This window comes from Balaenoptera ricei, chromosome 16 (assembly GCF_028023285.1).
Source record: "Balaenoptera ricei isolate mBalRic1 chromosome 16, mBalRic1.hap2, whole genome shotgun sequence".
NCBI classification, from domain to species: Eukaryota; Metazoa; Chordata; class Mammalia; order Artiodactyla; family Balaenopteridae; genus Balaenoptera; species Balaenoptera ricei.
Window position 1 is genome coordinate 13,500,403 of NC_082654.1, and position 70,614 is coordinate 13,571,016.

Genomic DNA, 70,614 nt, shown 5'->3' on the forward strand with positions numbered 1-70,614 from the left:
GGGGTGCTGGTCAGTAAGGGAGGAGGGGGGATCAGCTCTCAGGAGGCAGTGCAGCCAGGCCCCCTCACCCAGCAAAGCCCTAAGCCCTGCGCTGGAACTTTCCCCTTCCCTATGTACCCCCCGTGCCCCCCAACCCTGTTTTCCCTGCATCCTCAGCTCAGTCCAGCCACTTAATTCAGCAGCCGTTTGTCCCAGCGCCCCCGACCTCACACAGGTGTACTGTGTACTCACTTGCTTTCAGGAAAGTAAGTAGTTTTTTGGTGAGCAGCCAGTAAAGGGGACTGGATATGGGCAGAGAGGGGTACACAGACCCCTCCCCAGGGGACTGCCCCAGGCATGTTATCGAGTGTTCCTGAAACCCAATGCCCGGCCCAGTGGGGCAGCCAGGTGTGCCCCAAGACAAGGCTGTTTTTCCTCTTCTGGAAGGGTCACAGGAACTCCTGACTGGAGGGTCCAGAGACTCCAGACAAACATCACAACTGCTCCGTCGTCACCTGCATGCGTCCCTCCCCCGACTGGGCCCCTGTCTGGGGCTGTGGGTCTGTCTCTGATGGGCCAGCCTGGAAAGTCATCTGGCCCTGCTCGCCCCAAGGCCTCCAAGGCCCCGAAAGCCCACAGGCCAGCCTGACCCCACCACAGCCCAGAGGTGTCCATTTCTCCCTCCACCTCTTCAGCACAGGTAGTGACGAGGCTCTGGAGGAAACTCGAGAGTTTGGCTCCCTTGAAGTGGAGAAGGAGGTCAAGAGACACATTTCCCAACTTTCAAAAGAAATTGTTTGGGATAATTAATCTACACATCACCAACACCAAGGGATTGTTTTATATCAGAAGACACATAATTAAGAAAACAGTAGCAGGTTTGTTGTGTATTTTGTTCCTAAAGAACGCTAATTATGTTTAGCACCCTGACACACCCAAAGGTTCTCCCCCAATATTTAGAAATCAAACAGAAGTTGGCTGCAAGGTACCTCTTTACCTAGACTCAGAACAAGGAGGGTCATGGAACGAAATGGGCCTCCAACAGGTCTTGGAACGGGCTTTTCAGCCTGTGATTGCTGCCCCAGAGAGGAAAGGCACTTGCAATTGCTAAACCGCACTCACCATTGCTTAATTACATCTTCAGATCAGCACCTAATTTGCTTAGGGTGCAACTGAGCTGGCGTGGGTGTAATTACTTGCCAGGGACACAACTTAGCAACGCAGCCGCAGCCGGGACACATGGGGAGCCACACTCAGCTCCGCTCTGGACTCTCCCTTCAAAGACCAGAGGCTGTGGTCCCACGGCTGTGGCTTCCAGGGCCCCGGACCCCAGCACGCTGGACGAAGGCAGCCCCGGCCCAGCTGCTCCCTAGAAGCAACCTGGGTGTCAGGAAGCTCAGAAAGGTCCATCTGGAGGTGTTCAGAGAGCAATGAGGAGGACCCTCCTGGGCTGCCCCTCCTCGGGGGGGTCCCTCCCCAGCTGAGGAGGTGACTCTAGAGAGTGACAGTAGCTCTGGTCCTGCCCCTTAATCCTGGGAACCCCTGCTGCAGCCTGGTTCCCATGAGTATGCCATGCAAGGGCATGGCAGGGGAAGTAGTGGCCGAAGGGGCTGGCACCCAAGGGGGACAGGTGCATGACCGCAGGCACCTATGCCCCAGGTAAGGAAGCAAAGCCCCCCTCTTGATACTTCCTCGAGTCCTGCTAAGGTCTGCAGTCTGGTCAGACAGGCAACATCAAGGTCCCCACAAAGGAAAGGGGAAGCACTTACATTACCCCCCAAAACACACACACACACACACACACACACACACACACAGACTTTCTTGGAAGGGAAATCCTCCAAATAGGAGGAGGGCACCAGCATTTACAGATGGGCCTGCCCTGTGTCCCAAATAGGCTGTTCCTCACTGTACCCTCAGGCAGTTCACACTCCCAGGCCAGGGGGTACATTCAGGCCCCTGTCTACCCACAAACCAGCCCATCACCTCATGGAGAGGAGAATGATTAAGGAGTCATGGTATTGTGATTAAACTTCTAAAAGAATCCTGTTCGTTGTACAGCAGAAACTAACACAACATTGTGAAGCAACTATACTCCAATAAAAAAATAAATAAAAATAAATTAATGAATTGATTAAATGGTCAAAATGGTAAAGTAAATAAATAAATAAAACCAATTAGGGTGGGGGAAAAAAAATCCTGTTTGAGATACATCCTAAAATTGTTACTAGTGAAAGACACCATGTCTGGAATTTGCTTCCAAATAACCATGGGAGGAGAGCGCCTGGGAAAGACAGATGGAGCCAGAGTGACCTTGATTTCATCATTTGCATGTGTTTTCTAGGCTGTATCACACCTTGGGTGGTTTAAACAACAAAAATTTATTTTCTCACAGTTCTGGAGGCTGGAAGTCCAAGATCAAGGTGTCTGCAGGGATGGTTCCTTCCAAGGGTTTGAAGGAAGGATCTGTTCCAGGCTCTCGCCTTGGCTTGGAGATGGCTGCCTACGCTCTCTGAACGCACATCATCTTCTCTCTGTGCGTCAGTGTCCAAATTTCCTCTTTTTATAAGAACACCAGTCATAATGGATTAGGACCCACCTTAACGACCTCATTTTAACTTGATTGCCTCTATAAAGACCCAGTCTCCAAATAAGGTCACATTCTGAGGTACTAGGGCTTAGGACTTCAACATATGAATTTGGGGGACACAATTCAACTCATCACATAATTGTTGTGGAAGATGGGGGATGTATACATTAAACTATTCACTCTACTATTGTATAAGTTTGTATTTTTTCATAATAATTGGAGGGAAGGGGCATGCAGGGAGGCAATGCTTCAAACAATTTTCATGTCACCAGGTAAACTCCAAGGAGATAAGACATTCTCCAGTGCTCAAAGAAAATCCTAAAACTCAGAGCTGTTTCAAGGCAACTTTAGGACGTAGTGAGCAACCCAGCTCTGAAAACATCCAAGCCCGGCTGTATGACCACCAGTGAAGCCGTCTGTAGGATTCCTTCTCCGAGGGGAAGCTGGCTTGGCCAACATCTATGACTTTGCCCAACTCTTGGTTTCCAAAAAAGCCAAGGCTGTCTTGGGCTACATTAACAGAAGCACAGTGGCTAGAACAGGGCTGGGAGAGTCCTGTTCTACTTAGAACTGAAGGGACCACCTGGATGCTGGTACTCCAGTCTGGAACCCCATCACAAAAGGGACAGGAAGCATTTAGAACTACAGGCTTACGTCTGGAAGGGAGTGTCCACGTGCTCAGACAAAACCTCCTCCGACAGCTGATGGGTGATGAGCAACTGGGACCTTGGGTCATTGGTCCACACACGCACATTACATGTGTGCACACTGCTCAAACCACCGCTCTTCCTCGGCCCTCCTGAAGCAGATAGGAGGGTCTGGCCTGTAGCACATTCTAAATAACATCTCCTTTCACCTGCGAAAACTCAAGATTTCCGGAGTGGGGGGAGCAGGGGGTGTGAGCAGAGAAGAGGGGCCATAAAAATGCTCAGACTTTCCATAAACTTCAGCACTGACCCTCTTCCTCCCACCAGGGTCCCTAGAGCTGATTAAGTCCCCTTGCTGCCTGTAGATGACTAAAAGGGAAGGCGACATCGGAATCAACACGGCATCGTTTACTTAACGAAGGAGCAGCCTTCCACTTGAAGTCATCTGCGGTATCAGACATCACTTCTGTTTTTCACGGAAGACATAACTGCAGTCATTAAGAGTGTGGGACAGGGAAGCAGGGAGGGAGGGGCAGGATGAGCCCTTCACGAGGCAGCCGAAAGAGGGCCCTGCAAGGCTGGGGGAGCCAGGGCAGGGAAGCCAGCTGCACCCACAACCCCTTACATGGCTCCCACCAACATGTGCAGCCATGCCCACCTGCCACGGTCACACTTATGCTCACCCACCCACCCCACCCCCCACACACACACACTTGCAGCCTTCTCCCACAAACACAAATGTTCACGAACATTCACGCCCACCCATTCATCCACACACGTGCACTCTGCTCCTCAGCCTCACTCACAAGTGCAAAGGCACCTGGGGTTACCAGCCGTTTGCACGACACTTAGGAACTTTGTTTCTGGCTGCTGTACCCAAAACCTCCACACTGGGAAGGGGGCAGGGGGCAGTCCCCAGCCAGCGAAGGAGGGACTGCTCAGCACAAAGCTGACTCTCAACCCTAAAGGCACCTTCAATAATATCACACCCAACACAGAATCCCCACCGGAGCCCAAGCGTTTGGAACAGAGACTGTGCATTGCCTAAGAGGTGAGGGGGCAGTGGCAGGGCGGGGAGGCCGTCGCTGAAATCCAGCTCGCTCTTCACTCTTCAAGCCGCAGGGCACCCATCCACCCAGAAGAAGGAATGTCTTTTCCTAAGTTTTGCACACACAGCATGGGTTCCAGCGGTCCCTTCACCCCCAAGGCCACGCGCACGCTTATGTATCTGTGTATGTGTCCACGTGCTCAGGTTACGTGCTGTGCAAGCCACATTCACATACAGCCTCTCACTCATCTGCAGCCGCCAGCATGCAAGGTGCATGGCCATCCTCAGGCTTCCTCACCAGGCTCTCTCCCAGGGGCCCCGGCACAGATCCTTCTCCTTGTCCTTGGTCTGAGCTGATGATGATGCCCTCAAGCCCAGTCCCGGGTCCTGCTCCCCATAGACAGGGCCTCAGAAGGTGGGGGTGGGGCAGGAATCCTGCCTCAAGGTCCAGGGATCAGGCAAGTGCCCCAAAAGTGACTCCACCTGTCTCCCTTGCCTGGCACCAGGATGAGGCCACTGGTCACACAGTCGCAGCTGAGGGGACAGGCCAGGCACTATGGAGGCCTCTGGGTGGCCAATAACATGGCGCACCTCTAGCGTCAGCAGTGGGTGTATGGGGGCAGGGGTGGAGCTCGGTCTCCAGGAAGCCCTAGCTCCCACCTCCCAGGAACTTGCAGCCTCCTGGAGCTAAATGGGGAGAGGCCAAGTCAGATCCGTGATTTCCAAATAAGCCAGACCCTTTGACAAGCCTGCAGGGTCCAACCTTCCAGCTCTTAGGTGCACTTTTACCTGCCCAGGAAGCACAAGGAAAAGGATGCCAGGCCTTGGGACATCTGGCCTTAACGACCTCACCTCTGATGAGGCCTGAACCGTTGTTATCTCCCGCTGGCCTCCCTGCAAGGAACAGGCTCTCCAGCCTGAAGAGTCCTGGATGGGGGCCCAGGAGCGCCCACCTCTGCCCAGAGGACGATGCCCCAGCCTACAGCCTCCTTCCATTCTCACCTTTCAGCCCGACAGGGCAGGGTCCAGCCCAAGGGGCCCGCTGACGCGGGGCGGAGGTGAACAGTCCCGGGCGCCTCCCGGCCCCCACCCAGCTCCAGACCCGCTCCTCTGGTTTCGGGGAGAGGGAGGAGGGGCGTCCACGTTCTCTGGAGAGCAGAGTGAAGCCCCGCGAAGTGACCCCTTTTCTGAATGAAATTGAGCTGCCATTTTCATCTTCTCCCCAAATGTCAGCAGCGTTAGATCAGATTAGGAGTTAATCTCTTGCCAAAATTCATTTCCGAACAAGAGGGGTGTCTGCGGGCAGGTGGAGGTTTGTTGTTTGTTTCAGTATTCCTCCCCACGCACGCTCTTTCTCTCCCTGTCACTGGGGTGGGGATGGGGGTAAAAGTCAGAATACAGCGCACTGAGGCCCCTGGGGGGCTAAGGATGCCGCAGAACGCAGGCGGGGCGGGTGGGAGGGCGGCCGCCCTGGCCCAGAGCTCGCCGTAGCGCCCAGCCCGCGTTTGCCCTCCGAATGTTCGGGTGGCTCCTGGGGCGCGCCCGGGTCGTCTTGCCCGGCCGGCCGGAGAGGAACGGACCTGGGGCCAGAGCGGGCAGGGCCCAGGAGACAGGCGCTGCGAGGGCCTGGATGCCTGAGCCGTATCCTCAGCGCAAGACAGACGTCCCTCCCCAAACCCCGCCTACCCGCCCCAAGCCCCCAGCCTCCCACCCAGCCTCCCTCCCGAGGGCCAGGGCGGTAAAAGGAAAAAGAAAGGCAATTGCAGCCTAAAGAGAAAAGAGGAAAAGGAGGAAATAAACGCCCAAACGAACTGGTCAGTACCTTGCAGGAGGCCTCATTTGACAAGTGACCAGAATACAGCCGCTGGCCTGAATGCATAATTACCCCCAAGTGAAAATTCCCCATCTAATTTGATATTTGGTTCTTTGCAGAAGCTATAGCCTTCGTAAATAATATACAAAGTAAGAAACCTAATCCCGCCTGCTAGAATGTTTAATTCATCATTATGCGAGCTAATTGGAAGGTGATTATATGGTAATTGCTCATTAGTGGTGTATATTTATCGCTGTACCTTATGTCAAGGCCATGGGAATTGTGTAGAGTCTGTTCTCTCATTTCAAGGATCAGTTTCAGAAGCAGGAGCGAAGCAGGCAAGATCAAGTTCTTCCTGACGTCAGGGTCCAGCAGAGGGCTGTGGAGACCCGCGCTATATATAGGACCTGGAGCCGGCTGGGGGCAGGCGCGGCCTGGGGCCGGGCTGAGGCGGTGAGCCGGGCAGCCAGACCTCTGCCAGGCAAAGCCGGTCCTCCCGGAGAAAGAGAGGAGAGGCGTGGGGCTGGGGGCCCTGGACCATTTTCCAAACGCGACCCCATCCCCATTCCAGGCACCTCCCTGGCGCATCAGGTGCGTCTCGGCCTCTGCGTTTATGCTGGGAGAGGAGACCTTGCCCCTACGCTTTCTCTAGGACTCTCTGGCGGTGTGCAGTAGGTGTGGGGTAGAGAGGGGGACCGGCGAGGCTTGATTTGTACTCTGGGTGGGAGACAGGGAGAGGGAAGGTGAGGCTTGATTTGGAGCGCCAGATGGAATTTGGAGTGGTGGAGACCCAGTCTTCCTCCCGGATTTGATCGCCTAACAGTTGGTCAACTCCCACCTCCTTGGCGGGCCAAAAAATTCTCTCAAGTCCTTCGCCCAGCGAAGCAGGGTGCAGGCCGGACGAGGGTACCAGGTTGGTGCCTAGGGAGGGGGACCCAGAGTCTCTCTATGGTAGGCGGGTAGAGCAGGGCGAAAGAAGCATGAAGAAAGGCAGGGCGTGAGCCCAAACCAGCCCCAAAGCCAGCGCCTGAGCTGGGAATTTGGGAGAGGCAGGAAGGCAGGTCTGAAATCCCCGAGCCGTGGAGGAAAGACGTGGACTCGGTCTGCAGCGGGAGGTGAGGGCAGGGACGAGGCCGTGGGTCTCCAGCAGCTCGGAGGATCCGGCCGGGGCGCTCGGAGACCAGCCGCCAGCCCAGCGTCCTCGCACGTGGGCGTGATCTTTGGCGCGCTCTGGCGCCCCCTCGGAGGAGTGCGACGCTCCTTTGCCCTGCCCGGACCCCAGCCCGGAGCGCCGGGCACCCCTACCGACAGCCCCGGGGCCCTCCCATGTTCCCCCAACCCCCTCGCCCGGCAACAGGCACTGACGAACAAAAGGCCAATTAGACGCTGGCGCGCGGCTGATGAATGGACCTTTCGCTTTCAAGCGTGGCACCGCCTCGGGTTTCCCGGAGTGCTGGGTCGCGCCGGGAGAAGCCACCTGCCCGAGCGGGGTCACGGCGGGGGTCAGCGAGTTCTCAAAACTCCCACTTCCCTCTCGCTGAGGGGCTGGTAGGGGGAAGTAAATGCGGCGGCCGAGCGGCGGGCGCAGGAGCGGAGCTGCGGGCTAGGCGCGCCCGCGGCCCCGCAACTCGGCCTCGAGGCACCGCGGCCGGACGCTGCAGGCCCGCTTCCTCTCCCGCCCGGCCTGCCGCTGCTCTGAGGCGGCACCCAAGTAAACCAAACGCTGATTGCTGGAATAAGAAGGGCCGGCCTGGGAAAATGCGGTTACCAAAAAAAACAGAAACGGCTGCTGTTTGCCAAACTCCGGAGCGAGTGGTGCGCTGCGAAACAATAACCGAACCCGAGCTCTCTCACTAGACACACACGTCTAGATCCCGAGAGACACACACATATGCTGCCCTGGTGCCAGCATGGACGCCATCACAGGGGACCCCCACCCAAACACGGAGAAATGTTCCCGCGAGTCACACACTCTGAGGCCATTCCCATCCTCTGAGATCCACAACTGCAGCCGGCTCACAGCGACCAGACGCTGGCACACAAATTCTTTACACAATTGCATTTCTACACCTTTATAAGCACTCTAATTACAGCCGCGCAGCTGCACGTTCTTGCCCTAACTCAATACAATCTAGATGCACAAGGAAAGTTGGACACCTTGACACACTCACAATCTACACAAGTAGCACTGGCCTCTCCAGCCTCTAACTCACGCAGTTAGCACAATTAGCACCTACACATCCTGACTTAAATCTTGGCTCAGACACACAAACAACTGTTTCACAGACCTCACTGGTACACTCAACCTCTACAAACCCACAAGCACAGCCTTTCGCCCTAACTCACATCCACACCCTTAGTCCGACTTGCAATTGCCCACATGCGGGGAGCCTAGCCCAGATCCCCCCAGCCGCGGCGCGGGGCCCCGGGCGAGGCCTTCGACCCGCCGGAGTCCCTCCCCAATCGGCCTGCGCGTCTCGAGGCGGGGACGGGGAGGAGCCGAGGTTTCCAAGGCCGCGCGCAGGCCCGAGCCCCCTTTCTGCCGGGCCCGCTTGGTGCGGCTCTCTGCCCGCCACAATCCGCCCCTAGCACAAAAGTGGCCCGGCAGGTTCCGGGCCGCCGCCAAAGCGCCCGCTCAGGCTGCGCTAGGCTGCCAGGAACAGAGTTGGAGCGAGCTGGGGGCACCGGACACTCAGACAAGAGGCAGAAAGAAGTAACTGCCCGGAGGTCCGAAGCTTTTCCCACCTCAGGAGTTCCTGGTGCCTTGAACAGAGCCGCCCCCCCCCCCCGCACCTCCACCCACGCCTACCTGGCCCTTTGCTGCGCTGAGGAACTGGACCCCAACTGAGACACGCACGCGGAACCCACGTGTACCTCTCAGGAAGGAGAATGTAGCCCGGGCACACTTGCATTATACATTCCGTTTGACTCTCTCAGGGAAATGCAAACTGAGAACCCAAGCCTCTCGGCTCCCCAAACTCACTTGGCTCAGGCGAACGCACAGGAAAGGCCCACAAGTAATCAAGAAGGGAGCAGGTCATGGATCAAACGTGTAACCTACATCCCCATTCGGGGTAACAGGCAGGACACAAGGCAACATGCGTGCAGTTCCATGTGTAGGGAGGAACGCAGAACCTGACCCTCGATGCCTATTGAACCCTGCCAGGGTCATCTAGGCCTGGCACCCATGTACCACGAGGGAGGACACAGACCTGCAGCACACAGCTCCCACGCTTCCCTGCCCAAGGGGCTCCAGCCCAGCACGCGCGCACTGTGACCGCGACGCAGCCGCAAGGCACACGCGCCCCGCACCCTGCCCCGCGCCCCGCGCCCAGATAGTCATCGTGGGATGGCATCTCGCAAATATTTATATTCCTCAGCGCCACGGCAGCCCGCGTCCACATTAGACGCTCTAATCCTGCCACTTTAAATAGATGAATTAATAAAGCAAACGAGCGGCTAATAAGCTGACTGTCCAGCCTTTTTGAGGCGGGGGAAGGACTCGAAAGTGCGCCAAATTTGTTTGCAGTGGATCAAGGCGAGCCGCCTCTGCTTCACTTTCTTTATCTTAATTCCGACTTGAAAAGATATAATTATCTAGTTTGAACAGAGCTGCTATCAAATCCTTCTTTGGGCCGGGAAGGGGGGCGTTGGAGTGGATTGCGGCTCTCTGAGCCGCTCCGTGCAGCCAGAGATAGCGCGTAATGAAGATGTGGAGGCCCGAGATACAAAGGGCATTAACCTCATTAGCATGAAACCTTTTCTTCTTACCATTGTGGGACCCTTTCAGCCGCCTAATCCCCCCTATTTTCAAAGCTTGGTTTGTAATAAAGCTTTTAGGTTTTTTTCCCCAAAGCTAATAGTATTCTCTGATGATTTTATTGGTGTTACACTACATAGGACATTTACCACAAAAAAGAAAAAAACCCATCACCCTCTCCCTTTTCTTGTACTTAAAAAAAACAAAAAGTATATGGTTCTTGCAGAAATAAGCCTTTTATCAAGATGGGAAATTTTCTTCAGGAAAGGCTAGTCTGAATTTTAACAGGTCTGTGCTCTGTGTTTGAGGCATTCTGGGTTTGGGGAAGTGGGTAGAAGGAAAAGGCAACTTGCTTAAAAGAAAAAGGTGCAGCAATGCTGTAGCAGGGACTGCAAAGCACTCAGGACAGCTATTGGTCACAGAGGTCCCGCTGTCCAAGTGACTGGAAAGCCCACTTGAGTTTCCAGGATACACAGGACAGCACCTGTCCCTTCGAGAGGCAAGCCTGTGTCTCCTGAGGTGGCCCCCTCTGGCCCCAGCATCCTTGGGTAGTGACTGTCCCCGACTACACCCACACCTTCCCAAGGAGTCTGCGTGGAAATGCACCATAAACAGCCAGGGTTCTCCAGAGAAACAGAGAGGGAGAAAAAAGGAGAGAAAGGCAGAGATAAAGGGGAAAAAGAGGGAGAGAGACCAAGAATGAATTCTACTTTCGAAGAGAGGAGGGGAGGGGAAAAAAAGAAAGAAAAATTTCCATAGTGCCCTATAGTCCCCACACGTGCATGGAATGTCTAATCTTAACTTTTCAAGGCAGGATGTTAACAAAGCTTGTATTTTTGCCCTGCATTGTAACTTGGCCTTATCACAGTGTAAAGGGTGGGGAGATTGTCCTAAATTATGTCCAGGCAGCCCCCCTGGATCCGTGGATTAAGAGATTAAAGGAGACCACTGGGCAAGGCCTCCTCTTTCCCCTTCATATTCCTGGTATGATAATTGCTTAAACTGATTTGCACTTTCACAAAAGCTCGCAGGACGCTTTGTAGCTCGAACAGAACAGACGAGGTTTCTCTATCAATGGAAATAAAACTGATTAATGCAGCCTATCAGGATAAGAAGCAAATGAAGCATGCAAAAACAACCTCGTACCCCCAGAAGGGGGAAGCAGGGGGGGAGAAAAGCTAAGTTTCCTCCAAGACTGGGTACAACTTTTTCTTTAATGTTAAAATTGAGAGTTGAAGGTTTCTCAAAACGCTTGCCTTATAAGGCTGCTGAGGCCCTTGGGCTCATCCCCTCACCTTTGGCAGATTGGGGCCAGAGAGAGGAAAGAAGGAAGGAAGGAAGGAAGGAAGGAAGGAAGGAAGGGAGGGAGGGAGGAAGGAAGGAAGGAAGGATGGGAGGAAAAGAGAGAGAGAAGGATAGAGAGAGGGAGAAGGAGAATTGTGCTGTGGGGTTTGAAGTCAGAAACACAGTTTTAAAAAGTCCCAGGATTCTGATTCTAAGTGTTTTCCCCGATCCTGGGGGAATACTCTTCAACGCATAACTATATGTCCAGTTTTTTTAATAACTAGAGGTTAAGAGTAGTAAGCATTTTTAACCTGAAATTCAAATTAAACTCCCTCTTTAGGCCGTGCAGTGGGCAGAGGTCTGGATGGAAAACTTTTTTCCCATCCCTTTTCTGAAGGACTTAAGTTTTCCTAATCCTCTCCCTTTTCCACCCTCTTCTCTCTTTAACATGCCCAAGAATCCATCAGTCTGGCCCTTTTGTGGGTGGGGAACCTGGGCTTCTTGAGCCTAGTTGGGGAAGGACCACACTCAAAGAGATACTTTTTTCAAGAATTCACTTCAATTTCCCAAGACAACTACTCTGAGGGCATATTGATAAATCTTTATTGACAAAATATTGACATTGACATACTTCTTGGAAGTATATAGTGTGTTAGAATTCTAACAAATTAACACAGAACACAAAAATATTTACATTCTGGTATAGAAGACATTAAGGAAGCATTTGTCACTCTCTTTAGTAAGTCTATGATCTTGGAATAGAAACTCAGTGCTTGAAAACTTGCTGCCGTGTCCTTGGCCACACTTATCATCCCCGCTAACTACAGTCCTTCAGTTTTTGCAATAGGTAGATTGAAAGTTTGGAATGGCCTTTATTTACGGCAAATGGTTGAACTTGGCCAATACCTTCAACCACTAAAAGGAGTTTTAGTTCGTGGTTTTAAGCCTTGGGATGTTAGGAAAGGGAATGTCCAAGAAATATAATTAATTTAGGGGTTTTTTTCCCAGTACAAGTCCTGACTCCTCTTGTGGGCACCCTCCCCCTCCACCCCCAGCCCCCCATCCTGCTCCCCGTTTCTCTGAAAGAGGACCACTATCGCTGAGCCTACTTCATTTAGCTTTCACAATCACTTTGACGTCAGAAGGTATCAAAAAGTGTTTACAGACTGCACATTTCTTGCAAAAAAATCAAAATAAAAAGCACGCAGAACCTGTCTTTAAAAGGAAAAGAAAATTACAATTCACTTTCTGTCTTAAGACACCATTCGCCCAACAACTGCTACATGCAATTCAAGTTTTTGAACAGGTGTGGGATGGGGCTGGATGTGGAATCCCGACTGCTATTATAACTGGTTATTTTTAAAGATTGGGGAAAAAAACACTTCGAAGTGCAAAATAAAAAGTCCTGTGCCTGGTTGGGTTTTTTCTTTTATCATTATCATCATCATTTTTTTAAAAATCGGACTGCGAGATAACCGGAATACCTGCCAATCATCTTGTCTCGCTGGTTTGGCGTTTGACTGACAGCTCCCCTTGTCAGAGCGCCTTCGGCTTTGCCACCTTTGGATCTCTCTCTGTCTGTCTCTGTCTCTCTCAAGCTGCCTGTTTAGACAAGGGTTGCGTGTTCATCAAGGAGCCTCCGTCCTCTGCCATCTCGGCGCGTTCTCGGATCAGGGCCCTGCGCTCTTGCGGCCCAGCGTCTGCGTCGCGCCGCTCCTCTCTCTGACTCCCTCTCCCCTTCTCCGTGAATGTGTGTGTGGTTTGTTTTAGTTTTGTAGGGTTTTTTCTTCTTCCCCTCCTCTCCCTGTCTCTGTTTTGCTCCGTGTTGTCCGTTTCTGTGGGGTTCTGTTTGTGTTTTTAATCGTCTGAGGTCACATCTATTTCCTCGGGACTCGCCTGCTTTGTGGCGATTCTCCACCGGTTAATATGGTGCGTCCCTTTTTTCTTTTGTTGAGAATCTGAGCCTTCCTCCTCCAGCTTCTGCCTTTTGAACTTCGTCCTTCGGTTCTGAAACCATACTTTTACCTGCAGGAGAGGCAGATGGGGCGCGTTAGTTCCTGCACAGCGCCCTCCTACCTCTTCCTCTTTTGCCTGGCCCGGACCTGGGACCGAGACTACGGAAGTCCAGTACCCCGGCTGCGTGTCCTATTAAGCTGACCTCCCCACGGCCTCCCCTCGGGGAACAGAGTTCCTATCTCGAGGCCGGTGAGAAGGCTGGCTCCCTCCCCTTCTGGGCCCTCCTGGGGCACATTTCCCCTGGCCCCGAGGCCCAGAGTGCAGAGTGCCCCCTTCTCACTTTGTCCTGCTCGGGACACCCACATCCCACTAAGTGCAAAAGCCTGGCAAACATTGGGAAACCCCTATAAAATTATAAGTAAGAGAAAATTAAAAGAGACACATCCCTGACTCCCTCTACCTAACTAGTGCAGGGAAGATCTCATTCCCACTGCTGCAGCTCCTGCAGGGCCGAATGTGCTTTCTATTTTCTGCCAGTTTCCCGCAGCCGCTGCCTAAATATAGCACCTCCTCTGCGAGGCCTGGGCCCTGGGTAGGCAGTCAAGATTTGCCTGAGCTTCCCCCTCTCTGCCCAGTACTCTTGCAGGTGCGCAGGAGCAGTTGTGTGTGTGTGTGGGGGGGGGGGTGCTGGGGGAAACCGGGGGGATGATGGGGTGCAGAGCCCTGCGGACCAACCCAGCTGTATCTTTTCAGCTAGGAAAAGAGGCTCAAAAGTGAAAGCTTCTGAAAGACCGTGAGATAAGGGGGAAGTAAAAGAAAAACTGAGAAAGAGAAGGGAAGAGCCCCTCAGTCCTCCTCTTGACCAGCCCCAGGACAGTCCAGGGCCAAGCTCTCACCCCATCACATCACTTCCCACCAGGGTGGGGCTGGCAGCCTGGTCTCCTCGGAGCTCTGCTAGACGTCTGCGGAGCAGTGAGGTGGGGCTCAGATGCTATCCTGACCAGTCTCTGGGGAAGCTGGTGATGGGTCCCCATACAGTGACCAGACCAGACAGTAACACTGCCCAAGCTTCTCATCAGTGAGGTACAGGTGAGGAAAATGGTGATGACTACACCTCCCATGCCACCAGGGCTGTCCCATTCCGCTAGCAGCACCCCAGGCCCCTGAAGTCCGCTCCGCTTTCTCCTTTGAGTCGGCAGGCCCAGGTCCCGGCTTGCTCTCCCCGAATGCCCCCAATCCCCCAAAGTGCCCCCATGAAAAAGCCGAGCTGGAACAGGGCTGAGTTTAATTTGCTTTGAGTTTGCTAATTGAGGGGGAGGACGGTTCATTTCTCCCCGGCGCTCGCCCAAGGCGCGCGTCGGTGCGCTCGGGGCTTGACACGCACACAAAGACTCCAGGCAGCGTGGGCAGCGAGGCGGACAAAGACCACCGCCGACTCGGCTATCCAGGAGAAATCAGCCGGGCCGCGCCTTGTGCCGGGCCCCGCACCAACCCGCGAGGCCCTCCTCGGTTTTGTCCGGGGGGACGTTTTAAAACAAAAGCCTCGACCTCTTTGCGACTCCCAGGAAAAGTGTTACAACTTAATCTGCCCGAAAATGTTACTGTTTGCGGGGAACTTTGACCCCGCCCTGAGGCTCCACGTACAGTAGCGCCTACTGTAGCCCTAAGCCCCCTCCCCGCCCCGGGGCAGGCCAGAACCTGGCCGCCTCGGGACCCTGTTGCGCAGGAAGGGTCTGCACCCTGAGGCAGCCCCTCTCCCGCAGCCTTCTAGCTCTGTTTCTTGGATTTAGGGACGCACCCAGGATGCCCGGCTCAGCGGTCTGACTCTCCGATCCCCTCAAGGGGAGTAACTGGAGCCGTCGGTGTGAGCCTTGAGCCCACGGTGCACAGAGCTCGCCCTAACCCACTCTCAGCTCTCTCTCCAGCCTAGAGCCCCAAACACCCCAAAACCCCGCCTCACTCTCCTTCCTGGATCCCAGCCGTGTACCCCAGACTCTCACCGAAAGTCTCACCAAAAGTGCAGAGGTATCTTAGCCAGGAGTTGCAAGTTCAGCCCAGCCGCACAGAAGCAGCAACTCAGCCCGTTCCCCCACCCCCACCCCCACCCCCACCCCCACCCCAGAGCCTCGGGAGAGTCATCTCCTACAGTCCCGTGCTGGAGCCCAAGGAAGCCAAGAGCACCTCAAAACTTACACATCCTGAGCCCGGGCGTGGAACCAGCTCCCGGTCTGTTTGCCGAAAGCCCTCCGCACTTTGCGAGCTGCGTGTGCCCAGAGATTTGGGACGCGGTTGCGGCGCCTGGGCCCGCTCACCTGAGTTTCCGTGAGGCTGAGGCTGTGCGCCAGCTGTTTCCTCTCTGCGCCCACCACGTAGTGGTTCTTCTCGAAGGCGTGTTCCAGCCTCAGAAGCTGGGACGGGGAAAAGGCGGTTCGGATCCGCTTCGGCTTTCGGGCCAGCGCGTTGTGCAAAAGGAAGCTCTCCGGACTTGTGTCATTCCCTGGGGGGGACACAACAGAAGTCCCGTTAAAAAGGGCCGTCCTGGCCAGGTCCGCGCGCTTCTCCCGAGCCGGGCTGACCCGGCACAGTGCTCAGGGCCTCCGCGTACGTAGCCCGTGCGGCCCTTCACACGCGCGAGGGGAACACCGCTCCAGCTGCCTGGCCCGCTCCGCCGGGACCGTACCTGTGCAGCCCCCAGCAGCAGCTGTCCCGGCGGGCCGAGTCCCAAGGCTCCTGACCTCTGCGGGCTTTGCAGCCGCCCGGGCCCCACGAGCCTCGCCACCTCCGCAACCGGCGGAGGAACAGAGGACGGGGCGGCAAGGCAGGGCCCGGGGATTGGCGCCCTGGACCCAGAGAGACGGCTGTCTCTTCTTTCTAACCTCTGGGAGAACTTTGCCCCGGGGGTGAGGGGCGAAGAGGCGACGAACCGCTATCCTAGAGTTTTCTCGGGGACTTATTTTTAAAGTACTTAAGTCTTTCTCCTCCGGAAAAGTGCAGAGGCCGGGCGTGTCGTTGCAGCCCGGCCTAGACCGAAATCTCGCCGGCGGGTGCGCAGGGTTTCTGCTGCCGCTGCCTCCCGAGGCCCCGTTCTCCCGCTGCCCTGCTCCAGAGAACTAAGAGACACGAGCGAAGGCATCGAAACCCGGGGAGTACAGAGCTGCGGTCACCCGATGGGACTGTCCGCGGCCCCAAAAGATCCTAGCTACTCCGGGCCTGGCGTGGGGACCAAGAGCGTGGCTGCCAGAGAATGAGGAAAGGGAACCCTAAACTTTTCGAGCAAAGCCAGAGAGTTTCGGATTCACTCATTAGGGTGGGAAATCGATTCACCAAAACCCAAAGAAAGACAAACCGACAGTCCAGGCGGGGATGGAGGCAAATCCGGTCTGGGAAAAAGAGTAAAACGTTGTTTTGGTTTGGTTTGGTTTTTTAAATTATGGAGGAGTGGAATCTACCCCATTCTAGGCTCTGGCAGGAACGCCAAGGGTTAATGAATGGGCAAGCCGCTGGGTATTGATCAGCGGCCTCGGGAGGTAGGTCTTTTCCCCGCTCGGATCGCTAAACTAATTACTTGCCCCTTTTTCTGGAGTTTTAACTCTCCTTCCACCCCCACCCACACACACAAAAAAAAAATCCAAAAAAATAGCAAGAAAGGAAAACACCCAAACAGATCTCCTCCAGCCCGTCTTCCGAGCCGGTTCATTTCTTTTAAAAGAAAAACAAAAACAAAAACCAGACCGAACCTGCCTTCGCCGTGGCCGCTCGGCGCTCGAATTGAGCAGGTCACGGCGAGAGTGCTGAGCCTCAGAGGTTCCTACCCGCGCGGGTTCCCGCCCCGCCTGAGCCTCCAAAATAAGCAGGATAAAACAAACTCCCAGACTTTGCTCTGGGGACGCAAGGGTCTCTTCGCCGCCGGAAGAGGGTCAGAGACCGAGAAGCTGCAGGTCTAGGATGCAGGGGCGCGGAGTGGATGGCAAACTGGGTCGAACGCAGTCGAAGGCGAACCTGGTGGCCGGGCCCTGTCCGCGCCCCTCGGAGCCAGGGCGGCATCGCCGGGAAGACAGAGAACCCGGGGACCCCGCGGGCCACGGATTCCTTGGCGGCCGGCACTCGTAGCAGGCTAGGAAAGCCTGCCTCGACCCGAGAGCATTCGGGGACAACTCCTCTGTCTGCGCCCTTCTCTAAAGGGTCAAGCGGCCGCCGGCCAGCCCCCAAACCGGCCGCAGCTCGGAGACTAGGGACCATGCCCGGCTCCTCGCCGCCCAGTTTCCAAACGCGGCGCGCGGGCGGGCGAACCGGAGGAACCTCCATCCAGGCCTTGCCGGGCGCCCACCCAGAGAAGGCCGAGGGCAATGCGGGCTGCAGAGCGCTGCAGCCCCGCGACGTGGCACGTACCTTGGAAGCGGTGGCCCAGATATCGGTAGCGATGGATGAGCCAGGGGTAGAAGGTGGACGGGTCCCGCTGCTGCGAGGCGAAGAGGGGGTGTGGCGAGTGCGAGGAGGGCAGGGGGTGGGCGGCCAGGGCGTGCGGCGGCGGCACCGGGTGCACGGGCACGGCCGGGTTGGGCGGGTGCGAGACCGCCTCGGCGAACACCAAGTCCGGGTTGGAGTAGACGCCCCTGCCGGCGGCGGCGGCGGCGGCCGAGTGGAAGCCGTTGAGGAACGGATTTATGGGGCTGGAGTTGGCGTAGCTGAGCGCTGCGGGACGGATGGGGTCCTCAGAGCGCGAGGCGGGCAGGGGACTGTCCTTGGCCACCAGCGACTCGATGGTGAAGCAGCGCTTGGGCGCCGGCTGGAACATGCTGCGCCGAGGAGCGGGCGCCCGGGGCTCCCAGCTCCCGGCGACCGCGGCGCGCTGCCTCCGCCGCCCGCTGCCCGCTGCCCGCGGCGAGAACGGACGAGAATTGGGGACTTGTTTGGTGGGGGTTGGGGTGGGGGTGGGGGTGGCGGTGGGGGTGGGGGTGGGGGAGGAAAGGGAGAAAGAAAGGAAAGGAAAGGAAAGGAAGAAGGAAAGAAGGGGGGAGGGGGAGGGAGAGGCAACGCCGAGGATCCCGAGAATCTTGCACCAAACGCGCCCAACCTGGAGAGAGGGGGAAAAATCCTTCCAGAAGAATTTGCAGGCGTGGATTGGGGTAATTTTTTTTCTTTTCTTTTTTTTTTTTTTTTTTTTTGCGAGATGGCGTGGGGGGGATCGAAGTTAGAGGCGGGAGGGGGGGAAGTTTCTCGGGGGAGGCAAAAAAAAAAAAGTTTTCTCTCCTCTGCAAAAGGCGGGCAGGGCGCCCTAAGTCCAAGGACAATCCATGGAAGTGTTCGCTTCTTCACAAGTTGTGCAAACGATTTGTTAGTTCATGAGCCTAATTAGTGCGGGGATCACATAAACAGCTTCCTCCGAAGCCTGGTAAATGGCTTGATGATTGGTCGCTATTACTCGCCCTGAGGTGGAAGGGGGGAGACTCTTTAAAGTGCGTCAGGAGGAGGCGAGCGCCTGGGAACCCGGAGGCCTGGATCCGGGCCGAGAGTGGAACGGAGTCGGCGCCGCTGCCTCGGCCGTGCCTCCTGCGCCCGCCAGGCCTCCCGGCCTTTCGGCGCCGTCGCCCCGCGCTCCTAGCTCACTCGCTCCCGCGGCGCCCGCTGCGGCTTCTCCTCTTTCGCCTCCTCCTCTTCCTTTGGCTTCTCCTCCTCCTCCTCTTTCTCCTTCTCCTCCTCCTCTTCCTCCTTCTCCTCCTCCTCTTCTTCCTCCTCCTCTTTCCCCACCTCCTCCCCCTCAGCCACCGCCTACTTCTCCACCACCACCATTCCCTCCGGGGCACCCCGGTCCCTGCAGAGTCCCCGAGCGGCGCCGCCTTCGCTGCGGCCCCCTGGATCCCGAGCCTGCTGAGCCCGAGCTGGGGGGACAGACGGACACACTGATGCACAGATTCCTCGCGCCTAGTGCTGTGCCGCTGCTGCCCCCCGCGGGCGCGGGTCAGGGGAGCTGGAATCGCCCCGGGAGCACTCGAGGGTAAGCGAGCAGGGGTTGGTTCCCGGCGAGGGCTAACGGAGCCGTTGGCCCAGACCAATTCCCACCCCCAGCGAAACTCCCGGAGGTTTCCCAGGTGAGGAGGGAGCCTGGCCGGGGATGGGGGTCCTCCGACCACGCGTAGCCTCGAGGTCCCAGGGTCCCTGAGTTCACGATCCTTGACTCGGCCCGTTCGTTTCCAAGCTGAGACCGGAGTGGACGACCCTGCCCTGGCGGTGGACTTCCAACTTGCCCACAGGCTCTCAATTTTCCTCTCTGGGAGGGTGCTCATCTCCTTCCCCCAGACAGTTCTTTTGGGAACCGGGGGTCCCAGTATCTGGGAATGGGGGTCCAAGGTCAAGGGAGAGGCTGATGTGATACTACTATTACCGTTACGTTGTCGTTATTATTTTTGTTAGTGTTGTTATCGTTGTTATTATTGCTATTATTATTATTATCATCATCATCATCATCACTATTTCTATTATTATTCTGCCATCTGTCGTCCTAGGGGCGGGTTGCTGTGCAAACCTAGGGCTTGCAATTAGGGAGTGAGGATCGCTTCTCCAGTCCCAGGCCGTGTCCGCATTTTCGAGCTTGCCTTCGGTTTTAGGATGATTTTAGGGCCGAGTTCCCTCGTCCCCATTGGCTCACGCTGCGGCATAATTATGATCACATCCCCCAGGCTGCTGGCGCTGCTCTCTGTTTATTGGTGGTTAAAGATCTATTATCTATTCATCAGCCGCCTCTTTTTTCCTCTTTTTTTTTTCTTTTTGCCAATTACATTCTTCTGAAGTGAAGTACCAGCAGGTATTTTGCACGTTTACAATTAATGATTTTAAAAAAAAATCTGGCATCCTTTAAATCTCTTACTTGGAGGCCCATGTCACTTCGCTTAAGGGTGAAGAAATGCCTGTGTTTGGTGATGAGGTTGCCGTGAGACCCAAAAAAATGTCGATTGGGAGGGGGAGAAGAGGAAAGTCCTGTACGTCAGGCTTCAGTGCCATCAGATTCATCAGTCAAAGGTCCCCAGGTCTGGGGACATGTTCCCCTGCTTTCCCAGCTACCCTATCCCTGCCCTAGGATCTCCCCCATCCTCTGTGGTTTCATCTGCTGTGTTTATGTTTGTGTCAATTTCTTCTTTATTCCAGGCATAGTCTGTGTTGGGGGTGTGGGGTGTGGGGTGTGGGGTGTGGGTGGGGGGAGGTTGGATGGCAGGAGGATCCAAAACCCCTTTCGGAAAACACTCCAGGCAAGAGAGGAGTTAGGAGTGTGTTTTCTGGCGTTGTCTGGGCACCTGATCTTAGTGAGGACCCAGCAGAGATCATGTGTGCTGCCTCCCCCAAGCTTCCCAGGGCACACACACATACACACTTCCACACACGAGACAGGCATGGGCCTCAGCTCTGTACTCACGCCCCAAGAAGCCTGCCCCTACCTCAGGCTTCTGCTCTCTGACGCCAGCTCTGGGCAGGGGTCTTGGCTGGGTTTTCACCCTTAGCGGGTTCTCTCGACCTTGCTTTGTGGCATCCCCCCATCCTTTTCCCCAGGCCCAAGGGTAGAGGGTGTTCGATCCAGCCTCTTGGGGTGGGTTGCATTTTGAATAGTATCTCCCTGGGTCCTGAACCATAGACCTCCAAAAATATTGTCCCCGATTCAGAAATCCTTCCCTCAGTTAGGCTGTAGGGACACAAGCCCCACTGTGCCCAGGCCAACAGGGAGCCTGAAGCCACCAGGAAAAGTGGAAGTCTTTGGGCTGCGCTAGCCAGCCAGTCTGGGGTGAAGGTAGAGGTCAGCCCTTGGTTCCCAGAAAGAAATACCCAATTTAGGTGGGTTGTAGATCCCCGATCCTGGAGCTGGTGGAGGAGGACCCCTTTCTCCATGGAAGGATCTCCAGGAGGGCTGGAGGTTCAGGCTCGCCCGCAGGCCAGGCCTTCCAAACTTGAGCTTAGACTACAAGTGGGAAACTGAGGGCACTAAAAGCCCCACCCTGGCTGCTGGGCAGGGAATGGCCATTTATTGCACAGTCAGTATTCGTGATCTTGGCTGGGGGGGATGAGAGTAGAAGACTTCCAAGGCAAAGGGGCTCCATTCAGTGTCTGGGAGGTGGGATGAGGCCCGCCATGGTGTGTGATAGTTTCCCCTCTTCTAAACTCTCAGGCTGAGCACTAAAGTGGTATTGGTACCACCTTAAACTCTCCTGTTTTGGCCGAGATGTGTCCGGAGAGTGTCCTAATGAAATGAGCAGTCTGGAGCCCAGACCCTCAGCCTCCCTCCCGAGGCAGGGACAGTCGGCCGGGGCAGAGGGCCCAGGCTGCTCCCAGTGTACAAGAAGCAGGCCACTCGCCTCTTGCAAACTGCCATAAGGGGGCCAGCTTTACCCCCAAAGGGCTCTAGTTATTGGCAGGTGGGCGAGGCTGAGAGAGTCTGGTGGTTGCCTTCTTGGCGGCAGTAGGACACGCCTGTTCGCCGCTGGCCCCAAGCCTCTCCCGGGCCCCCACGAGGAAGAAGCGGGTTTCTAGTGAGTCAGGGGCCGCACGCGGAAGCGCTGGAAGCGGAGTAATCTATGCTAATTCATGCGCCGGGACCGAGGAGCTTGGAAGGGTTAGCTCTGCCAGGCCCCGACGTGCAGGGGAATTAACTAGGAGAGTAACTTATTAACCAGGCTGGCGGGCAGAGGCGCACCAAGGCGCTGGGCAACCTAGTCTGGACTCGGACCCTGAGCTGCCTCTAGACTCTGCTCCTTGGACCCAGCGGCTGCCATTCTCTTTACTTGTGGCTTCTTTAGCCTTTCAGAATGCGGCCCCTCTTTGTTCCCTAGCTGCTCTGGAAGGGTGGGTGTTGGGTTAAGTACCGGTGTGAGCAGTGGGAAGTGGGGGGATTTCTGAGGCCCCATCTTAGAGCAACAGCCTCCCGATCTCCACACCCGCACCCGATGAGGGTTGTGCTCTGTAGATTTCAGAATCTACACTCTGCAGGCAGCTGAACTAGCAGACACATGATGAAGGTTCGAGTCTCGGATCTGTCACTTACTGACTGAGGGAACTTGGGCAACACCACAACCTCTCCCAACCTCCATTTTGTCATCTGTAAGATCACGGCCAATGCTGCCTGCGAGACCGTGGAGGGCAGGAGGCCGGCCTGTTTTAGGGAGTGATAGAACCCTTCTACTTCCTGATTGTGGCGGCAGTTACACATCTGTGTTTTAAAAACTCATAGGGTTGTACACAACAAAGGGTGAGTTTTACTGTATGTAAGTTATACCTTAGTAAACCTGACCCCCACCCCCAAAGTCAGGCCTGGATGACCTTAGGCAAGTTACCTAACCTCTCTAAGCCTGTTATCTCTTCTGTGAACTCGAGATAAATAATATCTTGGCCCTTGAGGTTGTTCAACAAGATAAGCCAAGCAACATGCTTAGTGTCCAGCATATAATGAATGAGCTATCATAAAAGTAAGTTCCTGTCCTTGATATTGCTGTTATTATTATTACCTACCCACCTCCAGGGCTTCTTGCTGGGCTTCAAGACTGAACAATAAAGTTGTACAAATATAAGCTGCTGTTCTCACACTCCTGCCACGCTCCCCTCCATGCTCCTCCAAAGGCCAGGGACTTCTCTAGGGGGACCCTGGGGGTGAGAGAGGCTTGGATTCCTGGCTAGCGGGAGACATCAAAGGGCAGAGCTTTCTGGTCGTCTCCCATACCATCTGCTCTGAGTTTCCCACCAGGCCCTCTACCTTTGCAGAAGCAAACAGCAGTGCTTCTCCCTCCCCCAGCTCGTGCTAGGCCTGTTTGATAACGGGGGTGGATGCATACCTTCATGCAACCCAGGAGAGATGCCCAGGTGCTGCCTGGGTCACTACCTGTGTGACCTTTACCTTCTTGAGCCTCGGTTTTCTCCTCGCTAAAAAGGAAATACCAATATCTTAACAGCTGTTTGAGGGGAGTAAGTGAGCTAATGCTTGGCACAGTTACCGTTCGTTCATCAAATAGTAATGGCAGCCCATGGCTTTGCACGTCCAGCATACCCGCTGCACTCCGCTAAATCTAGGTCGCGGCGGTTAGGACCCTCCTGGTGAGCCGGTGCCGTGAGGCTGCACTGTGCGCCAGCCAGGCAACGCGAGCAGCGCGGACGTCCGTGGAGGGTAAGCCCTCTCCCCGGGCCCAAGACATGCGGAAGGTGTCCCGGGATGGGGAGATCCTCGGGACCCGGTTAAGAATTCCTCCAACCCACGGTGATTCCCAGTCACCCGGCCTCTCCGAATGCGTAGGGCGGCGGTAAAACTAAGAGAAAAATTAATGTCCTAAAAACATTTTTTTTTAAATCCTCATGACGGCAAATCCCTTTCTGGTGTCCTCTCTAGAGGCCGCTGGCAGGCGCGGCGACCCGGGACGTGTATCCGCGTGCGCGCAGCGGCGCCTAGTGGCGGGGGCCGGGCGCTGGCCGCATCCCCGCGAGCGGCCGAGCCCGGTGCGCCCGGTAGTGCCGGCGTTGCGCCCCACTGCCAAGACCTTCCCGCGACCGCAGTCTGAGCCGGGAGAGGAAGTCAAAGTAGGCTCACTGACCACAGAGGAAGAGAGGACGACTTGGAAATGCGTCCCTCCTCCCTCCAGCAGCTCTCCGCTTCGGAGTTCACCACCCACGCTAGAATTCCAGCTCCACCCCGAGTCGGGCTTCCTTCGGAAGGGTGCAAGGAAGGGGGGACGGGTTCTGTTCTAAAAAGGACGCTGAGGCCGTGATCACCTGTGCCAGGGGGATACCGCGGAAATGAGGCCACAACATCATGCGTCAGGTCCTAGATCCCGCGGCCTGACTACGGGCCCATTCTGGCCTGCGCTGGCTCCAGCTTGGGTAGAGTCCGAAGAGCTGGGGTCTCGGGGTGCAGCTCTCTTAACTTCATGCCCCCTCGTGGCCGGCCAAAGACTCCCTGGTGGTTATTGCTGAGATAGCGATCAGCCGGACTGAGGGGCCGCGACCTGGTCAGGGTGACCGGCTCCTTCCTCCTGGAGCGCGCGGACCCTTATCTGTCCCGGCGCAAGTTGGTTCCTCTGGTGAGGTAAGGCCCGTGGAATCCGAGCGGGGTTCGTTGGAAACCCGTGCGTAACCGTTCAAGCGTCCACCGGGGGGACTGAGCCCTCTCGGGAGGGTTGGACCCTGGTCCAGGCCTCAGATGCCCCAGACGACTGCAGGAACCAGGTGCTGTCCTTCTCCGGATGTTATCAGGAGGCTGCCAGCGTGTGGGTCTCCGAGATCCAACCGTTTTGAGAGCCGACGTTTCAGAGCCGGGAACTCCGCACTGAGGCGTAAAGCCACGCAGGGCTTGACCATCGAATTTACTTCCTTCACCACGTTGAAACTCGTCAATCTCTCAACACACAGGCTGTCCTGATTCACTAATGAAAGCAAGAAAACAGATAAAAGGAAGTCCCGGTTTCTTTCTCCCTCGGCTGCCTTCAAATGAAAGTCTAAAGCCAAGCAAGGACAGGCGTGGGGCAGACTGACTGACACAGGGGCGCAGGAATTAGGGAAGAAGGACGCTCTTGCTCAGGTGACTTTCTCGGGCAGGGGTGGAGACAGCTCGGTCTCCCCTGCACCCTTCCCGCTGGTGGGTGGGTGGCGTTATCGCTCTCCCCTCCAACAGTCCCGAAAGCTTTGGTTTCACTGGGCCACAAGGTCACCGACTGTTGCCCGGAGCTCCCTGCCATCGCATAAGATGACCTGCAGCGGGCCACAGGTACTAGCATGGGAGGTGGCGGGGACGCATCTGCCGGCTTTTCTGCCGCCTTCTCCGGCATCTTTTCGTTTCAGACTCTGCTCTTGCCAACGGTCGCGGGCCTTGTAACTGGGGGGTCCAGTCCTTTAAGGAGCTCCTTGGGGTTGTCAGCAGCAAGCCACCTTTGAACCTAGGGGCAGTTTCTGAAACCCTGGCGTCTCACCAGTCCCTCTCTCAGGAGCTTAATTGTCTTTTATTTTTGTACTTCCCCATTTTCTGGACTCTGGAGGCTGGACTAGGGCTTAGAAAGAAGATCGTGGTCATTTGAGGAAAGAAACTGGAGGCTTTTTCTCTTGGACGATGCAGCTCTCCAAGAAACTTGGGGAGGCTGTCAGGAAGACTGAGAACAATTCCTCTCCCTGTAACGAATTTTCGCTTTTAAAGGCGTGTTTACTCACACCCAGTTCTCAGTGAACCTCATAATCTGGTGTGGAAGGAGTCATGATACCCATTTTCCAGATGAGAAAATCGAGGCTCAGAGAGGTCACTCTGCGAGGAGCCTTGTGACAGCCCCGCCTCCACCCCCAGCTCCCCCCGGTCCAACATCGCCAGACCCCTGCATTCAAGCCAGTGAGAAACGGTGGCGAAGACGCTGCTGGCTGACGGGGTCCAAACCACCGCACGCAGCGAGGCTCGTCCAGGCGCCCCATACCCTGTAACTCCATCACTTGCCTCGAACCCACTTGGCCACCATTGTCCTCCAGGCCACTGTTTCCACCTTAGGCCTCGCCCCATGCCCTTTTACTTCTTCCCGGGTAGCCTCCTGCGGACCCAAGCCCCGGGTTTAGGACCAGAGGGTCGACGGCCTCACTGCGGCCAGGAACCGAGGAGCTGACAGGGCAGTACTCGGAGGTCTTGGCCGGGACTCCGTGCGCTCCGCACCCTCCCGTTGCTCTTCAAAGCGGCCCTGAGACCTCCGGGGATGCCAACAGAGCGGCCCTGCGCCGGCGTCAGGGATCCTGGAGCGCGGCCTGAGCCCCCCTCGCAGCCAGCAAGGCGCCCCGAAAGTCCCTGGCCCAGCGATCTCTGCCTCCCTAGCTCTGCCCAGCCTGCGAGGAGCTGGCCAGGGGACAGAAGAGTGGCCAGGGGCTGGGAGCTTCCGAAGAGGCACACAGAGAGGGTCTGACCTACCCCCTTCTGAGAGACCGCCTCCCGCAGCCTCTGCCCTGGCGATCTTTACGTACAGGCGGCCGCAGCGGCGGCCAGGCCCTCCTCCCCCCACCCCACCCCCGGGACAATCGGGAAGGAACCTTCTGGTTAGGGCCCCGAAGCTGCATGGCCCCTCGCCACAATCACATTCAGGGGACCCTAGCGCTCGGAGGTTGGACACACTCCGCTCCCCTATTTGCGTCCCTTCCGTGTCTGGGCGTAGGGACCCAAGGTGCGCCCCCGCTTCCGCCAAGACCCCGCGAAGCCCCTGGCGGCTGGAGGCGAGGCCGAGAGAGGGTCCCTCCGGGGGCCTGCAGGCGTCCGAAGCCCGGCTGGGTCCCGCGTGTCCCCCACCCCGCCACACCCCCGGCGGGGTCCAGGAGAGGCCCGGCCGCAGCGTCCCTCCGCTTAGCCCGGCCGCCGGCGGCTCGCCGGGGGCTGCGCAACAAAGGGTGGCATCGCGGCGGCGCGGGCAGGGACCTCATTGGTTCAATATTAGCTTTTCATTCCAGTCTATTGTGCCCATCTGAGATAATATTGACTCTGAGGTGAGAGCCCACAGACGACAGGGCTTGTCTAACACTCCGCGGCCGGGCGCTCGAAGGGAAGAGAACCAGAAATGAAAAGTTAAAGAGACTGCAAATAAAAGCTCTGGCGCGGCGGCGGCGCGCCCCGGGGCTGCGCACGGCGCGGCAGCCAAGCGCTCCCCCCGGCGTGCGCCGGGGTCTCCGACCCGGGAACTGGGGGTCGGGAGAGGGTCTTGGGGTCCGGAGGCCGTTCTGAGGAGGGGCACCGCGCGTTCCCATCGAAAACCGCCCTCATTTACCACACAACCCCATCTTCCAGACAATTGATTTTGAGGTTCCGCTCCTGGGTAACTCTGGAAAAAACAAATTCCCGTGCACATTGTTTTAGTTTGCCAGTAAGCCACCTGAGATATTTTCCCCACTTAAACGATGTGATTTCTTTAGGGTAACTTCGCTGTCAGTTTCTTCTATTTCCCCAGCACCAGAAGAGTAAACACGCGGAGCGATGTTCGATGATCGTTAGGCTGCATTACTTGCGAGTGCGCGGTTAATATCAAATTTCTAACTGCATTTTGCTTTGCTTTGAATCGTTTCCCTGCAGCCCATCCTCGGGTTTCTTAATCGCCTTTCTAACCGCAACTTTAAAGGGCCTCCGGAACGTTCAAGTCTTGCTTATAAAGATCCGTTTCAATTTCCAAATTGCCTACGTTGGAAAATGGCACTTTAAGTTGTCTTAGGTGTCTGAGAAAGAACGCTCGCGGGCCCAAACACCAAACGCTGAGGGCTTGCAGTGATCCTGGGAATGGATGCCTTCGGGTCTCCTTTCGGAAATTTGTGTCTCCCCCTCATTGGAGTCTGACCTCCGTAAGAGATGGTCTGTTAACTCCGTTACTCCAATAAGGAGCTGGTCGTTTGGAATCTTTACATCTACCCCAACTCACTTGGATGTGTGGGGAGCTGGGATGCGGCAAGGGCCGGGGTGGCGGCACCAGCATCCGGGGAACCGTTGTGTGCCTCCCTCCTTACTCTCAGGTGCCCTGTGCTGAGCTGAGGATCAGCGATACCGACCGAGCTCCAGCACCTTGGATATTTCAGAGGAGGACATTCTGGTTAATATATGTGGTCTATAATATATTTTATATATGGCCCGTGTGTTTTATATATTATTTAAAATAGAATCTGTATTATACGGTTTCATCATATTGTGCAACTGTTTAGTATAGATTTAACCTCTAATTCTAATATTACTTGATTACATTAGTTACTTAACATATTTTTATACGTTATATATTATACTGTATGTGTAGATAGTTCTGAATATATATATGCACGTATAAATATATTTATTTAATATATATGTGTAAAAGTATTTGAGGGAGCCTTTAATCTCTCTGCAAGTACATATTTGATCGTTTTCATGCAACGTTTTAGAAAAAAATCCTAATCGAAACCACTTTGACACCAGCTATGTCTTTATAACAAACACCCTGAGGTCCAATTTCAGCTCCAGGGACAGGCGGGGCAGGGGCAACTCTGTCATAAGGGACAGCAGGTCCTCTCTGGAAAGTGGTTTTCCAAATGCCCATTCTCTGGGGACAGAGGAGACAACGTTCTGGACCTGGCGGCCGCCTCCTCTCCCCGCTCGCATTGTGGCGGTTGTTTTGGTTTTGAGAGGCTGTTTAGAGGCTCCGATGGCCCCTACACTGACGTCATGAATTAAAAATGAATTTGGGGAGTGCAGCATGTGCTCAGCCGAGGCGTCTGGGAGAGCAGCGAGGGCCTTTCACCCTGGGTTCTGGGCTCCAGACGCCAGTACGGCTCCAGCACAGCGCTCCGGCTCACGCGGGTCCCGGCTCCAGCCTGCGCCCGCCCTCCAACCCCGCGTCAGGAAAAGCTGTCCTAGGCTTGGACCGCTTGCATATCAGGTGGTCCCAACTACAGCCTGCTTCTAACACCGATTAAGAGCCGAAGAAAGCAGGCATTTAGGAGCTCCCGCAGGAGGGCAGGGGCCAGGTGGAACAAAATCGGGATTTCAGAAGTCCGCAGGTTATCGCCCCCCGCGCCGGATATCCAGTTTATGGAGGGGGAAAAAAGATAATAGAAGTCAGGTACGGCCGACTAAAGCATCAGAAATGAGAAACGCCCAAACTTTACAGCCTGATGAACAGGAGTCTACTTCTGAGGCCTGGGAGTCAGGAAGAGAAATTGGAGTGGAGGGGAGGGGAGGGGAGGGGAGGGGAGTGGAGGGGGAGGGGGAGGGGAGAGGGAGGGGGACGGGTGGATGGGGAGGAGGGGAGGGGAGGGGAAAGGGGTGGAGGGGAGGGGGGAAGGGGGAGGGGGGAGGGGGTGGGGGAAATGGGGTGTGCGAGGAAGACTTAGAGAAAGGGCAAGAGGGGTCAGAGACCACCAGGATGCAGCCGGCGGTGGGCTGTTTATTTCTTGAAAGCAAACCCCCCAAATGGCTACTTGGTGAACACCTTGTAGAACAAAGCAATGAAACTTGGCTAAAATCTGACCAAGAGGTGGGGTCCCACTTCAGGCAAAACCCCAAGTTCAGTGAGACCCAGAGCCCCGCTCTGATCTGGTCCAGTCCCCAGCCTTGAGAAAAGGTTTTTGCAGATGTGGAAGAGTGCAGGCTATGCCCACGCTGCTCTGTCCCTGGCTGGGCTCTGGGGTATATGCTAAGATGAGCTGGGGACCAGGAAGTGGGAAACCGGCTTCCTGTTACTAAAAATAAAACAACTGACCCCTCTCCCTCCCCATGGCTGCAGTCTCCGAGCCTGGCTGCCTAGGGAGGCATCTGAACACCCACAGGATGCCAAGGCTTCCAGATGAAGGGTGGATCACAGTGCCAACCATGTGGGTATGGATCTCCCCCAGATGGACTTCAGCACACCTGGCCCATCTGTAGTGGTTCCTCCATCCAGGTGATCCATCTTGCCCCTGCCCAGGGTGGTAGAAAACTTCATTCTAATTGTGTAAGCATCAGAGTTCCATATTTCTGCCCCTTGCTCGGAGCCCCTATGATCCTGGTTAAAGGGTCAGCTGCTCAGGTGTGCTGGGAACAAGAGAGGGTCTTTTTCATTGTTCATTTTCCACCAGAGCATCTTACATGAGAGACAGTCCATTTCTATCACCCATGGCACCTGCCTCGGATACTGTGCTAAGCACTTATCACGATCTATCTCACCCAGTCCTCCGAGCCATCTATCAAAATATCTCTTCTCACTTTTCAGATGAGAAAACTGTGGCTTGGAAATGTTAAGGGGTTCACCCAAGGTCACACACACAGCTAGTAAATGAAGGGGCCTGGATTCCAATGCAGATCTATCTGATTCCAACATTTCCTCCCCCCACCAACTCTTATTTCCTATCAAAATGCCCCTTTTTTCCCAGTGAGGGAGTCCCACAGGGTAAGAAAAGAGATAACACTTTGCTCCCGAGTCCTCCCAAAAATCAATGACCAGAGGATACAGAGCCATTCTGTCTCCAGCGCATTTATTCCAGGTCAGGAAGAGAGAATAAGCAGTTGGCACATGGGTAGCATATATGGTTTACAGAGAGCTTGTTCACACACCTCACGTCAATCACCTCTCTCACCAACCCCGTCAGAAGGATACGGCCATTATCACTCCAGTTTAGAGAGGCAGAAACAGACTCAGTGAGGTTGAACTACTTGATCACTGCCCAGTCAGTTTTCGCAGAGCCCTGGCACTGGCCTGGGCCGGCCCATTCCAAGCCTCCCAGCTCTGCAGATACCACATATGGGACCATTTAACCAACGGAGTTAGGCCTTGCGTTCTGTTGTGAAATTGCTAGGTTATTTTCTCTCTGTTTTAAATGTTTCTGCAAATGTTATTTTGCGATTCAAAGCTTTCTCTTCATTTATGCCTCTCTTATACTCATTCTTTCTCCATGTATGCACCAATCTGTATTGCAGAACCATCAAGGAAACAGAACAAGGAGTTGCCCCTTATCTGAGTTCAAATGTTACTCGGAGACCACAGTGTATATATTTTATCTACAATTTTTGCTCTATTATTATTTGTATCTTTTGCTCTGTTACCATTTGCCTTACATGCATCACTCAAATGTGTGATCAAGAGTTTAAAATTGTATGTGTGTGTATCTTTTCATGACTTTAATAGTATTTTTAACCCTTGCTTGGACAATGATTTTCTTTGCTAAGATTTAAGGGAAAGAGTTTGTGGTCGGAGGAATCCTTTGATCAAATAATTCCATATCCAAAGGGATAACTGAGACTCCAGATAGGAAATGGCTCAAGGTGTCTCTGACCTTGAGATGATGTACCAAGTCCCCTGCCACCAGCAAGAACCTTGCTAGGGAAGGGTGTTCTCAGCCTTCAGATGGCCAGGGCTCCATCCCCACACTCATTCGGAACCTCACTTGTTCACTCTCCACAAGAGCCATGGCCACACATCCCATGAAAAAACTTTATTTGTTCTCATTATCATAAAATTATATGTATATCTGTATGCTAGACTAGTAGACTAGAATGTATAAAGAAGATAGTAACAATCATCTAAATTCCCCCTGGCCAGAGGTCACCACTGTCAAACATTTGGGATGTTAACTTTTGACACAAAGGAAGTTTATGTTTACACCTTTTCGTTATTGGCGTTCTAGTAAATAAAGGAAAGGAAAGAAATACGCTATATGATTCTGTTTACATGAAGTTCACAACTGGATCTAGAATTCAGAACCCTCTGGGAGAGGATTCACTGGAAGGGAGCACAGGGGAATTTTCTGGGGTCCTAGAAATGTTCTGTATCTTGATTTGGGCCATGGTAACACAGATACATACAACTGCCAAAACTCATCGAACTTAAGACCTGTGTATTTTACTGTAAAATTTTATACCTCAATAAAGAAGAAGAAAGAAAGGAAAGAATCCTGGACAAATATCGGCTTGGCCAAAAAGTTCGTTCGGTTTTAAGTAAAAAGACACATTTTTCACTTTCACCAAGAATTTTATTGAACAATGTATTCACTAACCAAATGAACTTTTTGGCCAACCCAATACTGTAGCAAAAGACCAAACTGGGGAGGTGGGGAAGGAGGAGGAAAAAAAAAAAAAAGCCTGAGATGCTGAGCTAAGACAAGCCACACACAATACCTGGAACTTTACAGAGGAAGATACCAGGCTTGGCCCCCAGTACACCAGCCTCTCTCAGCACTGCTCCCCTTTTCAGGGCTGCAGTTAAATCCAAGAGGGCTGGATCTTTAAGAAGGTAATACAATCTTAAGATCCTGCTAGGGCCCACCATCTACCAAACTCTCTCTTCTCTGATGCTATTACTTCCATGTTTGTGGCGAGGCACTGTATTTCCTGATGGGGGCAGGGGAGGGGATGGGTCCCTTGGAGCCTAACAAGAATCTGCGCTTGACTCAGGAAGGAAGGTTGAAGGTCTTAACTTTCAAATAGATTATATTCCAAAAGTTTCTTTCTTAATCACTATCTAGGACTCAGAATGTTTGTGTCTCATAGAAACAGTATTATAAATGATGGTCCAAGTTCCAAGTTTCTCCTCCCTAAATATCTATTAAATGCCTACTCATAAGATATAGAATTTTAGGCTTGGTAGGAACATAAGTACAGTGAATTATAGTGGTTGTGTGCCATGTAAAAAATGGGAAGAAAGCAAAATTCTTTTCTTTTTCCAAAAACATACATGCTATCTACCAGGCACTATGTTGACATTTAGGATTCAAAATTTTTTAAATCTCATGATATCTTCCCTCAAGCAGCTCATTGTCTAGTGGAGAAAGACTACCTTGTAAATAAATAAGTGCAATAAAATCTTATATGTGTTTTGATAGAGGTTGTCATAATTTTAAAAAAAACAGAAAAATATAAGTGAATGATAGCTGGCAAGGGAAAACACATTTTGAAGCAGGCAGAGTTGATGGGATAAAGAATTAGATGAAGACCTATAGAGAGATTCTAAGGGGTCATGGGGCACTTTGAAGGTCAATGGCCCTAAATCGGATTCTACTTCAAAACATGTTTTCCCTTTTCACTGCTATCAGAGGATTATAGTTTGACTTCTCAGTCATGATTGGGGTTGGTTGGTTGTCCTTGACTTTCAAATTATTTGGAGGGAGTAGAGAAGGGTAAGACTTACGATTCCAAAGAGAAAAGTAAAGAAAATTTAGAAGGTATGTAAACCTTGGAGGATTGTCAGAGGTAGATATGACCCGGTAGTGATGGAGGAAAAAGCATAACCCCCAACACTGGGGAAGAAAGAAAAGGCCATTGCCCACACCAGCTACCAGATGGTGAAGTTGGCTCAGGGCAGTTTGGTTGCCATCTTGAAAGCAGAGTGGGCCAGGAGGCCCTGTGCCCTCACAAGTATGGGACCACTTAAAATTTATAGTATTTGGGGATCATTTATTCATTCAACCAGTATTGTGCATTTACCATTTATAAGGAAATTTGCAATTGACTTGCAATTAACAGGATTAAGAAATTTAGTGAATTATGGCCCTTGCCTTCAAGGGCTAGTTGGGGAACTAGAGAACTATTATTTAATGTGCCCAAACATGAAATGTTTTTTCACCCATCAGTAAGTTGGGGGTAATAACAACGCAGGATCTACTGACCTCACACAATTGTTCTGAGACTAGAATATGATTAGGGAGTAAAAATGTCTTTGTAAAGTGCAGGTGTTAGGTATTAATCATGAGAATGGTTTTCAGCTGTGTCCTCCCCTTGCGGTCAATTATTCATTCAACAAATGTTTATTGTGCACTTATGCTGAGCAGGCACTCTTCTGGGTACTGGGAACATAGCAGTGAAGAAAACAGATAAAATCTCTGCCCTCTTGGAGCTGACATTCCCCAACAGGGTATTCTGCTGACATGAATAAGACTCATCAGTCATGTGAGAGAGGCATAAAGCTTAAGGCTTGGAAAATTGAAGAATTGGAAACAATCTAAGTATCCCTTAATGTGGGACAGGTTTTAAAAAATTATGATGCTTCCATACTGCTGAAAACTGCATAGCTGTTTAAAAAGATGGAAGTAGCTATCTGTATATAGTATTATAGAAAGAATTTCAAGGCCCGTTGAAGGGGGGGAAAGCAAGTTCCAGAATAATACATAATATGATCCTAATAATGTTTCACATAAACACTACCTATTTGTGTTTTAGTCACATTCTAATATATAGTTACATGTGAATACTTAGGTGTAATCTCAGAGAAAAGTTCTGGAAAGATACACAGCTGACAATTGTGTTATTTCAGGGGAGGAGAGGTGACCTGATGGGGCATGGTGTGGACCGGGGACTTTTACAATTTACGATGGTAATTCCTGACAATGAGAGTGCATTCACCTATTGCTTATGTAATTAAACAAGGAGACACACGCATGTGGGTACAACTGAGTTATAGCAATATAATTATGGATGACAATTGTTACTCTTTTAATCTCCTATAATGTTGTTTTAATATGTCTATAGAGACATATACACATATAGATGAGATGATGCCAAAACATAAAAGGTGGAATTAAAACATGGTGTCCTGGCTCAGAAATCTTGCCTCTCCCCACCCCACCTGCAGTTTATAGTGAAACCTTTTTTAAGAGCATCATGGGATGTTGGGTAGAAACCCTCGATCTCCCAGTTCTGAGGCACATGTAATTATTTCACAGTTAAGTAGCCTCAAGGATCTTTGCAAAAGATATGATTTCATTATGAGAGCACCATGCATCTCCCAGCAGCAATTGAGCTTCAGCTGGAGCCAATGCCAGGGTTCTGGTATATGATGGGTGGATCCCAACAGGGTCCCCTGGTTCCCAAACCAAGCCAAGTGAGCTAGCCCTAGCTTCAGCTGATCTCTGAAAATCAGCTCATGCATTCCGGCTGAATCTGTTCCATTGTCTCTCTCTCTCTGTGACTTTAGGCAGGCCTTTTGCTGCTTCTGGGTTCAATGGCGAGAGCTGAACTGTATATCCTATAACCTCATTTCCACTCCTAAACTTCTGATTTCTATTATGGCAAGTTGTTACAAGAGGAGACCGCATTTGTTCACATGCACCTGCCATGTGCTGGGACAGAAAAGGCAAGCAAAGTCCTTGGCCTTAAGGAGCATGTTGGAGTCAGATTCTTGGGGATGTTGAAGCTGATGAAACTGCCAGGAAGGTGGACTCAGAACAGAAGCATGGAGATCCTCCTCCACTTCTCTGCAGTCTCTGGCTCTAAATCTCTGGGATAAAGCTGGCCTCTGTTCTTCCAGCCCCTTCATTCAGAAATTAAGCTGGCAGTAGGGCCCCTAGCCACGCTGGGTAGCTTCAGGACCTAGAGACTAACCACATCCATGTTACATGGGGAAAAAGGAGTCTTGGTGGGGACAGGGATAGCCTGAGGTCAGGGTGATCTCTAGGAGGACTGGAGATGGGACCCAGGTCCTTACAGCCAATCCTCTGATTCAGCAAACTCTTAGTGAGCATCTACTGTTTGCCAGGCACTTTGCTAGATTGTGGGAGCACAGGTGTGAATCGATCAAACCTAGGGCTTACAGAGCAGGGCTTCAGTGGTTAGAGGCCTCTCCTGGGCAGGACAATACCCTCGGTTAGAAACCCTCAGATCTGTGCCCTTCTCCAGGGCCCCCCAGAGAATCAGCACATACGGTCTTAACGACCAAGGAGCAGAAAGCTGCTGGCGGAGGCCCAGGTACACTATACACTGAGTCAGGGGATAGGGATCAAAAGTCATCCTAGACTGTGCCCTGGGTCCCAGCCAATCTTGAGCAAAGGTAACTTGCTTCCATGGGCCAAGGGTGGGTGGGTGTTTTCCCAGAAGAGCAGAAGCAGCATGGCCAGAGCAGAGCATCAGCACCAAGCTGACCCAATCTCTCATTCCCTTTCCACACCTCCTAGCTGTGTGACAGGCCAACAGCTCAACCTCCTGAGCCTCAGTTGTTTCTTCTGTAAAATGGGAATGATAACAATCCCGCTGATTCTTCTTCCTTCAGGAGATGAAGATGGAGATCAAATGAGGTAACGGGTGGAAAATAAATTATCAAGCACTTTAAGCTACAAATTGATGGTGTTGTACACTTTGAAGCGGTGAGTCTTCCTGCTGTCTCCCCTTTACGTCTCCCACCCCACCGGGAAGAACCCTTTGCCACGCAGCTGTGTGAGGTTTCCCAGTGTAGCAAGTGCGGGAGCTGTTGTAGGGGAGGAGGAAGGAATTCTTGGCCTGCTCATCGCTTGTGGGCTGGAGGGTCGTTCCTGAGCCCGAAGATTCCCTCACAAGGCAAGTGGGCAAGCTGGCACTGGCCCTGGCTGAGCAGCCCCTGGAGACGGATCTGGGGAGGCCCCATCACTACTGGGGGTTCAGACCGCACCCTGAAACCCATTAAACTAATGCCTTGTACGCCTGACAGCTGGGGTCAAGAGACGTTTTCAGGGCGCTTACGGGCTCCTCTAGGGGAGAGGCTATGCCTGGGTCCGCGGGCTCCTGTGCAGGAAGAAGGGACTCTTGGGGCACAGTACCTCTGGTCCTCATGTGCTGTCAACCTTGGGCAGGTCACCTCCTTTCTCTGGGCGCAGCTGTTAGAGGCGCATTGCTTTTTATTTTAAAAGTGACGCGTGCTCAGAAAACATGTAAATGTGAAAGAAGAGGACAAAGTCAGTGACGGTGCCTCCCCCATCCTACGACCATGGACAGCCCGCTATAAAAAATTCTTCTCAATATACAAATAGCTATGTTCACTTCTTCAACAGAATTTGGGATCACACAGATACATTGTTCTCTTGGACTTGCCCTCTGTCAATGTCAGTGTTCTCTTGGTCTACCCCTTCCTTCAACCAACTGCAGAGTATTCCAGCATTGGACAATTTTGTGACTATTTCCACAGGGTAAACCCTGAAGTGAAATTACAGGATCAAAAATATTTCTCTATGTCCTCAATATGTTGAATATTATCCTTCCTTTTTAAAATTTTGGTAGCAATGAGTGAAAATAAAATTTTGTTCTAACTTTAAGTTGTTTGATTATTCATGAGGCTGAGCATCTTTTTTATTTTTTGCATGTTAAGTGGCTACTTGTGTTTCTTCTTCTGTAAAAAGCTTGCTTGTGTGTCCTCCCAAGTTATTCTATTGGAATGATGGTCTTTTTCTTACCTTAAAACAGCACTTTGTATAGTAAAGCCCTTAATCTATTGCTTGTCATACATTACATTTTCCCCTAGTTTGTCATCTGTTTATAGTGTGTTTTTCCCACACCAAAGATTTAAATATTTATGCAGGTAAAATTGTTAGTTTTTTCCTTTCTGGATTCTGAGGTATATCTCTTTTCAAGAAAGGCTTTTCTCATTCTCAAGATTATAGAGTTCTTATTTTTAAGTTTCTTTTCAAACTTTAATAATTTTTAAATGTATATACATCTTTAATACATTTGGATTTTTTTCTGTGACTGTAAATGGATAACTATTCCAGCATCGTTTATGGAAAAATCTAGTCCTTCTCCACTAACAAGAAATACAATCTTTGTCATATACCAAGTTCCCATATATACATTTTATTTCATTAACCTATTTTATTCTATTCTACATACTATTTTATTCATTTATCTATTTAATATTCCTACAACATTATCATAGTGCTTAATTGCTCTGACTCTGTAATATTTTTTAAAATCCAGTAGAGCAAGCCTCCTCTCATTTTCCTCTTTTACAAAAATTTTCATGTATCTAATCTCCTAGGGAAAATTTAGAATCAATTTTCCATTTCTTTTAATCAGAAATTTTACTGAAATTGCATAAAAATTATAAACTAATTTGGGGGAGAATTGAAACCTTCACAATATTTAGCCATCGCAAGCAGAAATACAGTAATTTACTCCATTTAGATTTTCTTTGATGTACTTCAGTATTTGCTTCTACACAGGTGATAGAGATTTCTTGCATGAATAAGTCATTGTATTTTCAGTTTTGTGGGTGATTTATGCTTTGTTTTGTTTTTGCTGTGGTGAATGGAATAATTTTCATTTTATATATTTAACTTATTACTATTATATGAGAAAACTGGTTATTGTTTCTATAGTCAGCTGAGTCTCTTGGATTTTCCATTTAATAACTGTTTTCCTTATTACCAAAATAAAGCATGTCTATTGTAGAAAATGAAAACATAAAAGGAAAGAAACCAACAGTACCTGTAAAATCTATTCTTCAGAAGTAGTCATGTTTAAGATTTTGATGAATGTCCTTCAAAAAAATATCTGTTATATATATATATATATATATATATATATACATACACATATATATATGTATATATATATATATATACATACATATATATTTAAAAATAGTATCATAATATATAACATTATACATATATCTACTGAAGTAGACAGACGTATATGTCTAAGAATTAAGTAGACATATGCATATCTAATTTTATGAATAGCATCATAATTTGTTTTCTAAATCACTTTTCCTACTTAATAAAATATCATAAACCTTTTTTCCATGTTACTATTCTACATTATCATTTTAATGGCTGTATTAAATATATGAATTTATTTAAGCAGTCCTCTAACTTTGGACAGTTAGGTTGAGTCCATTTTTTAATATTATAAATCGATAGTGAACATCTTATTACCTCAATCTTTGTGAATAGTCGTGATTATTCCTCTAGAAGAAATTTCTAGGAGTGAACTTTCTGGATCCAAAGGCAGAAATCTAAGGCTTTTGTGATAAATTGGACAAATTGCCCTTCAGAAAGCTTATTCTCCTACCTCCACTGTTTAATACATATTTCTTCATCATATCTCCCTTTCTTCAATGAACATTATACCATAGGCATTTCTTAAGTACTGAAACTCACTGGCAACATTATTTTAATAGAGTGTTCTGTCAGCCACCAGCCCTCCTTGGATCTCAGTTCCTTCCGTTTCCTGAGATAACACAGAAGTTCCTGACTTCCAGACCAAGCAGCTTCATTTGATGACTGCGTGCCTCAGCTTGGGGTTCCAGCCTCTAAAGTAGAAATAAAATGATTAACTCAGCTTCAATCTTGTTTGCTCTGTGCAGCAGGAAGGTGGCCAGGAGGCTCCATGAAATGTTGATCATTCTAAGGGTTTGCTACCTACAAGGAGCAGAAGATCCATTTGTGCTTTAAATAAAAACGCACCTTCCCTGTCATTTTTTATCAGTAAAAAAAGGTGTCATGTTTCTCCCAATCAGGTGTTCACTTGGCAAGAAACTACTAATTCAGAAACAGTTCCAGCAAGGGGATAATGTTTTTCTAAGCAGCAAATGACTACAATCACATCTGCATTGACAAGTCACAACTTATATCCTTCTATGGTGTTTCTGCTCTTTTGAAAATGTTAATAAAAACTTAATGTGGAAAAAAAAACAACTTTTTCCATATATGTGTACCAATGAGCCTGAGGCAACTCATACTTTCTTATAAAACAAAGTAGGTCACTCACATCAATCATGTTGTCTTAGCACATTTTTTCCAAATTAGGAATTCTCAATCCATCATACCATGTTATGGCATCCCTTTTCCAAACATTTCCTTTTAATATGCTCTTTAACATGATAAGCAAATCTAATAGAATACATTAGTGTCACTTTTCAGTGATGGAGTGTTTCCTCCTGTTCAATCCACGATGAGTTCAGGGAAAGATTTTTACTGATTCACCCTCTAACAGCAATCGCTTATTGAAAATATGACAATGGCCTCAAAACTGCCAAGGCCACACTTGGGTGTTGGCCTTAGAAAGATCATGGGCCCCCTACCTCACCTCTCCATGTGTCATAGATGTAGAAAACTCAAAAGATGTGTGTGTCCCAAAGCAAAATAATAAATCCAGATTCTGTACGTGAGGAGTGTTTAAATTTAGCCCATTGACTCAGTAGAGTTGCACATGCACACATTCTATCCCATATAGATCAAAAGCTTGTACTGGGCTTCATTTTAAAACCACATTGCTTGCAGAACATTTCCAAATCTCCTGAATCATGCAGAAAGGGAGGATCCTTGGCTTAATGTGTGTGAGATTCTCCAAAACCAGTTACCATCTTCTTGCAAGTGAATTTGGACCCCATGTTAGATGCACGCTCTGTTTACAACCCACTTGAGATATATTTGCGTGTTCTATATTTGACAACATTTACCTGGCAAAAACAGTCTTTGTTTCCACTCGTATCTCTAGTTCTCAGACTCATGTGTTCATTGTTAGCACTTGACTTTCTCTGGAGATTTTTTATTTGGACAGAGTTTTGGAATAAAACATTTGTGAAAGTTGGGAAGGGGAGCAGTCTGTAGAGCACCCAGGAATTCGGCTGTTTCGGGCTTTTGGCCACCCAACAGGAAAACATTTGAAGGGAAAAGGGAGAGTTCAGTTTGTGTTCTGGACCTTTCGTTGGGACACGTGGTGTCCTGCAGACACTGGTCTTGATTGCCCGTTCCATAAGTCATACCACTGCTTCCTCAAGTCTTGGGGAAAAGGAAGGTAGCTTTATGGACCCTGATTAACCATAGCTTCCTGACACTGCCCCATTCTTGCCCAGAGCTAATGACTTGAAGGTGTGTATGTCCAGGAAACATGATTAACTCATTGCAAAAATGACTGTGCTAGGGGCAGTGAAGGACACAAAAACGAGACATAGCTCCTGCCCTTAAGGAGATTGAAGTTGGGCTTGATATCAAGTAGAACATGATAAGGAAAAGAAAAAAATATCCAGGTTGTTCAGAGGGGGGAGAGGTCACTGCCAGGTAAGGGTGGATGTCATAAAAGATTGAGAAGAAGATGATCTTTGAATCAGGCCCTGATGGTGAGTAGTCTTTGGACCTACACAGATGGGGGAAGGGCATTCTAGGTCGAAGGCACAGAGAGAGTCAAGGGGCAGGCGTGGGAAAGCATGTAGGGAGAGGGGCCATGACAAACAATTCAGGACCCATTGAACACAGGCTGCATAAAGAGAAGAATGAGAAGAAATCCGGGAAGGGAAATTGATGCAAGTGTGTGAGCAGCCTTGAGTGCCAATGTAAGGAGCAAAGTCTCCAGGGAATGCTCCCCCTCCCATGTCCCCAGAATTGTTCTGGTCACGTCACCACATTTGCCTGGAATAGGAAGATTATTAGAGTGACCATATTTACATGGGTGCACTTGAACCCCCTCCATCTTCTTTCTTTTTCACACTTCTCCTTCTATACGTAGGTAAATGCTATGGCAAATTAAAGTGTTTCCCATTGCTGAGGTTTGGAGCACCATCCTGGAAATTCCTGTTGGCCTCAAAACCATTGCTCACAGAGGTTCAGGATTCTCCCAAGTTTCAGTGTTTTTTATGAGCTGATGAACATTTGTAGAAGCTGCCCCGTTCCTTCTGGTCCATGGACCCAGAGGGGACTGTGCAATGCAAGAATTGAGGTGCTTTGGGAAATTCATCAGTTTGTTCAACAAACATTTATTGAGCCGCTGCTATGTGCCTTAACATTGCTCTATGTGCTGGGGACAAAGTGTGTAAACAAGACTGACAGGGTCCCTGTCTTCATGGGATTTACTTTTTGGTGGGACAGACAAAAAGTTATCAAGATCATTTCAGAAGGGAAGTTAAGAAGGGAAACAAGGGAAATAAACAAGTTACGTGATAAAGAGTGACGGAAGGAAGAGAAGGACAACCACGTCAGAGAAGATGGTCAGAGGCGACCTGAAGGATGGGGGCTGAGAAGGAGCCAGCTAGATGAATGGCGGCCAGGAGAGAAACATGGCGAGCAGAGGACACAGCAAGTACAAGTGCATGGTGAGTTGGAAGAAGCTAATAAGTGAGACCGAGAGGGAGCAGACGGGGCTGGAGCAAGGCAGGAGCCCACTGGGGATTTGAGGTACAATGGGAAGCTCCTGCAGGGTTTTAAGGGAGGAACGACTGAGCTATGAACATTGGGGTCCACTTTAGAGCCGCCATTAGGCACCATCTTCTCCGGCGTCACCCTTGCCGACTTTCCCCACAAAGTAAAAACGAGTGCTGGGAGTACATCAGCTTTTATTTTTACAGCAATCTTTGTACCCAAACCACCATAGCATTTTTAATAACAAACTGGCAGGGAATCAGACATCTGTACTTGAAAAAAACAGCCCAAGCCAAGTATTTCTAAATGTTTTATATTTACTTGTAACATTAGAATAACCATGAGGCTGCTTTTTGCATAATCGGAACCATTCTCATTAGGGTTCGACAGATCTCATCCTTCACGGGCTTGGGTGGTGGTTTTCATTATGGCAGTGACATTGATCTGATGAGAGTGAATCTCTTCTTGAACACTTGTGGATAAAAGGGGAAGAAGTTGAGAGAAGCCAGGGCAAGCTAGGAAAATAAGAACTCTGTAAAGATAACCATCAGCTTGGCATTGGGGTGCCATGAAAAAAGCCCAGTTTTCAAAGTTCAGCAGAGCTGGCCCAGAAGTTCAGCTGGGTGACCTTGAGCGAGTCACTTAACCTCTCTGAGCTTCCACCTCTTCATAGGCCAAATGAGGATGATAATAGAAACTACTTCATGGAGTTGTGGTGAGATCTAAATGAAATAACATAGGTAAAGAGACTTGGCACGAGGTTGATTTCTGCTTGTCTTCCTCCAAAATTAGTATTTAACATCCAAGATTGAGATACTACCCCTCATCCTTTCTCTAAAGCAGGCTTGCAAGATTTATCAAACAAAAATACAGCATACCCAGTTAAATTTGAATTTCAGACAAACAACAAATAATTACTTAGTATAGATATGTCCCATGCAATATTTGGGACATACTTAAACAAGGCATCCTGCATTTTATCTGGAAACCCTATTCTAAAGGTTTAATGATCCTAAGAAAGAGGGGTTTTGAGACCCAGCTGGGTCCTGGTAGTCCACCTGGGCACCTGTGCCAGAGGTGGTTTGATATCCTCGTAAAGACTGCCTTACTAGCTCACTGAATCCCCAGTGCCTAGAACAGAACCTGGCATATAGTAGGTGCTCAGTAAAAATGTATTGAATGAGCAGCTAAGACCTCGTTATAAGTCAATCAGATTGGGAGGTATATATATTTTAAACCTGCCTTATAAGTCATGCATCTCCTTTACCTGAGGTCGATATGAAGACAGAGACCCGCTGACCACCCCAGCCCTCACTCCCCACCCCCAGAATCAAGCTGGAATCGAAATGGAGCGCGACCATCATGCTCTCACTGCCTCTCAGCCACCTGCAGCCAATGTGGAGCCAGATCTGGGCAGTTTACAGCACAGCCCCTGTCCTGAACTCCCCTCAATGGCCCCCCAAAACAACATGGGTTACAAAAATATTTCATGCCAACTCATTTCATACTTCATGTATTTTATTAATAAAGAAGATGAAACTTCCACGTTCAGAGTCCACTTTTTTCTCCCCCTTCCTCTGGCAAACAGGACACATCTGGGCTGGAAGGTGGGGAATGGCGGGGTCTCAGGCTGGGAGAAGCTGCTGGTGGAAGGTAATGAAGTCAGGTGTGGCCCCTTCTGAGCTTCCCAGGCTGGCAAATGTCTACATTTCTCGGGAAGTTGTGAGCACAGAGGATTTCCCCAGGAATCCAGGCTGAGCTTGTAAAGAAATGATCCCAACATCAAGAAAAGAAACCGGCGAGTAAATTCCTATTCAGTTCATTTTCTAAGACTTCTGAATGTGTTTTGAATTTTCTCTAAATTAAGATAATCATAAAAGGTTAAGATATTTAAACAGAGCTCCACCTGATCCCAGGGTTTGATGTGTATGCTTAATTAGTTCCCGAACATATGGTTCAGAGCTTCTTATAAAAACAGGGTAATGACTCGAGGTATATTTGGGTATTAGATTGAACGATGTTATAGGGACATTCAAACCCATCTCAAAGGCCTTAACCTGCCCTTGATCTGTGCTGGAAGCTTTTGCTGACATCTGTTTCAAAGAGATATCAAAAAACTTTCCAGTGGTCCCACGATAAAACAAAAATCCACACGGAGATAGATATCAGGCATTAAAATACTTAGGATTCAACATTGCCTGAGGAAGGTGTGGCCCCAGAATATAACATTTGGGGTCAGGGGTAGCTGAGGAGGGGCTCATACAAAGACAGAGAGGGTGGCTCTGAGAACTGCAATGCCCCCATACAGAGAGTCACCACAGCTGAGTCACAAATGTCCCCAGGGCCCTTTGTTCTTTTGTGTGTTTCAGCCCCCGATAATAAATCAGGCGCTCCTGTGTTGGGGACATAATTCAGGTAGCCAGGAGTCACTTCCCCAGCTCCCTGGCCGCCCCACTCTTCCCCAGCCCCGGCCAGGAAGGCACTTGTAGGGCCGCCCCCAGCAGGAGCAAGGTACTGCACTGACTCACCCGCACTCCTGAGTCTAGTTGTGTGCGGAGCCCCGCCCCTAACCCCTTCCTGTATGGGCACACTGGGTCCATTCTGTTTGTGAAAATTTGGGCCATAAAACAGGAGGGGTTCCGACTCATCTTTTCGGCTTCAGGGCCCCTCACTCTACCCAAATTCATTCATTCATCCATCCAGTCACCTATCCTTTTAACAAGTACTCCCCAGGCACCGATTGTGTGGGGATACGAAGTGCTATGGGAAAACCAGAGCTGATTTGAAGTATAGTCCTGCCCTCCAGGGGCTCACAGTCTAAGATGAGGCAGATAACGGGAAGACAAATATTGTAAGGCCATCACGGGTGTTTGAGAGCAAGTAAGCAACATGATATAAGAAACATGAGAGGAAGAGATCATTTCGGGCAGGGTGATGAGGGCAGCTTCACCGAGGACATGGCATTTGCCCTGGGCTCTGAGTGATGCGCCCATCTGGACAAAGGTAACTGAGGGTGACAAGGCACTCCAGGTGGAGGGAACAGCAAGAACAAAGGAAACCACTGTGGTCCAAAAACTGGGAGTCGCTTTCCAGATAGAAACAGCATACCCATCCCCACTCATCTGATCCTCAAACATCCTTGTGAAGTTGATAAGGCAGGGATGATTATTTCCATTTTACAGATAAGAAAACCAAAGTGCACAGAGGTTATATACATTTCCCAGGGTTTCACAGCTCAGATGCAGCAAAGCCTAGATTCAAATTCAGGCTTCAACTTCTTAGATCCACCTAAGGCTGAAAAGTTAAGGTGAGATCAGATTGCCAAGGGTCTTAAATTAAAAGCTCAGGAAGTTACCATTTCCTCTGTAGTCTCGGGGAGTCATCGAGGACTTTGAGCGGGGCTGGAAGATCCACTGGGCATATGAGAGCAGAAGAAGCCAGAGCAGAAAGAGCCTGGGTGCAGGTGGGTGAAGGAGGAACACATGGCAGTCCCTCAGAGGCAGTTACATCCAACCTGGGCCACAAGCCAGAGGAGAAAAGAGAACACGAGCGCAAGAGAGGGAATTAGACTCCAATCATGCCGAAGGCAGGAAAGAGGCTCCAAGAACCACTGTAGCTGTGCTTCCAAAGAGTTGGCTCTGATTCCTCCCAAAGTCAGCTGAGACTTCAGCATCCGTGACAGCTATGGTTTAGAGTGATTACAGTGAGCCAGGCGCTTTCACATATATGTCCTCATTTAATTCTCATAACAACCCTATGAGGTAACTAATCTTATTACCTCCATTTTACAGATGAGCAAACTGAGGCCCACAGTGATTGACGAACTTGGCCATGGTTACCCAGGTATTACCTGGCTTAGACTGGAATGTAAACAGGTCATCCCACCTGGAGCCTGAACTCCTGACTGCTACCTCCAACCACCCCTCTTAGGTCTTACATACGACTCAGCTGGCCAGGGACGGGGTGGCTCCCATTGCCCACCAAAGTGCATCTGCCTAGCTGCCCTTGGCCGGCAAACCTCTCCCCAGTCTGGCCCAAAGTTACCTTTGTCCTTTGTTACCTGCCCCTGGGTCCTGAGGGATCCTGCTGCCACAGCCCAGCAGGCAGGAGGCCAGATCCAGGCTGTGATACAGAGAGAGAGGGAAAGAGTCCCTGTGAGCTGGAGTCCCAGCCTGAGGCGTCACAGCAGGAGACCTCAAAGCCTGGCCAAGCGCAGTGGGGCTGAGATCAAAACCAGCGGGGGGTGGCAGAGCAACGAGGAACAAAAGTGAGCAGGGGTGAGGCTAGTCCCATATCATTCCCGTGGCTGCATCCCAGGGCTGGGGCTTCTTTGAAGGTCTGGGACCCTGGGTACAAGGCAGAAGACCTCCCCCTGCTGGTTTCCTTCCAGGGGCTGAGGGGTCAATAAAATGGGGGCTGAGAAAGTTGTCTGTGGATAAATGACAGTTCAATCTCCCAGCCCGGCCTTGGTGACCTCTCCTCCTTCAATTCACTGCTGGCTGGCAGCACCTCGGGATGCTGTGCTCACATCCATGCTCTCTGGCACAGCTGCTTTCACTTTCCTACATGGCAAATGGATGTGGATCCCTCCTGGTTTGGTCTATTACACTCTTTGTGGCTCAGGGCATAGCACCACGCACACTGTAGGATTTCCAGAAATCCTTGAGACCTGCCTGATGGAGAGATATATCCTTTGTGTAGCCCTAGGTCCGTAAAGGCACTGGAGAGGAACATTTACTGAGAGAGCCAAAGTGGCACACAGCACTGTCCAGGGAACCCAGCCCCAGGGTCCTATCCTGGCTTTGCCACTGACGTTCAAAGCAAGCCATGTCACCTCAGTTTCCCCATCTGTGGCACTAAAGAAAGGCTAGCTGTCCTAAAGTTTCCATAAAGCTTCCCTATCTTCTCCTATTGGCCACCTCTTGGTCGTTCTTAGTTCTGGGTCACCTCCTCCAAGAGGCCCTCTCTGACCACTCAGGCTGCAGCAACCTCCTTCCCTCCTCCAGGCAGCCTCTACCATGTCACTTTGTCTGTTGTCTCCACCTGACCTTTTCCTGTTTGGGCATTTTTCCACTTGCTTATTAACTGTCCCCCTGAATAGGCTATAAGCTCCAGAACAGCAGAGAACCTGTCTGAGCTTACCTCTGTTGCTCCCTGCTCCGTCCCCAGAGCTCAGGATAGAGCCTGGCATGGAGTAGGTGCTCAGCTAATGTTTGTTGAATGAATGAATGAACTGTGAGCACTTTTCTGTGTCGTAAGATATTCAAAAACCATGTTTATAATGGCTACAAAATAGTCTGAAGTGTGGTTATATTAAAATATATTAAACCAATCCCGTATTGTGGGCTATGTAATTTAGTAACTACCACTTACCAAGTGTCTAAGGAAGGTCACTTTTGTGTCCCTATTTTCTGTCTCCCACTGTAAGCCCATCAGCTCCAAGGGAACAGGTGCCTTCTCTTCTTATGTTTCACTGTCCACAGCCCCAAGCACGGCCTGGCACACAGGTGCTCTTCAAAGGTATTTAGTAAATAAAGTAAGGACTTTCCTTCTCCCCAGAACACTTTCAATTATTTTACTCTTCCCTATGGTTCTACGTTTTGAAAGTTGTTTGTTTACCAAGCAAATGCGCTTATCATGTACTAATTGCTTTCCTATTTTAATAAGTCAGTTTCAGCTGCAGTCCTGCCCTCCCAGCAGCTTCTGGCCACCACGAGAGAAGAGGCGTCACCATGTGCAGCTGATGTCATTCCAGATCCCTGCAGAGGAATGTGAAGTATCAGTCAGCCCAAGTGATCTTTTGACAAGTACCTTCACCACTTCATGAGACCCTTAGAAATTGCAAAAGTGCTCAGGAGTCTACAGAAAAATCTCAGCCAGCCCTAAAGCTCTGGGATCCCTGTACTGTACAATCTCACTCCCACCAGGTGCCCGAGGGATGGCAAGCCTTTATCTCTGCCTCTTCTTACTACTGTAGGCCACTGCAGGCCTACAGCAGTAAGAAGCATCCCAACCCCATTCCTCCTGCCCCTAGCTGACCTTTCAGGGCACAGCAAGACAGGACTTCCCCACTGCAAGTTGTCATGGAGGAAGGTAGGTCTCCTCTCCCACTATGGAAGCCGAAGGGGCCAATTCCTCCCTCTCCACATCCCTGGGGCCACGGGGGCCAGGCATAGGAACATTCTTGGCCAACTGGATGGCCTCATCAAGTGCCAGAGGTTGAGGAGGAGATGGAGGAATGCGAGGAAAGGTGGGAGGTGCTTGCCTTCATCCTGGCCAAGGTCATCTGATGGCGCAATTGTTGCTGTATTGCTTCCATCCTGGCCCCTGGTGTTCAAAGCCCCTCTAGTTCCTGTCTGTTCCTGAGCCTTGTCTGAGAGTCTCCTGCAGATTCTGTTAAACCCTAATATTCTTCCAAAAGTTGTCTTTTATGTAAACTAGCCAGGATCCAGTTTCTATTGCTTGCAAACAAGATCTTTAATTAATTGTATTAGTTTAGATTAAGATTAGCTGCATAGGAGAAACAACAATAATAATAGTGGCTTAAACAAGATTGACATAAGTAAATGAAGTGTGGAAGAACACAGTCCAGTGCTAATATGACAGCACTGAACTCCTGCCATCTCACCCCTCCACCCTCCTTAGCATGCCAGTCCAAGATACCTGCTCCCACTCCAGTGATCTTGACACATTTCAGGCAGCAGAAAGGAAACAAGGAGTGGAAAAAAGTCATGCTCTCTCCCTTTAAGGACACTTCTAGTAAGCTGCCTACAACCCTTCTACTTGCATCTCATTGGCCAGAACTTAGCTGGATAGCCACACCTAGCTGCAAAGGAAGCTGGGAAATGTAGTTTTTATTCCAGGAGCTCATTGCATCTGCTAACAATGAGAGGCTCTATCAAAGAGGAGGAATGAGAGTTTGGATATTGGGGTATATGAAAGATTCCATGTTTGTCACACAGATGCAAAGCTCAACTTCATGTAATCAAAAGGAACACAAGGAGAATATTTTTGTACCCATCAGATTAACACAAGTCAAGATAATTGATAATATCCACTGTAATGAGGCTGCAGGGAAACACATACTCTCATGCATGATGGTTAAAATATAAATTGTACAGCCTCTTTAAGGGAGAATTTGACAGTATTTATTAAAAAGCACCTATTCTTCCACTCTGTACTTTCACTTCTAGTAATCCACCCCAGAGAAATTGTCACACATGTGCACAAAGGTACATATACAAAATACTCTCATAATAATGAAAATTTAGAAATGAGTTTAACATCTAGAAATAGGGCCAAGAGTGTATAAACTGGAGTAGTTGGTCTATGGAATAGGCAGGGTGAAAAAGACTGGGATAGTGCTATATGCACTGACATAAAGATAATTCAGAGATACATCTAAAAATGACAGTTGAAAAGACAGATTCCTTTTATGTTTAACCTCCTATGAGCACAAACAAAAAAGAGGATTGTATTTCTGATTGTACCCATGTAATCAAACACACAAAGAAATGTCTGAATAGACAGTCTACAAGCTATTGACAGTGGTTGTGGCTAGGAAGAGAAGTGGAATTTTGCTGCATTTATTCAAACGTTCGTAAATGAACCTTCTTCCTATCCTTAAGTCCCTGGATAGTCAAGGGGTTAAGTTCATTGACTCTTAACTTAAGAACTTAATTTCAAGATCTGAACTTGAGTTCAAATCTTGGTCTTGCTGTTTTCTTAACTGCCTGACATGACCTGAGCATTAATTTTCTTAACTGAGAAAATCCATATAATATGCTTCGCACAATACCTAGTGTATGGGCATGGCTCTGTAAGTGTTACTTATTATCTTGGTATCTCTGCTCTCTTCTTGCCCCCAATCCTTTCAAAGCCTCAGTAGATGCTAATAAATATTTGATGAATGAATAAGGTTGCTAATAGTAATACTGTCTTTCTGAGTGTAAAGAATATGAAGAGAATAGGCCTAGAGAGGCCAGATCTTACTATTTTCACATTTCCTCCAACTCTGTTTTTCAAACGGTAGGTCATTACCAGTTAGTGATCTGTAAGTCAGTTTACTGGGTACTAACAAGCATTTTAAAAATATAAATAGAAAATATCAAAGTGTAAGTAAGAACAAGTATTGTTACATGAACTTCATTTTGTGGATGTCTGTACTAGGTTGCAATGTAAGATGTATTTCTTACTGTTAATCACAGTAAAAATAACATGGGGAAACCCTGCTCCAAGTGCAGCCTTACTTCATAGTCTGAATGTGCAGTTCCCAGCCCACTGCTGCCCAATTCCGTGCTAAATGTCATGGGCCAGGGAGAGGCAGAGTCTTATGCAGCAGCCACATGGACCTGTTGGGTAGACAAAGGTGGCAGGTGTCCACATGACAGCATTCTCTCTCCCTGCCTGCTGGGGTCTTCCCTTCATCAGGGTGATCCTGACACTTGTGGAAGCAGAAACCTCCGGCCGTATATTGGTTTCCTAGGGCTGCTATAACAAAGTACCACAAACTGGGTGACTTAAAACAAAATAAATTTATTCTCTCGCTATTTAGGAGGCTAGAAGTCCAAGATCAAGATGTCATCAGGGTTGGTTTTTTTCTGGAGCCTCTGAGGAAGAATCTTTTCTATGCCTCTCTCCTAGCTACTTGGTGGTTGTCAGAAATCCTTGGCTATTCCTTGGCTGTGGCAGTATAACTCCAATCTCTGCCTTCTTCATCTTCACCTTGCATTCTCATCCCTATGTCCCTATGTATCTCTGTATCTAAATTTCCTTCTTATAATGACACCAGTCATTGGATTAGGGACACCCTAATCCATTATGACTTAATCTTGATTATATCTCCAAAGGCCCTATTTCACAGGTTCTGGAGAACGTGAAATTTTTTTAGGGCTGGAGGGGGACATTGGTCAATGCAGTATCTCCAGCCCCAGAGAGAGGAAGGAACCACCTGATACTTCAGTCTGGAGGGGAATCAGGATGGAGGTGACAGTGAGGTCCTTCTCTGGCCTGTGTGCTCTGAGCATCAGTCTGGACACCTAGAACTCAAGACCCTTGGAATAGAAGGGACAAGTTCCAGTCTGTGGAACCTGGGTCCACACCTTTGAAACAGCCAGACTAATTGGCACTAAGATTTGGGCCATGACCATAGACTGAAGTTTTTTGCTTAGGGGACATTAGAGATCACACCCACCATCTTCTCATTTTATAGTTGAAAAAACTGAAGTCCAGGGAAGTTAAATTTTTTCCTTAAGTCACACAGTTGGTGAGTGGCCAAGTCAGGTCAAGAGCCCAGCACTGGATGCTGCCCAGGGCCCTTCATACATGGCTTTTTGTCTTAAATACTTAATTCTAATAATAATGGTGGCACTTATAGGTGGCTTGCAGGAATGGGGGAGAATTCAATTCCTCTACAATCTTCAGCCTCCCCTCAAAGGCACCTGAAATTTTTAAAAAATATATTATTTGATATAGATTGCTTTCAACCGTTTAAAGTGTAATTAAAAGCATCTTTAGAAAACTTTGCAAAACATCTTTTTGAAACTTATGACTTAAGCTGATACAGTAGACTTGATTTGTAACTCCTGCAGCTTCAGTCACCCCCTCCCTTTCCAACCAGACTGTCCCCTACAAGCCCCTCCAGCACGGAATTCTAGAGTCTAATGGAAGAGTGACAAGGCCCACTGCTGTCTCCTGAGTGCCTAGCATATGCCAGAGTCTGTGCTAAATCCCTTTGAGCAAGGAGCATCTATCTCTTCTAGCAGATGGGGAAACTGAGGCCAAGTCTGAGCCAAAACAGGCATTTTTTTTTTAAATCTGAATGTCTCTAGAGGAGACACACACTGTCCAGTGTCACAGGTCCCATCACCCCCTGTTACGGTAACTGCACACGCTTAAAAAACTAAGATAATATTTTATTTTCTTTAAAAAACATATTTATTGAGATAATTCACATAGCATACAATTTACCCATTTAAAGCATACAATTCAATGGTCCTCAGTATATTCACAGCTATGTACAACCATCATCACAGTCAATTTTAGAACTTCTCCATCACCTCATAAAGAGGTGATGGAAATGTACCTTTAGCTATCACCTCTCTATCCCTCTATCCCCCCACCAGCCCTAAGTAATCATTAATCTAACTTTCTCTCTCTATAGATTTACCTGTTCTGAACATTTTGTATAAATGGAACCATACCATATGTGACTTTTTGTGTCTGGCTTCTGTGACTTAGCATAATGTTTTCCAGGTTCATCCACACTGTAGCATGTATCAATATTGCATTTCTTTTTATAGATGAATAATATTCCATTGTATGGATACACCACATTTTGTGTATCCATTCAGCAGTTGATGGACATTTGGAAGATAATGTTTTCTTTTTTTTTTTTTTTTAACATCTTTATTAGAGTATAATTGCTTTACAATGGTGTGTCAGTTTCTGCTTTATAACAAAGTGAATCAGTTATACATATACATATGTCCCCATATCTCTTCCCTCTTGCATCTCCCTCCCTCCCACCCTCCCTATCCCACCCCTCTAGGTGGTCACAAAGCACCTAGCTGATCTCCCTGTGCTATGCGGCTGCTTCCCACTAGCTATCTATTTTACATTTGGTAGTGTATATATGTCCATGCCACTCTCTCACTTTGTCCCAGCTTACCCTGCCCCCTCCCCGTATCCTCAAGTCCATTCTCTAGTAGGTCTGCATCTTTATTCCTGTCTTGCCCCTAGGTAGATAATGTTTTCTTAATACTATATGCCAGTCCCTGTTCTAAGTGCTTTATCTCATTTAACCCTCATAACAACCTTATGGGATAGGTGTTAGAGAGATTATCTAAGTTGCTCAAAATCACACAGCTAGGAATAGCTGCTTGGCCCCTAAGTTTGTTTGTAATTCTGAGTGGCACATGATCCCTCTCTTTATTGGGGTCTTCAGGGACAACTCATACATGCCTCAGCCTGTTCGTGTACCCCTACATGGAATCCAAAATGGCGTGCCGAGAGCCTCCCCATCCTCATTGCCCACCTGCCCACTCTTCACCCCTCCCCCACTGCCCAAACTCGGCTCCTTCTCCAGCCTGTTCAATCACCCTCTCAGCCAGGAACATTCCGGAAAACCACTTCCACAGTACAGACAGGCACCTTTATTTAACAATTGATTTTTGGTCAACAAACCCCTTCAAGAGGTGTCATCTGAGCTCTGTAAAATCCTCATTATTTGGGGCCTCGAATAATTCAATATTTGTGATCTTTTTATGACGCTGTGCTGGGGTAGAGTATGATTTGGTTAGCAAACCTTTCTTCACTATGAATTACAAATTCATAGTGTAAACAAGATTGTAGAAAGCATGTTTAAACAAAGTGTTTTCAAGCCTTCTCAAAAATCACAGAACTGCCCGCCCACCGAAGCAACCCAATAGCTGACATGCAAGTTACACACAACTCTTATCCATTCCAAGTAGGTCCCCTGAAGACTCGACAGGTAACCTTGCTAAATGTGGTAGTGACAACATTCATCGCGCCATGGCGCCTCCCTTCTAAATATGTGGTATTTCAGACTCATTCTCTGATTCTCCAAACCTGTCCTGGTCCTCAGCTTCATTTCTTCTATGGAAAAGCTTGCTTCTGCCAATCAGACATTCAGCAGAACTAGGTCGTGAACCCCAAATTCCCTCTTGGGCCACACCAGGCTGAGAAACGTTTAAGTTCAGGTCCTAGGAGGGGACCAGCAGGAAAGGGGCTGTGGGAAGGGGGGACTTCTGAGCTTGAAGACCCCCTCCTTCCATTCACAAAACCATTATTTTCCCCAGAGAAAAATTCTGCCTGGCTGAAAAGTCTGAGGATGCGGGTGACAGCCTGCAGCCAGCCCAGACAAGCGCTCAATACCTTCAGCCTACTGCATCCTGGTTGCCTTTGATCTAGGCATTTCCTGTGGTCCAGCAAGTGAGAGAGGGGTGGGAAAGGCTTCAGTGGGGAAAGTCTGCCAACCCTAGCATCTCCAAAGTGAAGCCCTCCACTTCTTTCCAGAATCTTAAGCCCCGGATTGTAAAATGTAGTGGGTTCAAGCTGCACCAGTCTGTCCCAGTTTAGGGGTTAATTATTTGAAAGTAACAGTGAGATTTCAATCTTCAACACTTTTCCAGCGGATGCCTTTCATCCTGTCTGCAGAGCAGCTTCAGTGACATCCTATGAGGTTTGGGGGCCCAGGAGAGAGCAGAGACCTGGCAAGATGCAGCCCCTTTACAGTCTCTCTGCCTGTAAAGCAGAAATGATAACAGTGCTCCTCCAAGAGGGGTGGTTGTGACAGTGCAGTGAGATAATGCATACAAAGGCTCAGCACAGAGCCTGGCACCAGTGCTCAATGCCCAATAAAAGTGATCCAGGGTCCACAGTATTATTATTCTCTAGGATCACCCTTTGGTGGCATTGGGCCTAAGGATACAAACTCTAGTCTGAAACTGGCCCTCCCATCGGCAGGGCGAGAGCCTGCGATCTCACCACTGGGGCCCCGCGTTGGCCAGTTCCAATAACATGATTAGTCATTTTTCATTCCTGAGATGTCTACCCATGGGTGGGTGCATGTGTGCATGTGTGAGTGCGTATGTGCCTTTCAGAGCAGGGGAAAATCCATATTCTCTCTTCTGACCGAATTAATCAAATAAATCTTCCGTAAGGAGCTGCTAAATGAATCACAGATGGTTCTGCCCTTTTACAGGTTGCAGAAAGCACCCGTTACAGTTCTTTTAATTTATCAGAGGAAAAAAGATGCCCTTGTGTGCCCCTTCCCGCTTGCAATAATAATCAGAACCAGTCTATTTTCCAAGGGTCCGAGACACATTTTCAAAAAATGTGTATCAATAGATGTAACAGCAGGAAGATTATTTTGCCAAGTTCCAGCCTCCAGCACCGCAAAGGTGCCCTGGCTAGGGAGAGCGTTTATAAAACCACATTTAATAAAAGAGAGTGTTACATTAAGTATGTTTGCTAGTGTATTTAAGCATATGGTTTCCATATCAGGCGTAAAGATGGCAAACACATGCTTTACCTTCTTTCTAACCTTTCCTAGAGACGTCCTTTCTAGGGGGTGGTGGGATGGGAGGATTTGGGGTGGATGTGAGTGAGTGTATGTTGCTTTGTTTTGCTTTTTATAACTCTGACTCACGTGGTAAAGCACCGAGGAACGTTCAAGAAAACATGGGAAGACTCTCTGCCTTTTCTATTTATGTAATTAGCCCAAGAAACTTGCTTTGCTTACTTTCTTCAACTGTCCCAACATTCTCCCAGCTCTCCCTTGCCTCCTCCAAGGCGCTAGGGGCTGGTTGACTTTAAAGTGTGAATCAATCTCAGCTGCAAAGAACTTGAGCTCCTGGATTTTAAACATGTACCCTTTGGTAAAGCAAGAGCTCTGAGGATGGCTGCCTGGCCTTGTGTCCATGAGTCCTCGTTAACCAGCGAACTATCCAACTGCAGGATTCGTCTGCCTAGAGATCTCCTTTTGGCACTTGGGTTGGGTATTGAGGCTTTTATGTTTTTCCTTCAGGTCAGAGGCAACGGGCTGTGGTCCTGCAAGCCTGGGGTCCCCAGAAATTTAGCCAGGAAAGGTCTCCACAGCCCACCCCCCAAAACAGTTTGAACAATCCCTCCATTCTGAGACAATCCCAGAAGCCAAAATGCCAGACTAGGAAGGGAATTGGGCGGGGGTGTCTGCAGTGAGGTCACCCTGCCCACCTCCACCAGCCCAAACAGATTTGCCTGAGCAAGTTATAAATCTACTGGTACCATTGCTTTTTCGTCACTTGCCTAATCCTGTGCCCTTCGTTTCATGTGCTGTAATTATTAACATCTGCTTTCTGAGCCTGGCCCTCATGGAGTTTGCAAAGGCAGTTTTCAGTCCAGAACAATGGTGACAGCTGTTTCATTTAGCCTAGGGCCAGCACTTCCTGTTCAGTCTGCATCTGCCCTCCTGTGTCCAATTTCTGATTCAGGGTTTTCTGTTTTGTTTTCTGGGTGTTTTTTTTTTTTTTTTTCCTTCATCTGACCTTACTATATGTTTAAGAAGAATTTCTAACTTAGCACTCCAGCTAGTATTTCTAGCACATATGCTTATTAGATTGGCGACAGCCAGAGAGAGATAGGAGAAAGCCAGGCTTGTCTTCAGCAGCTAACACGGTGGAGGGCAGACGCACAAAGGAGGCCTGACCAGGAATCCGGGGGCCCAGGCACTAAGGGAATTCCTGGGCCTAGAAGTTGAGGAACAGGCTGACCTCTCTGGAAGCCAGACACAGGAAAAATGGGTTTAGCTCATCTGTCCCCTGGCCTGGTGTCATCTCCACAGCTTATTTGGTAAGAGGTCACCCAAACATACCACTGAGGGAACCGTGTGTCTGGGTGGCCACCAACACACAGGGGCCCTTCTTCTTTGGGAACCAAGGAAGGTCGTCAGGTGGGGCAAGATTCAGAGGCCCCAGATTCACTTTTTCCCACTGAGTCCCCAGCAGTGCAATACAAATCCTTTCTAATCTGTACTGGGAGGTGCATGGCGTGGGGAAAGGTCGTGCTGTGATCAGGCAGTGGCTGGATATTTATTGCCAAACAGGGCAAAACCCAGTCTCCGCTTGGATAAGAACTGCAGGGATGTGGAAGCGTCCTGTAGGTGCACACGGCAGAGCGTGCGAGGCGCGAACCGTCCGCGACCGCCCGCCGAGACCTCCGGAATCGGTGTCTCTGCGTTTCCCGGGATCTCGGGCGTGCGTCTGCTCCTCTCGCGGGATCTCAGGGCACCAGGATTGGAGATGCCCTGGAGAGCCGATGCCCATTCCCCGCCCCTTGCGTTTTTTAACAGAAGAAGAAGCTGAGAGCTACGGAGAGGAAGTGTCGGTTCCGAGGTTGTAGCTTGGTCAAGCTGGACGCTGTCGACAGAGAAGCAAATGAAGGTAAATCTGTGTTGCTTCTAGGAGCTTGAGGCATTTTCACCATTTCCACATGAAATGTCTCTTTCAATCCCAGACCCTCTCCACCCTTCTCAGTGGCTCACGCGAAAACAGCTTGGGACCCCCTCCCAGGTGGGAACAGTGAGGCGAGTTTGGGACACCCCAGCTTGGGAGACCCCAGCTTGACCCCAGACCAGTCCAGGACCGATTCTTCTGGCTGCCAGGGGAGAGCTGGACCCAGCAGTCTGGAGAAAAGAGTTCGTGCCGACTGGACACCTGGGGGTCACGGAGGTTCCTGGCAGGTGGCCGAGGCCCCGTGTCTTTGCAGGAGTCAGCGTGCAGAAGGTAGAGCTCAGGTGTGAAAGAGATGCAGCAGAGGAGAGGGCCCTTCTCCCCCAGCATCCCTGCCAGGTGTCAGGTGTGCTGAGTCAGGAAGGCCCCTGACCCGAGGAGACCCAGCATTCCCAACGCTTGGCTTGAGCCTGGAGCGGCAGCAAGGCCGACCCAGCAGGCATGGGGGTCACAGGTGACTGTCCCTAGACTCTGGACTCGAAGGAGCTGATGGTCCAAACGAGGCTGGGTCCTGCGCCACTTTGCCCCGCGGGAGAGCCTGGTCCCCCCCACCCCGCCCTTCATGGCCTGCCAGCCCCGCCCCTTTCCCTGCCCCCACTCACCGTCTCCCGCCCCTCCCCCCTTCCTTCTCTCTACCACTCACTCCTTTTCTTCCTAAAGTTAATTGCAACTTTTTTCTCAGCGCCCTGATCTGGATAAGCCACATCTCATTAGAAAAAGATTTAGCTGCAGCCAAAGCAGGCTGGAGAAGGAATACCTAATCAACAGAGAAAAGATTTGGGTGTAATTGCTCTCTCCCGCCATTCTCCCCCCCCCCCCCTCCAATCTTTCTCTGCTCATTAATCTGAAAAGAAAGTCGCAGTGGAACGTCTTGGTGTTCAAGTACCCGCTGCTGCGGCAGACAAATCGAAGTGCTTTGGGGTTTTCTTTTGCGCGGGTGTCTCTATGGAGAGCTTTGGCTGTTGCGCGTAGGAGTAAAGCATTTTGCTGCTGTGGGGTGTGCATGAAGCACCTTGGGTGGGAGAGTAAAACTCTTTCGGGGGGTGTGTGTGTAAAGTGCTTGGTCGTGGGGAAGGTGTGAGTGGGTGTGTGAACCTTTTGGTTGTTGGAGTGTGTATGTGTGTGAAGCTCTTTGGTGATTGGTGTGTGTAAATGAGGTGCTTTGATCATTGAAAGGGTGTGTGAAGCTCTTTGATTATTGAGGGGGGTGTGTGCGTGTGAAGCCCTTTGGTTGGATGGGGGTGGGTAAAAACTCTTGGTGTATGTGTGAAGCACGTTGCTTGTTGGTTACATGTGCGTAGAGAGCTTTGGTGGTTGGGATACGTGTGTTTGTGGGTGTGGAATATGGCTGGGGTGTCTGGGAGGCAACCCTTCAGCTGTTGGTATGTGGGGATGCAGTGTAACCCTTCGGTTGTTTGTGTTTGCTGGGGTGTGTGTGTGTGTCATTGTGTCATGCTTTGACTGTTGGGTGCATGTAAGTTCATTCATATACGCTAGTAGCTAGTAGCCCCTTTGGTGTTTTCCTTTTGCCCCAACTAAATCCTAACCGATACTTAAATGGTGACACATAGAAGATGAATTAGGAGCAAATCATCTCTCCAGGTATAGGGACCCCAGGTCTTCAAACATCCAGCAATGAAACGACACAGTATTTTCATGCTTTCCTTCAAAATTTGGAAATTTTCTACAATGACCATGCATGCCTTTGTAATTGGTGGGGAGAGGGGAGGATATTTTAATTAGTTTTAGTTTTTATTAAAAAAGTACTGCATGCTCAAAAAGAAGAGAAGCCATAATACACACTCCTGGTATAATGTGAATATTACAAGGGGCCAGGTAGTGAAAAGCACCGGTCTCACACCCCTCATTTACTCCTCGGCCCAATTTAGGAAGGAGCTACTATCGCCCTCACAGATGAGGACGTTGATGCTAAGAGAGGTTGGGTAACTTGCTGAAATCACACAGCAGATGGCAGAGTCAGAGTCTGAACCCAGGCCAAGTGAAGGCAGAGCCCTGGCCCTCAACCACTGCCTTCCAGAAGAAAGTAAGGAACTATCTGGGAGCTGGGGGTGAAGGGAGAGTAGGTGGGTCCCTACTACCCTCAGAACCTCTGGAGAGCCCAGGCCCCTGTGTCTAAGCTACCCCACCAACATTTCCCACTCTGTCTCAGCCCGGCTCACGGGTCCCTCCTTGTCCTCATCGGCCATCCCGCCCCGGCCCTCTCCCTGAACCCCAGTGGCCACCGCTGTCAGGGAAACACAGGCAGATGAGGGCTCCTATCCCCCCTCCCAGCCCCCTGAGGGTGAAGCCCGGCTTGAGCCACTCTGTGTTTCTCTGAACACAGCCCTTGTGCAATCGCTGCCCTGACACCGGGGAATCAGCAAATCTAAGTCCTGGACACAGAGGTGGAGCGTCCTGGTATCGAGGGGGTTTCAGGGCAGGCCACGGAGTTGAACTGGGTGTGGCCAGGTGAGGTTCGGAGCTGGAGAGCAGGGACCGCGTCCAGGTGACCAGAGTCCTAGGCCCCAGGATCCCACCAGGCGGAGAGGACACAGTTCCTCCAGCTGTCCTGTCACTTCACCGTCCTCTCCACTCTTCGTCCTCATTGGAGCTCAGTCTGTTGTGCAGTCGTTACGAACACTCCCGCCAAACCAAGGACGAAATAGACAAGGATTTTTGCAGAGAACACAAAAGCGCTGCTTGTGACACTGAAGGGAATGGATCTGGGAAAGGAAGGTTTTCAAAGGTACCCAGTGACCTGAGCAGGGAGGGGCTGGGGATTTATCACCTCCCACTGCTGAGCCTAAAGACAGACCCTCCAGACCTGTCAGGGCCCCAGCACATCCTCTTCAGGTGAAGATGCTCTGCAGCAGACAAGGTATGAATAGAGACTCTGCAAACATGGAGTCTTGTGCTGAGAACATCCATCAAGGCGGAGAGCGCCGCTGTTCAACGCGGCAGCCACTTGCCACATATGGTCGGTGAGCATTTGAAACGTGGCTAGTCCAAATTGAGGTGGGCCGTAAGCACCAAATACACACCAGATTTTTGAAGCCTTGGTATGAAATCAAACATGAAGAAAAAAAAAAAAAAACGTGAAGTATCTCCTTGTAATCCACTGTATACAATTATGTACATTACAAAATGAATTGCATATTGATTAGATATTGAAATGATAATATTTTGAATATATTGGGTTAAATGAAACAAATTATGAAAAGTAATAGTGATGTGTGCGTGTCAAGTGCTTTGGCTCTCCTGTTTTCTTTACCTTTGTTTAATGTGACTACTGGAAAATTTTAAATTACACCGTGGCTTGCACTTGTGGCTCACATTATATTTGCGTTGGACAACACTGGCCTAGAATATAACATACCCTTTCATGAATACTGCTATCCCCCTTTTACCAGTGAACAAACCAGATCAGGTGAGTGGCTTGGCCAAGGACACCAGCTGCAGAAGCCAGAATTTACATTCTGAGAGTGATCCTGGCTGGAGAGTCTACCACTTGATGAAACTCCTAAAACAAGAGATGCATTGTTGTTGTGACATGATCTTACACAGAAGTGTTTAGTGCCAGCAGGACTGAAGCACATTTGGAGTCTGGGGGACATTAAATAAAAGCCTGTGACTCAGGGATGAGGATGACCTCCTGACACTAGCCAAGAATGTTAAGGTACAGGATAGTTCTTAGTGGTGCTTGGGCAGGCTTCTGGGTTCCCTGAGTGAACCTGGACCAGTTCCTTCCCCACTCTGGTCCTCACTTTCTCCATCTGAAGAGAAGGGGCTGGATTAAATGTTCTCTGAGGTCCATCAGGGTCCGTGGTGCATCTCAGCAGATTCCTCCCTCCCAGGGGTTGAGAGTGGATTTGAGAGCAACCTGCTGGGTCCTGGAGCGAAGTAACACGTCTCTTGTGTCTTCTGTGAGATGGGGATGAGAACAGTGTGGACTTGGGAGAGTTGCTCTGAGGATTACTGAGAGAATGCAGGTGATGCACTCAGCACATGCCTGGCACACAGGAAGCACCCAATAAATGCTAGCTCTGGTTGTCAGTGTAGTAGTGAGCAGGTTGACCAGCTGGCTTGGATAGTTCTGGGTCAGCAGACTCAGATTCGCAAGCACTATCTGCCTTGGAGCCTCCTCCTAACCTGAAACACTCTAACAGCCGAATTTGATCCAAGGCAGGGTCACCTTGAACTTGGCTTTTGAAGGGTTTGTTACCACTGCAACTCAATTCCCTGATTGCATTGGTAACAGAAGCGCCCAGGAAGAGCGCAGCTTGGCAGGGGCCCAGAGGACAGTATTGCAGCGGGAGACTCAAGGTTCTTGTAACAGAGCATCATCTGGCATGTTCAGAGGAAGAAGTGTTAGTTCTTAGTGTTATTTCTGTGCTTTGGTGGTATAGTGGTCAAGTGTCACTTTTCTGTCCTTTGATGGTATAGGGGTCAAGTGTCACTTTTCCATCCTTTGGAGGATTGATGCAGATCCATGACCGCAGGCTTTCTTCCCTGCTTCTTTCCCACCGTGGGAGGACTCTGACCTCAGTTCTTCTCAACAGCTGTTTTCATTTTTTTATCTCTCAATTGTGGGTAAACAACCTCCGATAATAGATAAAGGCTTTCTGAACTCAGCAGCTCACCTCCTACATACAACATCTTTCTCATGAATACAAGTCTGTGTTAGGAGTAAGTTGGACTTGATTTTGTCTGCTGGGTCATTATCTTGAACTTAATTGGGAGGAACCTTGAGTTCAGAGTGTAGGCTCCCAGCTGTCTCTAGCGTTCATCGGCCGCCATCTGCTGGGCAATCCTAGTATGACATGATCTCCTTGGCTGGCAGGGCTAAAGAGTGAAGTGTATTTCATTCAATCAAAAAATATTTATCAAGCAGGAACTGTGTGCCAGGCATAGTTCTAGGCACTTGGGATTCATCAGTGAACACAGAGACAAATAGTTCTTTTTCACACCGAAAATATTCCATTGTCTGGAATATTATTTATTCATTTACCTGCTGAAGGATATCTTGGTTGTTTCCAAGTTTTGGCAATCATGAATAAAGCTGCTATAAACATCTGTGTTCAAGTTCTTTTGTGTACATTGTCAGTGCTTTGGATTTTGGCCATTTCAATAGGCATGTAGTGGTATCTCATTGTTTTAATTTGCATTTCTATGATGACATATGATGTGGAGCATAGTTTCATACATTTTTTGTCATCTGTATATCTTCTTTGGTGAGGTCTGTTTAGATCTTTTGCCAACTTTTAAATTAGATTGTTTTCTTATTGTTGAGTGTTAAGAGTTCTTTGTATATTTCAGATAACAGTCCTTTATCAAATGTGTCTTTTGCAAATATTTTCTCCTCATTCTCTTGACATTGCCTTCCATCGAGCAGAAGTTTTTAATTTTACTGAAGTCAAGTTTATCAATTATTACTTCATGGATGGTGCCTTCGGTATTGTATCTAAAAAGTCATTGCCATACCCAAGCTCATCTGGGTTTTCTCCTATGTTAATTTGCTCTTCTTTTTCTAGTTTTCTAATGTGGAAGCTAAAATTATTGATTTTAGATATTTCTTTTCTAATACACGTATTCAATGTTATAAATTTCCCTCTAAACACTGCTGTCACTGCATCCCACAAATTTTGATAAATTGCATTTTCATTTTCATTTACTTAAAATATATTTTAAAATTTCTCTTAAGATTTCTTACTTGACCCATGTGTTATTTACAAGTGTACTGTTTAACCTCCAAGTGTTTGGGGATTTTCCAGCTATCTGTCTGTTGTTAATTTCTAGTTTAATTCCACGGTGGTCTGAAAGCTGACATTATATGATTTCCATTTCTTTTAAATTTGTTCAAGTGTGTTTTATGGCCCAGAATATGGTCTGTCTTGGTGAATGTTCCATGTGAGCTTGAGAAGAATGTGTATTCTGCTGTTATCGGATGAACTAGTCTATAAATGTCAATTATATCCAATTGACTGAAGGTGCTGTTGACTTCAACTATGCCCTTACTGCTTTTCTGCCTGCTGGATCTATTTCTGATAGAGAGGTGTTAAAGTCTCCAACTAGGGCTTCCCTGGTGGTGCAGTGGTTAAGAACCTGCCTGCCAACGCAGGGGACACGGGTTCTAGCCCTGGTCCGGGAAGATCCCACATGCTGCGGAGCAACTAAGCCCGTGCACCACAACTACTGAGCCTGCGCTCTGGAGCCCACAAGCCGCAACTACTGAAGCCTGCGCGCCTAAAGCCCGTGCTCCGCAACAAGAGAAGCCATCACAATGAGAAGCCCGCGCACCGCAACCAAGAGTAGCCCCCGCTCGTCGCAACTAGAGAAAGCCTGCGCACAGCAATGAAGACCCAATGCAGCCAAAAAAAAAAAAAAAGTCTCCAACTATAGTATTGGATTCTTCTTTTTCTCCTTACAGTTCTGTTTTTGCCTCTTATATTTTGATGCTCTGTTATTAAGCATATACACATTTAAAATTTGTTATATCTTCTTGAAATATTGACCCTTTTATCATTATGTGATGCCCATCTTTATCCCTGATAACTTTCCCTGCTCTGAAGTCTACTCTGTCTGAAATTAACATAGGTATTCTTCCCTTCCTTTGATTGATGTTAGCATGGTATATCTTTCTCCATCCCTTTACTCTTAATCCATATGTAATCTTTATATTTAAAGTGGGTTTCTTGCAGACAACATACAGTTTGGTCCTTTTTTTTTTTCCAATCCATTCTGACAATCTCTGTCTTTTAACTTGGATATTTAGACCATTGACGTTTAAGGAGATTATTGATATAATTAAATTAATATCAATATATACCATATATGTTACTGTTTTCCATTTGTTGTCCTTGTTCTTTGTTTCTGTTTTTGTCTTCCACAATTTTTCTGCCTTTTGTGGCTTTAATTGAACATTTTATATGATTTCACTTTCTCCTTTCTTAGCATATCAATTATACTTTTTAAAAAAAAACTCTTCTTAGTGGTTGCTCTTGAGTTTGCAATATACATTTACAACTACTTCAAGTTCTCTACTTTCAAACACTATACCACTTCACAGGGAGTTGCAGGTACCTTATAATAACAACAAAAATAACATATAATAATAAAACAACAAAAAAAATCCTAGTTCTTCCCTCCCATTCCTTATATCATCGCCATCATTCAATTTGCTTATATATAAGCATACTTAAGTGTATGTGTGTGTGTATTAGTTATATATCCTTAGATATATAATCTAATACATTCTTACTAGTATTTTGAACAAACTATATCTGTTCCATAGACCAATTAAGAATAAGGAAAATTAAGTTTTTATTTTACCTTCACTTATTCCTTCTCCAGTGGTCTTCCTTTCTTCATATAGATCTGAGTTTCTGATCGATATAATTTTTCTTCTCTCCTGAAGAACTTTTGACATTTCTTGAAAGGCAGGTCTACTGGTAACAAATTCCCTCAATTTTTGTTTATCTGAGAAAGTTTTTATTTCTCCCTCAGTTTTGAAGTATAATCCCCAGAGTATATGATTCTAGATTGGTGGGGGGGTTTTCTCTCAACACTTTAAAATACTTTGCTCCATCCTCTTCTTCCTTGCATGTTCTCTGAGGAGAAGCTGGATATAATTCTTATCTTTGCTTCTCTATAAATAAAGTGTCCCCCCGCCCTTGCCTCTTTCAAGATTTTTTTTCTTTGTCTTTGATTTTCTGGTGTTTTAATATGATATACCTGGGTGTAGTTTTTTGGTTTTGTTTGTTTGTTTGTTTAGGCATTTACCCTGCTTGATGTTCTCTGAGCTTCCTGGATCTGTGGTTTGGTGTCTGACATTAATTTGGAGAAATTCCTAGTCATTGTTACTTCAAATATTGTTTCTGTTTCTTTCTCCCTTTCTTCTCTTTCTGGTATTTCCATTACATATATGTTATACCTTTCCTAGTTGTCCCACAGTTCTTGGATATTCTGTTCCACTTTTTCCAGTCTTCATTTTTCTTTGCTTTTCCATTTTAGAAGTTTCTATTGAGATATTCTCAAGTTCAAAGATTCTCTCCTCAGCCATGTCCAGCCTATTAATGAGCCCATCAAAGGCATTCTTCATTTCTGTTACAGTGTTTTTGATCTCCAGCATTTCTTTTTGACTCTTTCTTAGAATTTCCATCTCTCCACTTGTATGATCCATCTGTTCTTACATGTTGTTTACTTTTTCTACTAAAGCCCTTAGCATATTAATCATAGTTTTTAAAAAATTCCTGGTCTGATAATTTAAACATTCCTGCCATATCTGACTCGGGTTCTGAGGCTTGTTCGGTTTCTTCAAACTGTGCATTTTGCTTTTTAGTATACCTTGTAATTTTTTTTGAAAGCCAGACATGATGTACTGGGTAGAAGGAACTTCCTTAAAGAGGCATTTAGCAATGTAGTGGGAAGACGTGGGGGGAGGGGAAGCATTCTTTAGTCCTATGATCGGGTCTCAGTTTTTTGGTGAGTCCATGCCCCTGGTCTGTGAACTTCACCAATGCATCTGTTCCTCTCCCCCAACTTTGGTGGGACAGGATGGCTAAAGGGGGCTGAAGTTGGTATTTTCCTTCCTCCACATGGAAGGCTAAAGCAAGCTGGAGCTGAGTATTTCTCTCCACCTGGGTCAATTAGGCTCTGTTAAACCCCATAGTTTAGTCTCTAGTAAATAGTTTTGCTTGAGGGCAGGCTTGCTCAGAACAGAATTCTCTGGCATATTTCAAAATGGTTCCTTTTTCTATCCCCCTGCTGGAAGCACAAGGGGATTTTTCTCCATTATTCACTGGTGGATCCCCTGGAGATAAAACTCAGAAAAAATGTAAGGACCCCCTATGACTGTGAATTAAACTGGTGGAGAGTTTAATTCACAGACTTGTCCACACTGAGCCTCCAAATATTTGTCAGTTACAGTTCCAGTTTTCCTACCCCTGCACTTGTTTCCACAGAGGTTTCTGCTCTGTTAAGTTGTGACTTTCTGTATCCTCCTGTTTGTTTCTCCAATTTTTGGAGCAGAAATTTGCCCTATGACCTCACTTCTCTATAAGAGGAGTTATTGATATTTCAGTTTATTCAGATCTATACATTGCCAGGGTGCAGTGTTACTTTATTTGTTAGGATGCAGTGGCGACTTCTAAGCTCTACACATGCCAGACCAGAAACTTAAAGTCGCCTGGTTTTCTTTTCTTGTACTGTCTTTGTCTGGTTTTGGTATAGCAGGGTAATACAACTTCATAAAATGAGTTGGAAAGTATTCTCTCTTCTGTTTTCTGGAAAAGATGATGTAAATTTTATGCTACTTCTTTAAATGTTTGGAAGAATTCTCCAGTGTAGAACTGAAGATTTCTCTTTCAGAGCTTTTAAAATTACAAACTCAATTTCTTTAATGGTTATAGGGCTATTCCAATTATTAATTTTATCTTGGTTGAGCTTTGGTAATTTGTGGTATTTGAGGAATTGATACACTTCTTTTAAGTTGTCAAATTTATGAACATAAATTTGTTCAATGTATTTGCTTAATACCTTTTTAATGGCGGCAGTTTCTGTAGTGACCCTTGTCTTATTTCTGGTATTGATCTGGTGTCTTCTTTTTATCTTTGTCAGTCTTGCCAGATGTTTATGAATTTTATTGATGTCTTTAAAGAACCAACTTTTTGTCTCATTGATTTTTCTCTATTGTTTTCCTTTTAATTTCAATGATTTCTGTTCCAACCTTTAATATTTCCTTCTGTTTACTTTGGGTCTAATTTTGTTCTTCTTTTCCTAGCTTCTTGAAGTAAGAACATAGATTTTTTGTTTGAGACGTTTCTTCTTTTCTAAAGTAGTAAGCATTTAGTGTTATACATTTCACTCCCAGTTCTGCTTTAGCTGCATATCACATATTTTGATGTTATATCTTAATTTTCATCTAAGTTCTATGTATTTTTTTATTTCCTTTGAGATTTCCTCTTTAACTCATGAATTGTTTAGAAGTGTGCTACTTAATTTCCAAGTGTTTGGAGATTTTCCTGTTGTCTTTCTGCTCCTTAGATTTTAATAATTGTCTCTGATAATATTTTATCTCCATGAAAACAGACTTTTTTCCATTGATCCTACCATTATTTCGCTAATGCTGAGAACAGGACAATAGTTTGTGCTCAAAAAATAAGGATGAATGAATGATGGAAATATTTAACTTAAAAATCAATAAAGAGAATGCTGAAAGTTAAAAAGGGGGAGAGAGGCATCAGAACATGGATGATGATTATCTCTGAGTGGGGAAATACAGGTGCCCTTTTTGTTGTTTGTTTTTCATATTTTCCAAATTCTCTGCAATGAGCATGTACTACTTTTATAATCAGGTAAAGGAATTATAAAAGTGGAAGCTACACTTTCTGATCATTCTCACTACCTCTCTGGCAGGTCACATCAGAATCTGAATTGCTGAAAAAGCTGAAGATGAGAGGCCACAAAAAGACCCTGTAGAAGGTCCCAGAGCTGAACTGACCCCAAGCCCCCAGGGAGACAGGTAAGGACCCTGCTCGCCATCCACTTTTGTAAGCTTCTGAGATTGCTGCCGCAGTAACTTTATCACGAAGACCATGACCACTTTGAGTCACAAGGGTCAATTTCACGCTTCTTTTCTCACCCCTCCCCCCAAGAGGCCCCTAGAGGTCTTGTGAATTCATATTCATCCCAAAAGATCTAGTTTGCCATTAGAAATTAAACATTCATCTACCTAAATCCAGCCTTTAAAATTCCTTTGACAGTTTACTTTGAGGAAGCAGTATTGGCGTTTGCTTTCAAGATTCATGGTGTGCAAAAGATTACAAAAGAAATAAGAGGGAATGGAGAGGAGATACTGTCTTTTTAAAATATAATTATCTTTTACACCTTTAGTCACAGTCTCTTCATGTTTTTTGAAGGCAATTTCTTTGAGAAGCTGAGTAGACAAGACAATTTGATGGTAACCTCAGGTGGCCAGGGTCACCACACAAACAGTTCTTAAGTGTGGACAATTTCTGAAGATGAGTGAATATGCTTTTCTACTTATGAAAACAATACTGAGAACTTGGTTTAAATTTTTTAAAATATTTTCATTCAACAAAGAAATTGCCTAGACCTGGAAATTTTTTTCACCCTTTCCTACTTTTGAAGTGAAGTGATTTGCTATAAGGCCCAGGGATTTCCTGGAGGCCCAGGATTGGGCAAGTGTGTAACCTGATGCTTGGGGATGGCACAGGGTATCTACCATTCCTGAGGGACACCCCACACACAGTGGGAGACAAGTGTGGCAGCAGTTACATTCTCCTTGGAGCTGAGCCAAAGAAGGCATCAGGATCAACAAGCATATCTATATCGACTTGTCAGAGTCTTAAAAGGATAGCCAAGGACATGAAAATCTAGAAAATAATGGCATAACCTGATGGGGGGCTGGGAAACAAGAATCCGTATCCCAGCAACAATTCATAGCAAACAAAACAGCTTATGTTGAAACCAGCCAGAAATAGAATATTGTGATATAAACCAGTCTGTCCATTTAATTTCCATAATTCCTGAGCACCTGATTTCTGACTTTTTGTTGCTGTTGCTGACTTGACTGATTTGAACTGAATATGTCAAAAGGCATAGATTTGTTTAGTCATTTAATTTTTTTTTAAATTTTATTTATTTATTTATTTATTTTTGGCTGTGTTGGGTCTTCGTTGCTGTGCGAGGGCTTTCTCTAGTTGCGGCGAGCAGGGACCACTCTTCATCACGGTGCGTGGGCCTCTCACTATCGCGGCCTCTCTTGTTGCGGAGCACAGGCTCCAGACGTGCAGGCTCAGCAGTTGTGGCTCACGGACCTAGCTGCTCCGCGGCATGTGGGACCGTCCTAGACCAGGGCTTGAACCCGTGTCCCCTGCATTGGCAGGCAGACTCTCAACCACTGCGCCACCAGGGAAGCCCAGTCATTTAATTTTTATTGACACCATTCAGTTAAATTCAACAGCATCACTTGCTCCTCCAGAGCTCCCCAGTGGAGACCACCCTGGCCCACTGTGGAGATGGTTCACAAAGTAATTCTGGCTCTCTGCTTTCTGAGCATGTTGGGATTCTGCTTCCCTACTTGCAAAGTTAGGTATGGCTATGAGTCTTGCTCTGGCCAATGAAATGTGTGCAAAAGTGACACTTCGGGCAGAAAGCCCAGGCCAGTGTGTAATTCATTCCATCTTCTTCCCTCTTCTGTCATGGTTGTGGATGTGTGTGTCAAGATGAAGCCATTCTGGGTCCCAAAGTAACTGTGACATGCAGAGCACCCCTTGTTGACCTGTAATGGACGGGTAGCGTGAATAGAAAGCATTCGCTGTGTACAGCTGCTAAGATCTGGTGCTTGTTGCTGCCACATAACCTAGCCTGTCCTGGCTGATGTGCACGTAGGCACATAGGCACGTGAACACACACCCATGCACTTACTGAGTACCTGTGCGTGCAGGAGGGACCCAGGGCCATGGGCGGCAAGGGGGTGTGAGGTAAGATGCAGTCTCTGTGCCCAGTTTACAAGCTGGTTTAGCAGATTAGATAACTAGCCAGCGTAGGATGATGACAGCACAAGAATGCCTCCTGTGCCGGGTAGCGCCTCTTGGCAACTCCACGATCTCCCTCTACCCTTCTCGCCCTGCTCTCGGCCTGGCGAGACCCCCCGTCTGTACTCCCTGACTAAGCTCCTTCCGCTCTGGCTCCTGGTCAGGTTGTGTCAGCAGGGGGGCAGGGTGAGGGCTCAGCAGAAGACTGAAGGCAAGGAGGACAGTGCAGCTGGAATAGCTCTGCCTCTGGCTGCCTTCTCGCAGATTTGCTCCGACCGGCTGCACCCCTGGGTGAAGGCCGTAGCTCCTCTCAGCGACCCTCCGCACTTGACGGTCTCCTTGCAGGTTTCCACAATGCACCCTTTCCTCGCCCCTTCAGGCCGGGGGAGGGGGTGGGAGTCCAGTCAGTGACTAGCCTCAGCACCCGCCACTGTCCCCCTTGGTTTCCCTATACCCTGCCCGCACCTTTGTAAATAGTCTTTTTTTTTTTAAGGAGACCTTAAATTTTCCTATTTGAGCATGCCCTCCGTCTCCTGATAGACCCTGAACTAATTGATCCTGCTTTGGGGAGTCAGCAGTGGAACGGAAATGACCATGCTTTGTCTTTTTATAGGGTCAGTTGGTCAAAGAGCAGGGCACTTTAAAAATGATCAATTCTTTTATTTATTTATTTATTTATTTATTTTTGGCTGTGTTGGGTCTTCGTTTCTGTGTGAGGGCTTTCTCTAGTTGCAGAGAGCGGGGGCCACTCCTCACCGCGGTGCGCGGGCCTCTCACCATCGCGGCCTCCCTTGTTGCGGAGCACAGGCTCCAGACGCGCAGGCTCAGTAGCTGCGGCCCACGGGCCTAGTCGCTCCGAGGCATGCGGGATCCTCCCAGACCAGGGCTCGAACCCGCGTCCCCTGCACCGGCAGGCAGATTCCCAACCACTGCGCCACCAGGGAAGCCCAGTTCTTCCTGAAGTTGGGAAATTAGTTCATCCTTCTCTTTCAGCTGCAGCTTCAGCATTGAGCATTCATCTTTCATTACATCCTGACAAATCCTCTACCAGCTAAACGAGGAGCTCCAGCGCCAAGACTGCCTAGGAGAGGAATCCTGTAAAATGATTAATTCTTCATTTAGAAATGAATTTTTAAATGACTTTCCTTCTCCCACCCAAACTGGAAGCTTCTGCTCCTAAGTAGAAAAGGTTTGGAGGCAAAGCACTGGCCTCTTTGCACCTAAGAGGAGGGAGTGGGCCCCGCAGAGCCTTTGTCTCATGAAGCCCTTTGCAAATGCTGGAGCCACAGGAGCCAAGGAGGATGTGGTGTCCCCTCCAAGGAGCCTCCCCATTCCCCCTTGTTTGGTAAAGTCGACACCAGAATTCCAACCACTATTTTCAACTTGAACCTGAGGACAGAAGCCTAATTTCTAGCTGCTCAAGGAAAATTCTAGGCCTTTCTTTTGGATTCCCATATAGAGCTGCTTAGGAAAGAGATACCACCTCTTTGCCACAAGCTTACCCACCAGGAGTTGTCCTGTGTCCTGCCTTGGGATTCCTGTGTCAGATTCACTGAATTTATTCATTGGTTGGTTGGTTGGTTGGTTTTCCATGTGGAAAGCCGAAGGAGCCTTTGCAAGATTTGGACTTGGGAGAGTTCTGGGTTCCGTTTTCTATTCCCCCAACCGCTTTGGCCCCCTCTCCTTAGCTG

General features: G+C 48.8%; 1 protein-coding gene and 2 long non-coding RNA genes across 4 annotated transcripts; 2 read left to right on the plus strand and 1 right to left on the minus strand.

The window, feature by feature from the left end:
* Nucleotides 1-11,700: 11,700 nt before the first annotated feature.
* EMX2 (empty spiracles homeobox 2) lies at nucleotides 11,701-18,783 on the minus strand. 2 transcript variants are annotated; one of them, XM_059900574.1, is made up of 3 exons: nucleotides 17,467-18,770; nucleotides 15,390-15,574; nucleotides 11,701-13,146 (listed from the first exon to the last, which is right to left on the minus strand). In XM_059900574.1, the coding sequence occupies exons 1-3, from the start codon at nucleotides 17,870-17,872 to the stop codon at nucleotides 12,979-12,981; spliced, it is 759 nt and encodes a 252-aa protein (XP_059756557.1). In that variant the 5' UTR covers nucleotides 17,873-18,770; the 3' UTR covers nucleotides 11,701-12,978. The 2 variants fall into 2 exon arrangements, with proteins under 2 accessions (XP_059756557.1, XP_059756558.1); XM_059900575.1 differs by lacking the exon at nucleotides 15,390-15,574 and having other exon boundaries at nucleotides 13,043-13,146; nucleotides 17,467-18,783.
* A 1,492-nt stretch (nucleotides 18,784-20,275) lies between these two features.
* Nucleotides 20,276-36,534, plus strand: LOC132350942 (uncharacterized). The gene is made up of 2 exons (XR_009498057.1): nucleotides 20,276-24,805; nucleotides 35,520-36,534. It is a non-coding gene; the product is annotated as an uncharacterized LOC132350942 (long non-coding RNA).
* A 3,194-nt stretch (nucleotides 36,535-39,728) lies between these two features.
* Nucleotides 39,729-42,898, plus strand: LOC132350941 (uncharacterized). The gene is made up of 2 exons (XR_009498056.1): nucleotides 39,729-41,309; nucleotides 42,628-42,898. It is a non-coding gene; the product is annotated as an uncharacterized LOC132350941 (long non-coding RNA).
* Nucleotides 42,899-70,614: the final 27,716 nt, after the last annotated feature.

What these genes read in the sequence shown, in the direction of transcription:
- EMX2 (XM_059900574.1), bottom strand. Translation starts at nt 17,872, where the DNA reads ATGTTCCAGCCGGCGCCCAAGCGCTGCTTCACCATCGAGTCGCTGGTG. An exon ending in TCTGGGCCACCGCTTCCAAG is followed by an intron (nt 15,575 to 17,466) that starts GTACGTGCCACG and finishes TGTCCCCCCCAG; the next exon opens with GGAATGACACAAGTCCGGAG. An exon ending in TCAGCCTCACGGAAACTCAG is followed by an intron (nt 13,147 to 15,389) that starts GTGAGCGGGCCC and finishes CCTCTCCTGCAG; the next exon opens with GTAAAAGTATGGTTTCAGAA.